The sequence below is a fragment of the Trichomycterus rosablanca genome, chromosome 5 (assembly GCF_030014385.1).
Source record: "Trichomycterus rosablanca isolate fTriRos1 chromosome 5, fTriRos1.hap1, whole genome shotgun sequence".
NCBI classification, from domain to species: Eukaryota; Metazoa; Chordata; class Actinopteri; order Siluriformes; family Trichomycteridae; genus Trichomycterus; species Trichomycterus rosablanca.
The window spans coordinates 44,391,028-44,453,486 of NC_085992.1; the positions used below are offsets into that span (position 1 = coordinate 44,391,028).

A 62,459-nucleotide genomic window follows, 5' to 3' on the forward strand; every position below is an offset into this window, starting at 1 on the left:
TGCCTAAGTAGAGAGGATTCTAATAAGTCATCAACTTATAAGGCAGGTTATTCGAACGCACTACGTAGACAGCGATTCTATCAGTTTTCACTAACCAAGCTAACACAGTTAGCCTCATGCCATTCAAACCAATGGGATGGCACAACGCTGCCACGTTAGCATGTCAACTAACATCTCCCTTTGTGTACCGAAAACGGTTACATTCGCTGACAAGCCCGAATTTGCAAATAAACGTCACTTGTGCATGTTTATACAAATTAAAAATCAATAATAAATTATTTACGTTTGAAAATTTCTCTGCGCTGTCCGCCACAACAGAAAAGTTGTGCCGCACTAAATGTTGGCAGCATCGGATGCTCATTTGTTCTTGAGTCAAAATACCATTGAAAATTTAAGATACCTTACTAGTGAGCATATTAAGGCATCTAAGATTTCGAACAGCCTACTTCTCAGGAGCGCACGTATGACGTAAAATGCTGTCTATGTAGAGAGCTCCCTAGGTTTTCAAACACACCCCATATATGCTTCCAACTTTGCAGCAACAGCTATATAAAGGTGTTACAGCAAAATCTATGAAGACATGAAGGAAAGCTTGATTTAAAGAAGCTCCACTTGCCCTGAACCCAGCCCCACCGAACAGCAATGAACAATGAACCAGAACATCATTTGAGGCTTTCTTGACCAACATCAGTGCCCAGCCACACAAATGCTCTCTTAAATGGGTGCAAATCCCCACACAGACACGTCTCACTCTTCTAGCTGAAAATATTACATAGAGCTCTCTCTTTATTTTAATACCATTTGTTTTTGGAATGGGATGTCCAACAAGCTCATGGTCAGGTGTCCAAATAATTTTGGTTATACAGGGTATTTTCACAGCCTTTTATGGGAACTAAACACATTAGAAGTTTAGATTAGATGTTTTATGGTTAAGAAATACAAGCAGCACAGTAGTGCAGCTTATACAGAGGGTGCCACAGAACAAAACTCAGTTATATGTTCTATCCCCACTTATATTCACTGTCTGTAAGGAATTCTTTAAATTGCCCCAGGTGTAAAGAATTGAGTATATGTAAGATCCCATATGATCTCAGATTGTAAGATTGAGCTTATTTAATACCGAGACATCCTATAATCTTTTTTACTTATCTTTACCAAGGGTGTCAATAATTCTGAAGCTGACAGAACCCATACAGTACATGCAAATGAAGATAAACTTGAATTTGACCTTTAAACAAACAATATATCCTTGTGTGCTCTGTTCCAGTAATGGCAGCAAACACTACAACTCAAACCATTTAACACCTCCATGTACAGAGTTCACTTCAGACCAGCCGGACTGTAGTGTACTGACGAAATTACCTGCGTCATTTTTCTTATCTCTACCAGAAGTGCAAATTCGCTTTAACTCATAAGCATTGATTTAAGAATATAAAGCCTGAAAATATCCTCCTTACCATGATCAAATAGGTTCTTAGTTCAAAAATCTCTGCCCCTTTAGTTTTGTATAGGTCAGAACAAACAGGTGAGTCTGGGCCGTTCCAAAGGCAACATTACTTCTGTCTCTCTTTTACCTGAAGCATGGATTTTACCGGGGCCTTTTCCACATGACTTGGTGCAGCCACACCTACACGGTCATGTGTGTTTTCACATTCCTTATTGTAAAACACAGGTGCTACAGCACTCAGAAACAACCGGCATAAGAAGTAACATCCACTAGTGGGTGAATTGTAGTAACTGTTTCTATAAGTTCTGGTTTTTGTAATGCCTTTTATAAAGTAGAATGCCATTAAATAAAGTGTGAGGCCTCTGGTCCTTTTCCTGATCAAATCTGCATTACTTCCTTAGTCTTTAAAACAGTATTTTAAAATATCACAGTGTAAGAGGTGTTTGTGCAAACAGTAATATATTACTGTATTAATAAATTAATTAATAAAGCAAAATACAATGTAATTAGGGCCAAAGTCAATCATTTACTGATATTCTACACAGAATAAAAAGCAACATGTGATATTCAAACTAATTTGTCAGCAGGAAACACTGACCATGTATGAAAAGTAGTATGCAAAGGAACCACATGGGACAGAGTTTACACAGATTTAAAAATTAAGATCATACAAACCTTTTATTTTAAAATCCAGTCTATTAAATATTATTTAAGGCTAATACAAACTGATGTTTATTAAGCAAAAAAAATGACATTTATTGCAGATGGCAACATTTAAAAATTCTCATCTGTTCAATGTCATTTACATTTTCTGCATTTAGCAGACACCTTCATCCAAAGCGACTTCCAGTAGTGACAGTATACAATCTAAGCAACTGAGGGTTAAGGGCCTTGCTCAAGGGCCCAACAGTGGCAACCTGGCAGTGGTGTGGCTTGAACCAGCAACCTTCTGATAACTGAAGCAGTACCTTAACCACTAGGCTACAGCTGCCCCAAAGGGCAGTTAAAATTATGGAATAAAGATGATAGATAAATAGATGGATGGATGGATGGATGGATGGATGGATGGATGGATGGACATTATGTAAGTGCTGCCAAAGAAGATTTTACAAATCATGCTGTGGGACAGACACCAGTAAATTGTACAATAACTGGTTTGTTCCTATAATACACAATGCTTGAAAGACTTACAGTGATGCACAATTAAACATGAACATGTATCTAATTACATCTAATTAAAGAGTCAGTCATGGTAAGATTGTTATTCCACTGTAAATGAATTGTTCAGCCTTTACACTGTTTAGTTCTCAGTTTTGTACTGAGAGAACAACAGCCGTTTTGCAAGTCTTCACTATGCATACGATTATCTAGATGAGACACTGCATACATCAGTCATGCTTACCTTGTGATCCATACAAATAAAGGTGCAGCTCTCACGTCTATACTTTATGTATATCATTCATACCATAAGTGATATAAAAGAAACTTGCTTTTGGTTTCTGTTCCATTTCACTGCTTTAGATACAGACCATTCTAAACAACACGTCACATATTACATGTAAAAATTGCTCGATGTTATGATGTATGCACAGATTAGGTCAGCAGTGTGCAGACTAAAATAGTCTTGCAAAGACTAAAATGTAGATGGCAAAAAGGTACATGAGATAGTGAAGAAGAATAACCAGTCCTGCTGCTTCCAAAAAAACACAAACAAGAACACCCAGAACTCTTTAAATAGAAAAGGTCCTGATGTTTCTGTTTACACTCCTTCTTTAGAAATAATAGTAAAAAATCTCATGAAGAGCAATTCCTTCTTTTGAACAATGTAATTATATTTTTTCCCAAAGTCTAAAATGATCTGTAATTGTTTCATGTATTCTTTGCTGATTCACAAATATGTTTTTTGTGGTAAGTGTAGTTAAAAACCAAAATTACAATTTAGACTACCATGTTAGTGTAAAACAGTATATGTCCATATGCTACACATAACTCATTCTTAGCAAAACAACAACAGTGAAATACACACAAATCTACATAAGATCTGGAGCCCTTAGTCAACTTTTCGGCTGAATAAATAATCAATTTTAATAATCACATCTAAATCTTTACTAATGACACATTTTCGTAATTTCATCAAAATGTAATAGCTAAAGTTTTTCGTTTTTATCTCTGACAGCCTTTATTAGTTCCACTACATTAATTCATTTATTCATTCATTGTCTTATCCGCTTATCCAATTAGGGTTGCCGGGGGTGCTGGAGCCTATCCCAGCTTTTCAATGGGAGCAAGGCACACAGTAACACCCTGGATGGGACGCCAGTCCATCGCAGGGCAGACAAACATACATATATACACACACACACACACACACACACACACACACACACACACACACACACACACACACACACACACACACACACACACACACACACACACACACACACACACACACACACACACACACACACACACACTTACAGGGCAATTCAGTGTCTCCAATGAACCTGACTGCATGTTTTTGGACTGTGGGAGGAAACCGGAGCTCCCGGAGGAAACCCACGCAGACACGGGGAGAACATGCAAACTCCGCACAAAAAAGGACCTGGACTGCCCTGCCTGGGGATTGAACCCAGGACCTTCTTGCTGTGAGGTGACAGTGCTATCCACTAAGCCACCATGCCGCCCTAGTTTCACTACAGAAAATGAAAATCAAAAAAGACAACTCATGGTGCCTACTACACCCAAACTACACCCAAAAAGAGTTCTCTGAAGCAGTGCCATACAAGAACCACTTTTCATCTGATGGTTCTTTAAAGCACGGTTTTTAAATGTATTTTAATCAAATGTATTTCAATAATAGATAACAATCTGGAGCTTAGAAAGAGATTACACAAAATAAGAAGGAGGTCCAAAAGCTTTTTAGGCTTTTTCAATAGTTTTTCATCATTTTATCCTAAAAATGAATTCATGCCTTATCCATGGTGTATTCCTGCCTTGCAGCATTTTTGGGGAAGAACAAAACACACCCTGATCAGAATAAAGTGGTTATTTGAGATTAATGATGAATTATGAACTAGCATGCCTGCAAGCTAACACTATACCAAAAAAAAAAGAAATCGAAAAAGACTTGTCAGTACTATCTTTAGTTTTTTTGGTAAATAACTGTAACCATGACATAAATTAATAGTGTTCTGATGTACATGGAAGCAACTCAAAATTCTCTATATTTACTCCATTGAGTAAAAATAGAGGAAACATATAATTACATTAGAAAATATAAAGGAAAATATAAAATTATCAGGACAATATATGGTTTACCAGATATAGATATACTTACAGTGAAAAATTGTATAGTTTGCACAGTAAATCTGGTTTATTTATTGTGCAGAATGACAGGTTTAGAAAGGAAATAAAGACTTTGTGTTGTTGTCTCCATCTAGTGGCTAAGTAGAAGCGAAAATTCGACCTATATAACTAGGGTCCTACCTAATTCACGGGAAATGTGCTTAATTTCACGGACCTCATTTTTCAAAAATCACAGATTACGCGGATTTTTAAAGAAAAGAGCCACATTTCACGGCAGTCATTAAATAGCACTCATAAAAAGAATGATAGAATCAATAGAAGCTACAATACACAGCACAGCCGACCTTCAAAGACCTAAATCCTCGTCTGTGTTTTGACACCCCCCTCTGCGTCCACAGAATGGGAGTTTTTCCAAACTCAATTACCTGAGTGTTTTTAGCTGTTTTACACTTAAACATCTTGAACGTTTTGACTAACCAATTGCTGGTGTAACCGAGCGTCTTTAAAGTTTGACGAGTTTAAAAAGTAAGAAATAAACTGTACATAGACAAATTATCGGGGCGGGAGGTTCGTGTACAAGTTTCATTTATTTGCAAATTCGGGCTTGTTAGTGACAATTTAACCGTTTTCGGTACACGGGGGAGCTGTGTTAGCTTAGTAAGCGAAATCTGATGGAATCAGGTAGCGAGTCCGAATAACCAGACTTAATAAGTCGCTGACTTATTAGAATGCTCTTTACTGAGGCCGCTGCCTATCTAGGCAGTAGACAGCAAGGCAGCTCACTAGATTTTTGAACAGACCCATTGAAATTCACATTACATGTTACACAGCAATGGCTGCTTGTTTTCTGTTAATGCTAGATTAAAAGATTGATTTGTTTTTTGCTATTGCTTATACTGTGCCTATAGAAAATCATCATACCCTATTGAAACTATTGCCTTTTGTCACACAAACCATGGAAATTAAAATAAATTAAGTCTAACTTTTTCCAGATGTTGTAACACATTATAACCCTCACTATCAGTAAAAATTATAAAAAATTAATATATATATATATATATATATATATATATATATATATATATATATATATATATATATAAATTATTATAATTTAATTACTAAAATAGCTGCTTTAGATAAGTTACCAGAGCTGGCCTTCGTGGCATGATGGCAACAACGAATCTGTTCCTTAGTGCCATGCTGAGTCTGGTTGGTGCTTTGTCAAAGACACTTGGAAATTTATTATGCCATGTGGCAAAAGAAGAATTTAGTTCTGCAAAAAAGAATGGACAAATATTCCCCAATCTAGATGTGCAAATGGTAGGGACATATCCTATCAGACTGATGGCTGTTTTTCTTTTTCAACCCTAGCATATTATTATTATTATTATTGATGTATTTTATTTTATATTTTGTATTTAATTTCAGTTTTTCTCGTTAATGTTGTTGTAAGGCAAAATGAGTAAATAAAGGCGGAGAAAGATATTTTTGCAATTTAATTTCAGGCTGTAAAATACAAAGTGAATATTTCAAAAGACTATGAAGATATTTTATAAGCACTTTCATTTTTTTTTTACTCATGGTAAGCTAATAAAATGATCAACATGATCAAAGAATCTCCATCAAAATACCACTATTAACAATAAGTTCGGTCAGCTATAATATAAACATATAGTAATGACAATTATTGCAAATTGACTATGATTTTCACAGGCAAAAAATTGTAATCACATGATTGTGTTAAACTTAAAACCTTGACAATCAGTAAACATTGGAGAAGCTGGTTTCACCTATAAAAGATTGCATTGTTTAAATAAGCAAAACACACATCTGGTTGCATTAATCAATACACAGGTTTAAGTGTTTCAGTCAGTAATCGTAGAACTACAAAGTGCTCCTATATGGTAAGTGGAGCTGACAAAATGGACAGTGAGTGTAGAAACAAAGTGGTTTTGATGTTATGGCTGATCAGTGTATGTTGAAACAGGAATGTTACAATGAAGTACTCTGTCAAGTTCAACACATGAACTTTTAGGTTAAAAATTAAAATACTATGTGCTGCTGAAAACACTAAGTAAAAGTTTGCTATTTATTTCTCTTTTTGGTTAATGTACTGGGATTTTATTATCTGCATGTGAAGATCTAATGGAGTCTGCATTTCCACTTGAGCATATAGAATAGGTGTAATTTATTTTATGCCGTTTTATTGATTAAAACATCACACAAGCACATCCTGCCTGTGCCCAGACAAGAAATATTTAAAAAATAAATTCACTGTTGAACAATAGTAAAATGTAAGCATTTGTCAAAGGAGAAATTAGATGAGTAAATTTTTTAATTATATTTTGTTTTGTGCTTTTAAATGATTCTACAGCATGTATTTTTTTACACTGTTGCTGCTTATATTGCTATTTGTGTGTGTTTTTGTAATATATCAGTCCCAACATGTCCACTATACACATACACAATCTGTTTATTCAAACTAGCATTGTTAATCTGCGTTCTTGGTAAATCAGGTCTTTTATGTTACGTTGTGGGGTATAATTTACATACGTCATCACATTCCAAGATTATTTACATGCAACAAAAAATGCTGATATAAATCTGAGTGCTGAGTGCTTATATCTGAACAGAACATGCACGGTTTTGTTTTGCATCTCTACTTGAGATGGTTAACATGAAAAATACATTTTGCTTTTACATCTATCAGCCATAACATTCAAACCACCAGCCTAATATTGTGCAGGTCCACCTTAGGCCCCAAAAACAGCCCTGACCCATCGAGGCATGGACTTCACAAGACTTCTAAAGGTGTACTGTGGTACCTTGCACCAGGATGTTAGCTGCAGATCCTTTAAGTTCTGAAAGTTGAAGATCCTGGAAGTTGAAGGATGGGGATCAGATGTTTTTGTTCTGCACATCCCACAGATGCTTGATCGATTTGTCATCTGTGGAATTTGGAGGCTAAGTCAACACACTTCTTTAAACCTAGTCCTTAACCTTTTTACGTGTGTGGCAGTCAGCGCATAATCCTACCGAAAGAGGGAATTCCATTCCATTAATGCAGCATTAACACTACTGCCACAATGGGTGCATTTGGTCTGCAACTATGTTTAGTTATAAGACCTAAGGTTTTCCAGTAGAACATTGCCCAGAGCATCACACCACCTCCACCAGCTTGCCTTATTCCCATAGTGAGTCATTATTAATCTCTTTCCTAGGTCACACACATGATGACAAAGAAAACGTCATTCATCAGACTAAGCCACCTTCTCCCATTTCTTATGCTAGCATGCCCAATATAAGTTGCTCTCGGCAGTGGACAGGGGTTAGCATGAGCATTTTGACCAATCTGGCACTATTTAGCATCATACGTAGCATGCTGCAATCCACTGTATTCTGATTCCTTTCCATTGTAGCAATTTGTGGTGCGGTAGCACTTCTGTAGGTCTGATCCAGATGGGCTAGCCTTCACTGCCCAAGCACATTAATGGGCCTTAGGCTCCTATTATCATGTCACTGGTTTACTGGTTATCCCTCCTTGGTTTACTTTGGTTTTTTACTAACCACTGCATATTGGGAACACAAATTAAGACCTGCAATTTTAGAGATGCTAATTCATCTAGCCATCAAAATTTCACATTTGTCAAAGTCGCAAAGATCTTTACACTTGCCCACTGTTCCTGATTCCAACATTGATCATTTGCTGCCTAAATAATTCCATTCATTGACAAGTGCCTTTGTATTGAGAAAATAAATACTATTTACTTCAGTGGTTTCAATGTTATGACTGAACGCTGTAAGGTGACCTTATTTATGCATCCCTTCAGTTTCCTTAAACTCAAAGAACTCACAGATGAGCTAAAAGCCCAAAGGCCATACAGTGTTACGTTGTTTATTAGCCTAAATCAAGCCCCTTTGTTTAAAATACATCACCCTGTTTCCTACTGAGCTTGCAGATGGGCAGATTGTTAATTCAGTTTGTCTGGAAATGTAGGATGATTTGTAAGTAGTATATGAAGTGGACACACAGTGTGCTTATATTTAGTAGTTCCGATCATTAGAGAACTTGAACAGGTGGTCTAGCCAGTCTCCGACAGCACAGCCATCACTGTGTCTGCCTGTGAGGCCAGCTTGGTACTGGTGTGATTAGAAAGCTTGGACAGACTGTCCTTCAGGTTCAGAGCGTCCATCTGCTGTTTCAGCGACCCTGGCAGAGAGACACAAATGGCATTTTTAGGCACATTATTGAAGACAGGCTTAATGAGATCCAGGATTTAAATAAAATCTTAGGATTATGGACATGTGCATACTAGAGAATACAAAAGAGCAATTGGAAATTGGTAAAAATCTGCTCATGCCTTTTCATACTACAGTGCAGTAAAAGGTATTCATCCCTTACTGATTCTTTCTTATTTTGCATTTCATTTTTGAACCCCCCCCCCCCTTTATTCTTATTTTGCATTTCATTTTTGACCCCCCCCCCTTTTCTGTACTAGCACCCAAATGGTGGAACAAACTTTCCTTGCACTCGTCACTTATCACTTTATATTTAATATTTAATCTATATTTAATCTGTACCATATACTGCATACTTGGAACTGCACCTTTCTGCACTTTTAATTCCACTCCATTTGTTTATTTTGTTTATTTACACTCAATCCATCCTCATCATTAATAACTGCTCTGTAGTTATGCAATATACTGTATGTAAAACTCGAATTTATACAGTTGAATTTTTGTAAAAAAAAAAAAAAAAAACAACCTTTATTCTTAACCTTTAACAGTTTCAGCAGATTTGTATCCTTGGACTGTTGTCTACTTATACTAGAGTGAGGAAATGTTTACTGTGGAAGCTCTTCTGTAAGTCACCGTAAATGTACGTAAATGCATCACCTCCTTCAACAAAAGATCTTGGCCACTTCTTTACACCAACCAGCAGTGGATTCTCACAGAGCACCGTATGCATACATAGGATCACACTATGCCTTATGTGTTTTCCCAACTTTTTGTGGTGATGCCTTAAACTGATACTAGATCACAGTTGCAGTGGCAATAAGGAAAAACATTATCTGGTTTCAATTCTGCTGAGCCTCAAACTTAAGATCCTAAACTCAGATTTTTCCACATTTAGCACACTTAATTGTGTTAAAAGTGCTTGGATAGGAGTCTAGAGTGTCGCTCTGATCCTACTGTTGTAGGATCTCATTTTCACCAGGTAATAAGAGGAACACTTTTCTGACTGTTGTTCACAGAGGTCAATAAAAAGCAAGTATATAAGAGTGTACATATTGGCTGTTTTGTCTAATTATGCTATCCAGTCATATAGAGCTGCAAACATTATCACATATACAGTATGAAAACATTATTGGCTTAATGCCTGCAGTAATTACTTACAAACCAAAAAAAGTGCAGAGCTGTAAGAAGTAAACAGGCAGCATTTTTGTGTGCCTTTCTAAGCAGTAAATAACCATTTGTAGTTCTTTTTTGCTCAATTTAATCTTACAATGCTAAATACGTTAACTAGCCCAGACATCCCAGCCTAGTATCTCAGTATCTGAGTATCAACATGCATAATCTGCTTTCTTCACCTGATATTGTAAAGGAGGAAATGTGAGTTACTGACTGGAGTTCGCCAAACTGCAGATGAGTCCAAGTGTGCTAAATTTGACCTCCACTGCTCCCACAGGGTCCTCCAGCATCTTCTGCAGAGTGGACAGCAGATCAGCATTCTGGAATGGCTCCTCTACCACCTCTGGGTAAATACGTACATGTGGAGAACATATCAAATATGAGAAGAAGGTAAGAACCAAACACCACTTTTAGATCAACAACCGGCAGTTGGGCCAAATTAAAGACTTACTTTGTTCATGTTCATTAAACATTTTCCAATTTGTCACTGCAAAGTGATCGATTAGTTACTGTCTAGGAAAATGTAGGAAAAACATTCAAAATTGTAAGTCTTTACTAATCACCCATACACTACAAATGTGGGGGGCAGATAGGTGGATGAAAAATGCTGAAAGTTAAAATAAACAAACAAATGCTTTCCTAACTTCATAGCTTGTGGGAAACAGTCAGTGGTCCTGTACTAAGTTGTAATAATACTTCAGTGTAATGATACTTTATTTTAACAAACCAAGTACTTCATTTGGTTGCAATAATTTTGTTAAAACAGTTGATAACTTTGATTCTGAACACCCCAGGCGGCTGGGCAACATCTAGCAGACACAATTGGCAGTGTCTCCAGCAGAAACAAATTGGCCACTGTGTCTGTTGGGTGGGGAAATGACCGGACCAAGTGGGTGGGGTCTTTAAACACTGTGCAAGGACCCTGGTTATGGGTCCGCTAGGACTATGCACTCGTCAGAGGGCATGTGAGCAGCAATATACCCTCCTTGAATGCAGTCAGGGATCAACAGCAGCAGAAAACAAACTGACTACACTAAATCAGGAGAAAAAGGGAGAAAATGCATAAATAAATAGAGAAATAAAACAGCAGGTAACACAACCTTACCAATATCTATTGCGGATGCAATTGCCAGAGCAACCAAAGCCTCATTTTGCATAATGACATGTTCACTAGTCGCCATACAGATGAGATGTTGTACCCCTTTTGCTCTAATAACAGCCAGGATTACTTCCTGTCAGGAAGAGAAGAGCATGTGTCATTGGTACAGCAGAAGTTATTTGGGGTTGAAAGTGTATTATGTCGTTTAGAACCTTATGCATGAGAGATTTGATGCTCATGTGTAAGGCCCTACCTAATTAACAGCCCTGAAAATCATGCCACGAAGTGTGAAATGAGCCTCTTCCTGTGTAATATGCAATTTGCTGTGAAATTCAAAATGTAAGGTTTGTGTTGAGCAATGTAACATTTTTCATTCGTGTAGCTTTCAAGTGCCCCACTTTTACTGGTTAATTTGCACTATGAGGCGGCCCCAGCAATCCTAAAGAAAATTGGTTAGTCTAAAGCAGCTAAAAACACACCTGGGGTAACAGAGCTTGGAAAACGAACCGATTCTGTGGCCGCTGGGGGGGGCATGATGTCAAAATATCAAAATATGGATAATGTCAAAATATGGATGAGTATTTTTGTCTTTGAGACAAATCATGAAGCCTTGCAGCATTGCTGAATGTTTTAGGTTTACATTCAACCGTTAATGCCTAGTTCACACTACACGATTTTTGCCCTGATTTTCGCTCGGCGGCTGGTCGGCGCTAGATTTGCCGGCTCGTGAGCAACTCGCCGTTCGCTCAGCGATCAAAACTCGGCTCTCAATTGCTATGTGTGAACTACTCAACAACTCGATCCAAACAGCTCGCCGAGTGATTGCCGAGCGCTCGGCGACCGAAGCGAGATTTCTAGCATGTCAGATATCTGAATCTGAGTTGCCCGACTGGCAATGAGTGCGGTGTCGATCAGCCAATGAGAACGCAAGATACGGGGTAAGGGGAAACGTGGGGTAGGAGTTGTAAAAAGGTGGGACAGGGGCATAATATAGTTTATATCAGAATACATCAGCACACACAGTATTTTTGACCTTACCATTGCAAAAATATTTATTAACCTCCAACTCACTATAGAACAATCCAAGCTGTTCGTGTAGCCAAATCCACTCAGATTCATTTATTTTTTTCTTTGATTTTACGCTGCACATCAGCGCACAAACTTTGATCGCTCGCTACTTGGTGATGTGCTTGTTTGGACGTGGTATCATTAAACCTTTCGTCACTTTCTGCGTGTGTTTTCGTGACAAAACGTAGTTTGGCCAGAGAAGCTCATCTGCGATTCCAGTTGGTGATAGATGGTGTAGTGTGAAATCCCCTATCGCCGATCAGTCATGTAGTGTGAAATACACACCGACTTGAAAGACTCCCGATTACAAGAGACCCAGTTGTGTAGTGTAAACTGTACAGCGACCTGACGACTTGGAAAGTCGTGTAGTGTAAACTTGGTATAAGGTGAACTGTGCTGTGTATTGTAGCTTCCATTTATTCTATCTTTCAATTTATGAGGGTTATTTATTGACTGGCGTGAAATGTGGCACTTTTCTTTAAAAATCTGTGAAATCTGTGATTTTTGAATGTCCATTACATTAAGCACATTTTCCTGGGAGTTTAGTAGGACCCTACTTATGTGTGATGCTCCTATTTGGGGGTCTTAAACTACTATCAGTGTGATTTTTGCCTAGAAACCTAGTAATGAATATAGCATCTTTACTAAGACTTCGAATAGTATCCAGTAACATGTGAACACCATTTATTAAAAACCTACAAACAAACCAACTAATAAATGATCTGATGAGTTACTCACCAGGGAGCGACTATGTCTGATAAGTGCTGCTAAAAGCCGATTTGCTTCTCCTTTGACACCAGAATGATCTTTTGCTTCGCACCACTCCACAACTCGTGCCAGTAACTCCTCATCTTTCCCCAACACTGTTGCTGCCTCCACTAACACACACACGCGTCAGAGAAAGTACACACATGAGTGATTAGTATATTTAAGAAGGATTTACTCCTCCTACTGTACTACAGTTTGAATGTAACTAGTAATTTTCATGACATGAATTGTGTGTGTAGAATTAATTCTATTGTTTGGAAGTGCATGCTTTAGTAGCTCCTGCATGCATGTGAAGACACAATTATAGCTTCACATAACAATCTTAACCCAAGTCCTGTTTTTAAGAATAGTAAATGATAATGCTCTCACAGATAAAGGTACTGCAGTGGTATTTTAGCTCATTCTCTATGTTCGGCATTGGTAATGCACAATTTACTCTTTACTTGAAGAATTGAATTCTTTTATTCTAACCCTCACTTATAATGGATGCATTGTGATGTTTAATTCTGCCAATAAATGTTCAAAATACATTTCTACACTATGAGTCAAAAAAGTATGATGGTGTATTAGGGTCACTTTAAAGAAAAATACTTTTTTAGGTTTCAATTTTGAGAATAAAGTCGTATAAATTTCGATTTCGAGATTAAAGTCAAAATATTATGAGATTAAAGTCAAAATATTATGGCCGTAGCAACCTCCTTGTGTTAAAATGAGGGATCATGATTTGTTATACTTTCATATCGGTCTCACAAATAAAGAAATCCCCAATCTCCTGCACATCAGCACCAGTTTGTTATTAGTATAAGGACAATGAAATAACTTTGCAATAAACTGGGTTTATTTAGAAGAATGTGCACCAACGGTGTGCTCGGCGTCCGCGTCGTCAGCAGTACTTCAACCGAGCCTTATGGACTCGTATGATAGATTAAAGTCGTATGGCATCGCTATAAATGATTGCATTGACATGTTTAGTCATTATGTCATGTGGATGGAAGTGTACAATATACAAACAGCCACCCAAAAATAATCGCGGGTTATTGGGTGACCACAGTAACACTCATTATAAGCTGCCCTCGGTGCTTGCGTGCCGATCCAGGTACTGAGACCCGTGCTTCTCTGAACTGACAAGCCTATGACGGCTGCACACTCTCTGGCCATAATATTTCCACTTTATTCTTATAATCATTTTGACTTTAATCTCGAAATAATTTCAACTTTATTCTCATAATCATTTCAACTTTATTCTCATAATATTTCGACATTAATCTCGAAAAATTTTTGACTTTATTCTCATAATCATTTCGACTTTATTCTCATAATCATTTGACATTATTCTCATAATCATTTCAACTTTATTCTCATAATATTTCATCATTAATCTCGAAAAAAAATCGACTTTATTCTCATAATCATTTCGACTTTATTCTCATAATCATTTCGACTTTATTCTCATAATATTTCGACATTAATCTCGAAAAAATTTTGACTTTATTCTCATAATCATTTAGACTTTATTCTCATAATATTTCGACTTTATTCTCATAATATTTCGACTTTATTCTCATAATATTTCGACTTTAATCTCAAAATCGAAACTTATACGACTTTACTAAATCAAAGCTTACAAATATTTTTACAATGGCCCTAATACGCCGTCGTAAAAAAGACCCATAACCATAATTCTTTTACATAAACATTGTTTGTAACTTGTGATTGCAAAAACAGATAATCAGTGGTCATAAATTGACATTTTATTCTTCTTAGTTAAAGTCATGTATTGTTTATATAAAAATATTGTTTGAAAAAATTATTACCCATTATCACAAATTATTAATGCTACATGCTTAAGATGTGTTGCTCAATAAAACAATCACTTTGATGCTTTGATCAAAATTAGACCCAGAAGAATACATTAAATACAAAACATAAGCACAAATTCTTTGATTTCAATTTAGTGTCATTCATTTATACTGTATATACACAGCTCAGGCATAACATTATGACCACTAACAGGTGAAGTGAATAACACTGATTATCTCTTCATCACGGCACCTGTTAGTGGGTGGGATATATTAGGCAGCAAGTGAACATTTTATCCTCAAAGTTGATGTATTAGAAGCAGGAAAAATGATTTGAGCGAGTTTGACAAGGGTCAAATTGTGATGGCTAGACGACTGGGTCAGAGCATCTCCAAAACTGCAACTCTTGTGGGGTGTTCCCGGTCTGCAGTGGTCAGTATCTATCAAAAGTGGTCCAAGGATGAAACAGTGGTAAACCAGCGACAGGGTCATGGGCGGCCAAGGCTCATTGATGCACATGGGGAGCGATCCAACAGACGAGCTACTGAAGCTCAAATTGCTGAAGAAGTTAATACTGGTTCTGATAGAAAGGTGTCAGAACAACACAGTGCATCACAGTTGCAGGGCTGTTTTGGCAGCAAAAGGGGTACCAACACAATATTAGGAAGGTGGTCATAAAGTTATGCCTGATCATGTACAGGGTGGTTAGGTAGGTATCACTCACACACACCAGGGGCAATTTGGAGCAATTAATCCAGATTTTGCATGTTTTGGGTTGTAGTAGGGCTGTCATTCTCTAGTTTTAAATTAATAAGTATAGAGTTGGTTTATTGTAGGCTAGAATTACAAGTAGTGTACCAATATCTGAAAATATTTGGTATAATGGTGTTTATCACCACCTTCTTTGTTATTTTATGTAATGATAATGCAAACATTCCAAAATATCTATTTCTATTTATCATTTTTACTTATACAGTGTATCACAAAAGTGAGTACACCCCTCACATTTCTGCAGATATTTAAGTATATCTTTTCATGGGACAACACTGACAAAATGACACTTTGACACAATGAAAAGTAGTCTGTGTGCAGCTTATATAACAGTGTAAATTTATTCTTCCCTCAAAATAACTCAATATACAGCCATTAATGTCTAAACCACCGGCAACAAAAGTGAGTACACCCCTTAGTGAAAGTTCCTGAAGTGTCAATATTTTGTGTGGCCACCATTATTTCCCAGAACTGCCTTAACTCTCCTGGGCATGGAGTTTACCAGAGCTTCACAGGTTGCCACTGGAATGCTTTTCCACTCCTCCATGACGACATCACGGAGCTGGCGGATATTCGAGACTTTGCGCTCCTCCACCTTCCGCTTGAGGATGCCCCAAAGATGTTCTATTGGGTTTAGGTCTGGAGACATGCTTGGCCAGTCCATCACCTTTACCCTCAGCCTCTTCAATAAAGCAGTGGTCGTCTTAGAGGTGTGTTTGGGGTCATTATCATGCTGGAACACTGCCCTGCAATGCTGACAGCACTCCTGCGCCTATCTTTCAAAGACAGCAGTTGGATGTGACGCTGAGCACGTGCACTCAGCTTCTTTGGACGACCAACGCGAGGTCTGTTCTGAGTGGACCCTGCTCTTTTAAAACGCTGGATGATCTTGGCCACTGTGCTGCAGCTCAGTTTCAGGGTGTTGGCAATCTTCTTGTAGCCTTGGCCATCTTCATGTAGCGCAACAATTCGTCTTTTAAGATCCTCAGAGAGTTCTTTGCCATGAGGTGCCATGTTGGAACTTTCAGTGACCAGTATGAGAGAGTGTGAGAGCTGTACTACTAAATTGAACACACCTGCTCCCTATGCACACCTGAGACCTAGTAACACTAACGAGTCACATGACATTTTGGAGGGAAAATGACAAGCAGTGCTCAGTTTGGACATTTAGGGGTGTAGTCTCTTAGGGGTGTACTCACTTTTGTTGCAGGTGGTTTAGACATTAATGGCTGTATATTGAGTTATTTTGAGGGAAGAATAAATTTACACTGTTATATAAGCTGCACACAGACTACTTTTCATTGTGTCAAAGTGTCATTTTGTCAGTGTTGTCCCATGAAAAGATATACTTAAATATCTGCAGAAATGTGAGGGGTGTACTCACTTTTGTGATACACTGTAGACTTTTTTGGGTTCAGTCAGTTACCTCGCAGTATGTCATAATGTACTGTGTATATATAATATATACAGCAATATTAAATCATTTTACCTTAGTCTCTCCTTACATTTCAGGGGCTGCATGTTTTGTATTCACTTTATGTTCTGACCTTGTCCGTCCACCATCATGCGCAGAGTTCCCAGCAGCTTAAACTGGACAGGGGGCATGTCGGTGCGCAGAAGACTCCTGATCCTCTCGATCACGCCGTTCTCCAGCATGCACACTTTATTAGACGCTACAACAGGAGGGAAAATGATAACGTCTCCACAACTCTAACAAGTACTTAGATTCAGAAGGATTACATTGATTGGTTAGAGGTGTCCTGATATCCGTAAATAGAACCTTTTTCTTTTAAATGTAATTTGGATCTGTGTTATGAAAGTTCTTGTCCAAAGTGCCTACAGATTTGTTACATAAATGCATGTAAACACAACCACCAAGCTGCTGTTAGTTTGAATGATACCCAGTTGCTTGCTGTCCAGGATTACTGTGTGGTTACAGCATGTAGTTAAAGTGTTGTTTACAATTTTGTCATTTAATGTATTTCGTGATGTAGTTTGTGGACATAATACTTTTATTATCCAATAGTGAAAGACTAAAGAATCGTCAAGGGCGATTTTAGTGCACTACATAAGACACTGTAGGGCATTATAGTTAATATGGGATGTAAATAGTAAGCATTTAAAATTCTAAGTACTAAATGATTCAGTAATGTCAGAACATGAACTTCATGGTACCTGGTATAGCAAGGTTTCTGAGAGCGCTCAGGCCTGCGTGCTGTACAGATACATCTCCCTCATCCACATGATGCTCTAGTAGATCCAGGATATAAGGTACCACTCCAAGTTCCATCATCTTTACACAATTACTATCTGCAAAAGCAAAACACTATAGATACAACAGCTGTAACACTAGTAGTCTTGAAATGTGTTGTTGTGAAAAGAAATAGGATATTTTCATACCATTCCTAGCAAAGTTGGCGATGGCCAGTGCTCCAGACAACTGGAGCTGAGTGTTGGAGGATTTCAGCCAAGATAAAACATTTTGATACACAGTTCCTGTTCCTTCTCCAAAACACTTCTGCATAGATTCATCTAAAACACAATCAGTCAGCATTCTGTTTTGAGGATCAGGATCAGGCTAATCACCAATTATTATTATCACAACAGCAGATCTGGCCACAGCAGCATGGGCCCTGAAGATCTTGGTTTGGTCCTGAATTTTCCCACACACTTACCACCCAATAGGAGTGTCACTATAAGGTTGGAAGCGATTTTTATACTGCACAGATCATGAGGATCAGAGTCACCCTGCAATTCCTGAATCATCTCAGCAAGAGCTTCAGGTACCCCACCCTCTACAAACTGGAGCTTTAGTGCATCTGAGGCATAAAAACACACATAGGTACACCTTTATTAGTAAACGTTTTGGACGCACCTCATATAAGAATTCTTCATCATCTACAGTAACGGCTTTTTTTCTGATTAGGGTTGTGGTGAGATAAGTAAAACATTTAAAGCAGTGTCTGAATACACCTTGAGAGGGTGCCAGTGTAATTCAGGGTGTTATATACTCTCACTTACAACTAAGGGCAAATTAAAGTAGCCAAACCAAAATATGGCATGTTTTAGGAGGTGGGAAGGGAGGTGAGAAACTCCTCACAGACAGTGACAGGATACAAGTTTTAAACCCAAATCCAAGAGCCTGAAGCTGTGCTGCATTCTTTATCAGTTGTGATATCCTATCCTATCCAGAATTCTCCATTTTTGTTTTAAATTAATTGTACTAAAATATGAATTACCCTATCCATCAGTTAAAAGGGACCACCAGAGGATCACCACAAGCCAGATACTATTAAGCATTGCCAAATAGCACAGCAGTGGCATGGTGTGTGTGGCACTAGTATTAGTGTATGATGAAATGCAGTGCATTTTTGTAAGCAATTCATGGTCAGTTGCAGGAGTTGCACAGTAGTGAAGCAGGTAATGTTATCGGTTACCTCTGATTACCTGTTCAAACAAGACAGTAAGTGGATTGGCTGCTCCACATTTAAGCTTGTGTGTTAAATAAGCAGGACTTTGCAGTGGAACCCTCACTTGGTTGTGTTTCCAAGGCAGTATGACACAATATATGGGTGATTCTTCAATTGGGGGAACTTTTACGTCCCTAGGTTATAAATTAGTGTTAAAAATACTTTATTACAAAACAAATATTTTAGGTATTAAAAAGATCATTCATTGCATCACTAAAAAAATTGCATACCAAAATAATTATGATTTCCATTTTTTATGATGATTTACACATCAATATTTTGCTACTTTGGCCTTGTCCCCAACCCAGACTTTAAAACTTCTCTGTTCTAATAAAATGCTAAAAAGTGATCAATTCATTATAAAAATCACAATATGAGTTTTATAATAACTTAAAAAGAAACAATATGTAATTTTATTTTCATATTTGTACAACCTATGCATATTTTTGAGCAATATATTACTGTCCCCAGCATTATCGTCATTACCGCAACAGTGTATGGTTTCTGTAGGGAATCATTTGGTAACACTTGTTTATGTTGTAACCATGGAAACAAAGACTCGCAAGGAAGCACATGCCAGCCATGAGAGAAGATTAACATTTTAATGTCTGGAAATGTGAGTAATTTAATCATGTATTCCTCCTGATCATAGGGTATATTTATTCAGCGTCATTACCATTTACATCAATATGGCAGAAATTTACACATTATTTACATGTATTTAAAGTGCATCTTGTACTAGCTGTTGACTAGCTTTAGCAAATCCATGACCTATCTAGTTTTTTTCTTAAAAAAAGTAAAAATTGTCATTACCGCAACACGTCATTACCAACACATAATGACATTTTGCTATGCCACTTCGCAAATAAATATGAATTATTAAAATTCTATATAAGCTCAATTGTAGCCATCATGAAGTCTTTGCTCTAAAGCATGTAAGCATTATTTTGACATAATTAAAACTAAATTATTACTAATTTTATTTTTCAAAAGTTAAGATGGTAAAAAGAGCCCGCAATTGAAGAATCACCCATATATAAGTAGACTAGTACATTTGACTGTACTTATTGCAAATACACCTGCACTACAGCAACTTTCAATTAAAAAATTTTTTGGGGTAAGGTGAAGGGCAATCTTCTTACATCAGGTACATCTATTTTATTAATTGAGAAAGAGACCATTGTATTTAATAACTGTTTGTATAGTGAAATCTTGGGGGTTGCTCACATTGTTCACACTGTAACATAGGTAATACCAGCCATTTAAGAAGTAAGTGGTAGTTATGTTCAGAAACAGTTAAGTAGCAAATGTGCCTGTACCACTTTCTCCCAGTGATCCCAGCACCTCCAGGATAAGATGACGACGTTCTGCATCCGGGGCACGCTTTAACTGGGCAGTTAAAACATCAGACACACCAACCTCTGATAAGGCCTCTCTTGCTGAGTCTAAACAGAAACAGAAAATCTCCAGCTGCAGAATGAATTTAATCACATATCATTTATATCATACATTTATATATTTAATCATACATTTATATAATTTCTAGAGGAAAACCATAGTTTATAGCAGTCTGACTACTGGTGATGAGCTATAAACCCCATTTCTGTAAAAGCTGGGACATTTTGTAAAATGCAAGAAATAAGACAAGACTATGTGGAAAAAATATAAAAAGGAATCTGTGATGTGTTAATACCGTTGAATCTTTATTTACCTGACAAAAGTACAGATAAGTGGCTTTTAATATTTGTCTGACCAATTATATTGATTTTGTAAATATAAATACATTTTTAAATTTGATGCCTGCAACACACCTGGAAGTTGGGACAGATGCAAAATAAGAATGAAAAGTTTACAGAATATTTAAGTCACATCATTTTGAAATAATCCATAATACGCAGGTAAATTGGAAACATGCAAATGTATCATTATTGGATATAAAAGATCTAATCCACCAATGGCTTAGTCTTTGCAAGCAAAGATTGGTCATGGCTCATTTTGTGCCAGACTTCATGAGAGAATTGTCAATCAATTAAAAAGAACATTTCTCAGTGCAAGATTGCAAATAATTTAGGTCTTTCACCGTCTACCGCACATAAAATTTTGAAAAGATTTAGAAACATTAATCTGAGGAATATACTGTATCTGTGAGCTTGGAACTAAGCAGCACCAACACAACCTGCAAAGATGCTGGTCAACAAGTTAATGAAGTCCATAGATATTTCAGCAAGAAAATGCCTGATCTCATTTTGTATGCACTATCTCGATACCACAGCGTGGCTTTGTAGACACAGAGTGTGTTTGATTGACTGCCCTGCCTGCAGTCCAGTCCTATCTTCTACTGTTGATAAGCTAAATTCTTTTAGCAAGAATGGGAAAAAATTAACTTGAAAAACAAACAATTAGAGTCTTCAGTTCCCAAATCATTTAAGATGGGAATCAATAGAATTAACAAATGACAGAATTGTGTTTTAATTGCATTTTACAAAATGTCCCAACTTTTCTGGAAGTGGGGGGTTTGTACATTTACATTTTCGAAATTTTTCTTATCCAGAGCGACTTACAGAAGTGCTTCCATACTAAACATTACCTTACTCTAGGTTAAGAACACAAATCTGCTGAAACCCTGTTAAAACCCAAATTTTTTTTAAATAAGAGCGTTAGTACATGTCAGCTTAAGTGCTTAGTAAAGAGGTGATGGAGGTTTTTAATCGTCTTTTGAAGACAGCAAGAGACTCAGATGTTCGGACAGACAGAGGAAGTTTGTTCCACCGCTTGGGTGCAAGTACGGAGAAAAGCCTTGATGCTCGTCTTCCGCGAGTCCTGGGTGGAAAATTAAGTTGAGTGAGACTAGTGGCTCGGAGGTTTCATGGTACAGAGCAGGGTTTGATTAGACCTTGAAGGTAGTTTGGTAGCTTGGTAGTTTGTAGTTTGTTGACCCGAAAGACTGAGTAAAAAATAAGTATCTTAAACACATCTGCTTACCCATATCAGCGAGGTTGCACAAGGCCAAAAGACAGACATTGACCAGTGGATCATTCTCAGGATACTGGTGCATAATAGCAACCAGCCTGGGTATAACACCACTCCTCACCAGCTCAGTCTGCTGCTCAGCTAGAGGATAGAAAGAAAAGCAGACGTTTGAAAAATGAAAATAAATTAGAAACACAATATTTTTTAAAAAAAGTAATAGAAGATGTGTGTGGGAGCAGAGAGGAGAGAAGGGCACAAGGTGGAAAGAAAATGCGTCAGTAATCAAGTAAAGAATAAAACATTGAGAGATTGAATAATACAAATCCTTTCCAGAAAAGTCAAAATGCAATAAAAATAAAGAATGTGTGATTTGTTAATTCTTATAAAACCTTATTTAAATGGTTTCTTTTGTATATTGTATATTGGTTTCTTTGTTTTTTGTATATGTAAATAAATTTAGTTGGAACAATGACAGGATTACCCCTGTGTTCCATCACCTTTCCTTTGAATGACACTTTTAGTGGTTTGGAAACTAAAAATACTAATTTTGCAGTTTTGCAAGTGTTACTTTTGCCCATACAAGACTTTAGATTCTCAAAAGTCCATGGTCTGTTTTTCCTCATCACGATACGCCATACACTTTCAATAGCAGACATATCTGGACTGCAGGCAGACCAGTCAAGCACCAACCCTTTCTGTCTACAAAGCCACAGCATATGTCTATCTAAAATCTCATATATGCCTCTGCGTTAACTGTATTTTGAAACATATGCAAGTCACCCATCCATGGGCACCCCATACCATAACAGATGTTGGCTTTTGCACCTTTTGCTGAATGTCTGAATGGTCTTTTTTGTTTTTGGCATGGAACACCTGATGTCCATTTTTCAGAAAAAAAGCTGAAACCCAGACTCATCTGACCACAACACATGTTTCCACTGCCCACTGTAAATTTCTTTAAATAACACAGTTTCAGGTTGACTGTGCAGTGACTGACCATCTTAAATGTCAAAGGTTTTCAGGAGTACCCTTGATCCCATTTGGTTATGTTTATCACAATAGATGATAACGTCTATTTGAAGGTCATGCGCTTTTCAGTGGTTTTCGACATTGCCTTACTTGGATTGAGATCTGTCCAGATTCCCTAAACCTTTTTACAACATGTACAGTAGATTCTTTTTGATCTAATTGACAATTCTCTCACAGAGTTTAGTATGTCATGTGAGTAAGCCATTTGTCTTTGGTGGATCCTCCTCTCTACACAATGATGCCCTCATATGTTACCAATTTACCTGGATATTGTGGAAACTGTGTAACTTTTATAATGGTGTAACATTCTATAAATATTCTATAAATGTTTTTTACTCTGTTTTATAAACTTTTTTTGCCCAGTCCCAACTTAGTTAATTAAAAGATAAAAAATTATGTATGTCCCAGCTTTTCAGAAAAGGGGTTTGTATTTGCATTTTAAACTACGTTTGCTGACTTTGCTGTTTCTCTGTAAATGCTGTGACTGCTTCTCTTTGTTCAATTTTAAACAAAAGCTTTTTTATCAGTTGTACTCACTGTTGTCAAAGCAGATGCGTCCAATGGCACGGCCAGTATGCAGCAGCAGTTCTTGGTCTGTACTGTTCAGTAGAGGCACCAGAGCAGATACCAGGCCTGCCTTGATACACCTCTCTCTCACAGCAGCTATCAACCATCGAATATCAATGAACCTTCAGTTATCAGCAAGGTCTCAATACATTAGGAATACATTCAGTGATTTTAAAGTGAACAGTGTGAACAAAATTTAAGTAAAGCTGGCCATTAAACAACAGGGTGAGTAAAACAGACATTATCAATAAAAAAAAAACTTCTAAACACAAATGTAAAAATACATTTATAGTTTTATGTTTAAGCCACAACCTATAAATAGTGTACTAAATGTTTCCAAAACCTTATCAATGATAAATATTGTCCAACTGTACGGTTTTGTTGCATTTACCTAACCGGTTTGGTTCATGAGAAAACCGAACATTAATTTTTGCACACTTTGTGTGCATTAATAAAATGTCAGCTCTGGTGTGCCTGCATGTTTTACCGCTGCATCACCTGAGCGCCCACAAAACTTCTTTATGACTGTCCTGTGACATTGTATGTCTTTGTACAGTTGCTTGTGCAATTGGTAGCATAAAGTATTTTTTTTTTCCATACAAAGCCAGTCGTGTCGTTGTAGGTGCTTGGCAGGTCGATAGCTGCAATTCGAACTGAGATTCGAACTCGGATATCAGCAGTGTTGTGCTAGTGCGTTAGACTGCTGTGCCACCTGAGCACCCTACAAGTCTTACTTTAAAAGTAAGCCATGTTAACACATTAATTTAGCTGTTATTTTTAAAACGTATTTTTAAAAACTGTATTTGTCTTTGTTTACAAACATAAACAATTGTTGCATTACCTTCTCTGGCTATCTCGGCCACCAGCAGTGTAACCTGAGATGTAAGGGAGCCCTTCTGCTGCAGAGTCTGAGCCAATGTGGGCAGTATTCCACTGGAGGCAATCTGCTCTGCAGCGCCTTTTTCTGAAGAAAGAGAAAATATGTGTGTGCTATAATACATGCATATGTTGTTGTTGTTGTTATGTGTGTGTATGTGTGTGTATAAGACATAACAAGACTGAGGGTTGAAGATGTATGAGATGTTAGATGTAATTTAATGTGTAATAAGAGAATGCAGAAATCTTGAAAACTTGGCTTAAAGGTGTTCAGCATGTTATTATATCAATAGGAACTCTGATGTTTGCAGATGATATTGTGATCTGTGGTGAGAACAGGTGGAAGATAACTTGGAGAGGTGGAGATATGCACTTGAAAGAAGAGGAATGAAAGTCAGCCGTAGCAAGACAGAATACATGTGTGTGAATGGGAGAGAGACAGGTGGAATAGTGAGGCTACAAGGAGCAGAAGTCACAAAGGTGAAGGACTTCAAGTACTTAGGGTCGACTGTCCAGGAAAATGGGGAGTGTGGTAAAGAGGTCAAGAAGAGAGTCCAGGCAGGATGGAGTGGATGGAGAAAAGTTTCAGGAGTGATTTGTGACAAAAGGGTGACAGCAAAGGTCAAAGGAAAAGTTTACAAGACAGTGGTGAGACCAGCTATGTTGTATGGTTTGGAGACAGTGGCATTGACAAAAAGACAGGAGAAAGAACTGGAAGTGGCAGAACTGAAGATGTTGAGGTTCTCCTTGGGAGTGACAAGGATGGATAAGGTTAGGAATGAGATAATCAGAGGTACAGCACAGATTAAACAACTAGGAGATAAAGTTAGAGAGGCCAGACTGAGATGGTTTGGACATGTCCAGAGGAGGGACAGCGGGTATATTGGTAGAAGGATGTTAGAAATGCAGCTGCCAGGAAAAAGACAAAGAGGAAGGCCAAGGAGGAGATATATGGATGCAGTTAGGACATAGAAGTAGTTGGGGTGAGGACAGAGGACGCAGTGGACAGAGTGAGATGGAGGAGGATGACTCGCTGTGGCGACCCCTGAAAAGGGAAAAGCCGAAAGAAGAAGAAGAAGAAGGAACTCTCTCTGTCTTTCCTCAGATTTTATCTTACTCCCTTTTTTTACATTTTCTAGCCCATTTTGCTGAAATGACTGCAAGAGATTTGGCCTTGCTTTGCTAAGAAGGTAAACCCCCTTAAACTTCAGCAGAGGGGAATCTCTCATTAGTGTGGGCGGCCTGAAAGAGAAACTTCATCCCACCCAGGAGGCAGGTCAGGCTGTCAGAACAAGCCTCGCTGCCATAGCAACATTTACATTGTGTTCTTTTGGGGGAGTCTTTTTCCATTTTTAGATGTGTTAGCAAAGTTAAATTGCTAAGAATTTGACAAGCAGGAATTTGCACTAGATGAAAGTGCACAAATAGGGGCAGGAAACATCAGATAAGATTAACACCCTTAATGCATACTGACATCTGTCATATTTCTTATGGGATATATTTGCTTTTATTTATTTCTGATTCTCATCATTTTGTCTCCTCTTACTGACAGATTTGTATGTGGATTATCTGTCTTTTCTCTCATTTTGATTCTCGCTTATATATTTCCTTCTTTAACGATCATATTGGTGGATCATTACATTATATCACCTGTTAAGATGGACAGATGGATGAAATGGGATTGATGGATGGATGGATTGATGGATGAAATAGGATGGATGGAATAGGATGGATGAAATAGGATGTAATAGGATAGAATGAAATAATATGGATGGATGGATGGATGGATAAATGGATCTTTTATTGTTAGGTGGCTGGATGGCAAGGACTGAGATAATTAGATACCATTTAAACTTCAATCCAGATGAAAGTCTGAGCCTCATAAGCTCATTTCTAAACAAATACAATTTTGACACAATTTCATGTGCTGACAAAAGAACAGAAAACATTTAGTTAAATTGATAGGTTAATTAACATACATATAAATGTATGTTAAAAAGTAGATTGATTAAGGAGTGTTTGGACAAATGGCTGGACAAAAGCATGAATAAATGTATGGATCTTAATATGGTAACTTACTTTTCTCCAGAAGAAGGTTTAGCATAGTGTCCAGATGAGGCTTTAGCTCCTCCTCTACAAGTTCTGTGCTGACAGTAATGGCATTTAGGGCCTCAGCCAGAGAGTCTGAAACATGCATATAGAAAATTAGACATTTTTTACATTCGGACAATGACTTGTACAACATCATACTATCCAAGTCGGCTTCATCTACAGTGCTGTAAAAAATATATTTGCTTTTCTGTTTTTGCATATTTGTCACATTTACAGTTGCAATTGGAAACATTCAACTCTCTTAACTTAAGAGAGTTAGGGTGAGGTGTAGAGAAATGAGGCATTATCAGGGCATTGGAGAAAGATGATCCATCTGCAACCATTGCAAAGCTATACCGGTGTGTTAACATAAAAGGAATATTTACTGATATATACAAGCATTTTTTTTAACTTTGTAGATTTTTAATGGAAAATATCTAGTTCTTTTGACAAATGTCCATGTGCACTTTTTCAACCCTCAGCCTCAGTACTTGGTGGAACTGCCTTTTGGCTTTATAACATCTAATAAGTGATTTCTAATACTGTTGATGCCTCTTCTGTGGAATTTTTGCCCTTTCTTCTTGTGCAAAAGCTTCCAGCTCATTGAAGTTTGAGGCGTTCATGGTGCAGCTGCTTTCATTTCACCACAGAAGGCAGAACAATCCTCCTCAAAATGCCTTGGTGTTTCTATTAATTCATGATGCCACTCACACAGTCAGGTTTGCCAGTTCCTGCAGCAGAAAAACATGCCCATCATCACTGACCCACCTCCATGCTTGACTGTGGAGACAAACTCTTCATTGATACGTCTGTAATAGCTTTGCACACCTAGATTTGGGCAGTTTATTCCATTCTTCATTGGATTAAATGAATCCATAGATATTCAATGGGGCCACTCAAGTATACTTCAAAACTTGCCCCAAAGTCACTTAATTGTTGTTTTGGTTGTTGAAAGGTAAACTGTCGCCTTAGTTTGAATTTGCATGTGCTCTGGAGGAGGTTTTCTTTGTAGATGTTCCTGTATTTGTCTGCATTCATCAATCTCTCTATTCTTACCAATTTCCTTCCCCTGAATGAATCCATATTTCACTGTAAGGATTGTATCCACATGATCTGCAGTTTTTTGCTGGACATTGACGTTCTCATTCTACATAAAGAGTTATTGTTTTGTCTTATCTGACTTCATGTTGAGTCCTTAACATGTCGTTAGCATGTCAGCAAACTTTAGTCATCATTTGCTTTTTACAATGACTTCCATTCTGCCACTCTACCATAAAAGTTGATTTATAAAGTACTTCAAAAATGATTGTCTGTCCAACAGGTTCTCCTATCTGAGTGACCATTCTAACTTCCCTGACCAATGCCCTTCTTGCATGGATGCCAAATTTTAGCATCTCTAGGAAGGTTTGAGGTTCTGCCAATCTACTTTTATTTAAAAATTACTGAGGCGACTGTCATCCTGTAAGCACACAAAGTCGTAGATATTATTTTATATTCTTGCCTGGTTTGTGCCACAGTTTGATTATGAAGATCCACAGACACTTTCTTGGACTTTATGGTTTTGTTTTTAGTCATGGCAATGCAGAGTAAGTTGCCTCTACAGTCCCAAGCTTACCCTGTATTTGCAACGGGTGGACTCCAGTTGAGTTCTAGATACATGTCAAAGATAATTTAAAGCATCTAAATACAGTTTGGACTGCTGCGACAAAGTGTCAAAATACTTTCATACTGTTTAAACGTTACTCATTAGTACAAGTCAAAATCTGAGCCTCATAGGCTTATTTCTAACCTAAACAATATTGACACCTTTTCCTGTGCTAACAAAAGAACAGGAAAGAGTCAATTTAATTATGGTCCTGGGGACCTGATTTTGATTCTCACTCTCAGTCACTGTCTGTGGAGATTTTGACATGTTTTCTAACCAAGTAATCTTGATTCCCACCTGGTTACGAGGTTTTCTTGGAAGCAGGAAAAAAGGATTTGAGCGAGTTTGACCAGGGCCAAATTGTGATGGCTAGACGACTGGGTCAGAGCATCTCCAAAACTGCAGCTCTTGTGGGGTGTTCCTGGTCTGCAATGGTCAGTATCTATTAAAAGTGGCCCAAGGAAGGAACAGTGGTAAACCAGTGACAGGGTCATGGGCGGCCAAGGCTCATTGATGCATGTAGGGAGTGAAGGCTGGCCCGTGTGGTCCGATCCAACAGACGAGCTACTGTAGCTCATATTGCTGAAGAAGTTAATGCTGGTTCTGATAGGAAGGTGTCAGAATACACTGTGCATCACAGTTGCAGGGCGGTTTTGGCAGCAAAAGGGGAACCTACACAATATTAGGAAGGTGGTCATTATGTTATGCCTAATCGGTGTATGTTGCTAACAGTGTTGGACTCAATGCAACCCTGATCAAAATTTAAATAGTAAAAACTGAATTAATAAATAAAGTAAATTAATGCATTTCTAATCCTTTGTTTTGTTTAGAATATAAGACAGCCAGAGCTAGTAAAGATTAAGGGAGAGGGAGAGTAATCACTTAATAATCTCTGGTAAGAAGAGTGAAAATAGAAATACAAAACATAGCGGTATTAGGATCTAGTCTCTTAGTACAATAACCCATCACTTTCATAAGAATCTCACCACAAATCCTAAATCGAAGCCTCTTCTGTATACAAATATCTAACTATAACTATAAGTTAGAGAGTAACATTGAATGACAGAGAACCCTGAAGCTTTAATTAGCTCAGGCAGCCCAGTTCCCAGCATGAGCCAGATTAAACAGTCCCAGACAGGGGATTAAGTCCCAGTTCACCCTAGGGTGTGGTGCTCAGAGATGAGACCCTATGACATCCACTTGTGGAACTCGTGACATTTTAGAGCAGACCTATAAATGTGATCAGAATAGCACAAACAGTCTACATTTTACCTGCAGCAATTCACGCACAACACAAGACGTCCTGGGATGTCTGATCATATTAAGATGGAATGATGTGATATGGAAAAGAATGAAGGGGTGCAGAGGAGATGCGTAGGTACTTACCCAAATCTGCCATGGCGGATAGTAGACAGGGTGCTTCACAGTGTCTCCCTGTATCTCTTCGCAGCTGTGTAATGATTTGTGTGTGTGTGTGTGTGTGTGTGTGTGTGTGTGTGTGTGTGTGTGTGTGTGACGACAGAGGCAGTCCTTGTTCAGGCAAGACAACAGGCTTCACACTTCAGCCTCCAGATTGTCTTGAGTCAGCACTCATCTGTCTCCTGCATTGATCGTTTTCATTAATGCATGGTTGAACATCACTTCATTATCTTCCTATCTTTACTCCCTCAATCTGCTTCCCTTTCCATTTCCATTCACTGTGTCTATGCCACACACTCACTCTCTCACTCTTTTGCAATCCCCCCACCATCCCTCATCCTCTCATTGGCAGGAAGGCTCTGCCAGCCTCTAGTGCTATTCGTGATTTGCTCTAAATCCTAAAGCTGTGCAAAGCTCATCAGTTAACAATTAGCCTGCAGAAGACTCTGGAGACGTCAAACTGTAAGCCTGAGCCAATTTGGCATTCCATTTTATTAGGTTTCCGCTCCAATCTAAATTAGCAGCAAATATAGAAAATTATATAAGGCCTGCTGTCTGTACTGGCATCTCAAACTCAGCAGTAAAGACTAACTAAATACAATTATATGTGTTCATTTATTCATCAGACTTTAAAAACCTCTTCATCCTTTGAGCCACTGTTGGGCCCTTGAGCAAGGCCCTTAACCCTCTGTGCTCCAGGGGCGCCGTACAATGGCTGACCCTGCACTCTGACCCCAGCTTCCAAACAAGCTGGGATACGCGAAGAAAGAATTTCGTTGTACTGTACATCTGTATATGTATAAATGACAAATAAAGGCATTCTTTTCTATTATCCTTTAAAGGTGAAAGACAGGAAAACACTCTGGACAGGTTGGCTAAAATTAAGCCTGAATTACCCCTTTTCCACCGATGCGGAACAGGCTCCGTTCCGGTTCGCAAACTTGACTTTGAACAGTTCAGCATGTTTCCACCAAAAAAAGAGGTTTCAAACAGCAAACTTGCATTTGCAGCTGACACTGCAGAACACTAGGTTTTTCAGCGCGAACCGTGACGTCATCTGTAGGTGTGTTAAGTTGTAGAGGTTTGGGTGCTTTCACATGATATGCTGCAAAACCGCTTTTGCGCTGCTGTGTCATTGTTTCGTATGAAGCTCAACGCTGCACTTCCATCAATAACGTTTTTCAGTTTGCCGCTGATAGTTTCAAGGTGCCTCAAATAAGATGAACTGTTTGATATGACGCGGTAAATGCGACCCAGACAGTACAAAAAACGCTTACAGTGAAAAATAAAGCTTAACGTGACTTGTACTAAAACAACAATTAATACATTTAGGCAGTACAGAGCACTTATAACCAGTAATAATAATCAAGCCAAGCACTAAGCAAAGCTGCTATTTGCGCAGAGGGTCGTGCTGAGAGCAAAGCGCAAAATGCTTCTCATGTTAATGCACTAAAGAAAGCAACAATGGCGACAAACATGAGCAACAGAGAACATATGTAACAACAGCACAAATGCTCACAATCTACAAGCTCCGCCATGTTACTACTTTCATTGCGCAATGCCCACCATTGATGATGCATGCTTGGCTCCCGGGCCGGTTCTCTTAAAAACACCAAGGTTCAAAGAAACCCAAGTTTAAGAACCAGAGTTCTTTTGGTTGAAATGTGCTAGCTGTGGTCTATTATGACCTGTTACTTAAATTTGGTAAACTGATTTATTTTGTATACAAGAGGGCTGTTGCATTTTTACATGGGTGAGAGAGAAACTTTGGTCCTCATGTAAATGGAATTTTGTTTCACAAATTGTGTTTTTTTTTAAATGTAAAATCATGTGAAATCAAGCATTGCATAATCGGTGGGATTAAGCATGGTTCAGATCTCACTGACAGGCAGCACCTTGTTGGGGTGCAACAAGGTTCAGTTCTGGGTTCTCTTTTATTTATCATTTACACCAATTAGCCATAACATTAAAACCACCTCTTGTTTCTACACTCAATGTCCATTTTATCAGCTCCACTTACCATATAGAAGCACTTTGTAGTTCTACAATTACTGACTGTAGTCCATCTATTTCTCTGCATACTTTGTTAGCCCCCTTTCATGCTGTTCTACAATGGTCAGGACTCTCCCAGGACCACTACAGAGTAGGTATTATTTGGGTGGTGGATCATTCTCAGCACTGTAGTGACACTGACATAGTGGTGGTGTGTTAGTGTGTTTTGTGCTGGTATGAGTGGATAAGACACAGCAGCACTGATGGAGTTTTTAAACACCTCACTGTCACTGCTGGACTGAGAATAGTCCACCAACCAAAAACATCCAGCCAACAGTGCCCTGTGGGCAGCGTCCTATGAGCACTGATAAAGGTCTAGAAGATGACCAACTCAAACAGCAGCAATAGATGAGCGATCGTCTCTGACTTTACATCTACGAGGTGGACCAACCAAGTAGGAGTGTCTAATTGAGTGGACAGTGAGTGGACACGGTATTTAAAAACTCCAGCAGCGCTGCTGTGTCTGATCCACTCATACCAGCACAACACACACTAACACACCACCACCATGTCTGTGTCACTGCAGTGCTGAGAATGATCCACCACCTACATAATACCTGCTCTGTGGTGGCCCTGTGTGGGTCCTGACCATTGAAGAACAGGGTGAAAGCAGGTTAAAAAGTATGTATAGAAACAGATGGACTACAGTCAGTAATTGTAGAACTACAAAGTGCTTCTATATGGTAAGTGGAGCTGATAAAATGAACAGTGAGTGTAGAAACAAGGAGGTGGTCATAATGTTATGTCTGATCGGTGTATATGTTCCCCCTTAATCACATTATTCACCAGTATGGTCTAAAGTACCTTTTTTATGTACAAGCCAATGAGCCTTTCCATCCTGCTACTCTGGTAAACTGCCTCAAAGAAATTAAACAGTAAATGGCATCTAATTTTTTGGTTGGACCTACAGCTGCTCTTACCAAAGTGATTCATGACTCCACTCTCTTCTCCCACACATTAAATCTGTTACCAAATCTGCCTTTTTCCATCTTCGCAATAGCGCGTGCCTTTCTTTCTCTCTCAGTTTTCATGAGGCAGAAACACATCTCGAATTATAGCAACTCACTTTCCTCAGGTCTTACTTCTAAATCCCTCAAAAATCCAGTACATTTAAATTCTTCACACATCCTCAGTACTTTAAAAGCTGCACTGACTCCCTGTCTCTACCTGTTTTCAGTTCACTCTCCCGTATACAAGACACATGATGGACTTTCACTTTTTACATCTCCACTATACACCAACCTGCTCAATTAGATTCTCAGAACTGACCTTCTTACCAGCCCTGTCACCAAACTCAGCACAGCTGGAGCCAGATACTTTAGCCTAGCAGTCCCAAGACTCTGGAATACATCACCACAACACCTCAGGGAAACCATAAGCCTTATTTAAATCTCAACTCAAGACCCATCTGTTTACTCAGTGCCACCTATCTTTATTATTTATTTATTTTTGTGTGATGTTGTTCAGCAACCTTGAGTCTGTGAAAGGTGCTTTATAAATCAAACTTATAATAATCATCATCATATTAATAATAATAATAAGATTATGTTGTGTATATGAACTCATGACAACTATGCAGTGGATAATTTTTAGAGCAATCACTCAATCTACTCAATCCCTTTGTCTTTATAACTGTAGTTTTTTTCTAAAATGTAAATATGGCTACCATGCCTCTTTTATTTTCTCACTAGATGTTTTGTCAGATATTTAAATGACTAATTTACCCTTTCTTAAGATATATTTTGTATACACCGATCAGCCATGACATTAAAACCACCTCTTTGTTTCTACACTCAATGTCCATTTTATCAGCTCCACTTACCATATAGAAGCACTTTGTAGTTCTACAATTACTGACTGTAGTCCATCTGTTTCTCTGCATGCTTTGTTAGCCCCCTTTCATGCTGTTCTTCAATGGTCAGGACTCTCCCAGGACCACTACAGGGCAGGTATTATTTGGATGGTGGGTCATTCTCAGCACTAGGTAGGAGTGTCTAACAGAGTGAACAGTGAGTGGACACGGTATTTAAAAACTCCAGCAGCGCTGCTGTGTCTGATCCATTCATACCAGCACAACACACACTAACACACCACCACCACGTCAGTGTCACTGCAGTGCTGAGAATCATCCACCACCTAAATAATACCTGCTCTGTGGTGGTCCTGTGGGGGTCCTGAGCATTGAAGAACAGGGTGAAAGCAGGCTAAAAAGGTATGTAGAGAAACAGATGGACTACAGTCAGTAATTGTAGAACTACAAAGTGCTTCTATATGGTAAGTGGAGCTGATAAAATGGACAGTGAGTGTAGAAACAAGGAGGTGGTTTTAATGTTCTGGCTGATCAGTTTAAATAATAGCACTTTTCATTAAGGGTTTTCTTTCTGACATTCTACCTTCCAGACCGATAGAGGGAGCTCTCAGTAAGTAACGAAGCAATGATTTCAGAGGTTTGCTTACATTGTAACAGTAAGTCAGCAGGTGGCAGTGTAGGGTTATTTTTGAGTTGCCAGATCCCTCAGTAGTAATACATTTAGTAATTACTTCATTGCCAAAAGCAATTACATCCTAAATTAACTATAAATATTCATTCAAGATTAATATGGTACTGTAATTGACTGGCCAATAATAATTACCATATTTATACAAGCATATGTGGTTGTTTGATTGTGCCCCTGTGGCAAAGACATGACAAGTTTGACAAGTTGGTGTGGAGCAACATCTGTAGCCTCAGCTTTATACTGACAGCCACTGATTTGAAATGGTCAGATGTCCATTTGTGACACTTTCCACCCTTTGACCATTTAGGACCACAAGTTAAACACTAAGGAATTTTAACCACCTGCCAAGTATTTTTAATGCCAACTTTATGTAATTTATAAATCTATTAATAGTGCAATTTCACTCAGAATTTCTGTCCAGAATTCTACTCATAGTAATAAAGTTTCATGTTGGCAATATTCTCTCTCTTACTTTCTTGAAAATAATATCTGACTTACATGGTATTATTACCAAATTTATGATTAGTGAACGCAGCAGTTGGAAATATACACAGAAGAATGATATACAGATTTAACCTGATAACTAAGTCATTCATGTGTCTCCATTCAGAAATACTCACACTCTTGTGATTGGTTTCTTATAAAAAAAAACACCACCCTTTTAATTTTAGAAATATTCAGAAATAAATATCTTTTGTTATAGAATTGTGTCATACTTGGATGCAGGTAATTGTTAGTTCTCTCTGTCTGCAAGTAGGTTGATCTTTTGAGAGACATTGTTACTTTGTTGTTTTGCATATTAGTATAACAGACACCTCTTATTCAAGTAAATTGGTATAAATATAACCGCATTAGATTAGTTGTTGATGATAACAGATGCTGTAAATGGTGTAAGAGCCATACAATTTGCAAAACTAACCTTTTCCATAAAATTGGAAGCATGTAATTTACTTATTTCACCTGTTAGAAATTGTTGTGGCTGAAACACATGGATTAAAAGAAATAGAAAGGCCATTTATTATTGTATTTTGAACAGACTATTTAGTCAAGGTTATTGTTTTCGTTTTGCCCAGTGCTGCTCATTAGTGAAATAAGGTGTTTTATAGCAGCAGCTTGTGTGGCCCTGTTTAGACTTACCATACTACTTATTATCTTAATGTAAGGTACATATAACCACTGACAAACTGTCTTTTGCAAGCAAAAATTTTACGTGACTTACAAACTTCATGAGAGAATCATCAGTAAGATTCTCAACGCAAGATTTTTAATAGCTTAGGTCTTTCACCATCTACTGTACTATGAAAGATTCAGGTAGGGCAGAATGTAATACACCTGCCCACCACCAGGGGGAGTTCAAGCTTTAGTATTGTAATCATAATTGTGCTACCAGCCTGGTGGGCCTTCAACAGTCTCAGTTGGGTGGAACACGTGACTAGGTCATTTCATTGTACCTTTGTCATTTAAATAAAGGGAAAAGAGAATTAACACAATTTTTGTTTCTACTGCATTTTACATGGTGTCCCAACTTTTTCAGAAATGGTGTTTGTACAGATTAGTGTTAAGAGTGGGTGCACAGTTATATGAGTCTTAAGGACTTAGGTTCCATTCTTTCTTTTTCTAGATAAAGGTTTGAGGAAGAGTGGCTACTCCTAATTGCCAATATCAGTGGTAAGTGAAGGAATGTGTGTAGGGTATTAACTGGTATTCTTTGAAAGTAGTATCCTGCCTTGAGCCTAGTGTTCACAGTTAGTGCTGGATCCATTGTGACCCTAACTGTAAGTGCCTGAATATCAGTTTTCAACTCAGTAATAATACATTGTAATATCTGATATCTGTAAAATGACTACTGTAAACAAATGAAGTTACACTATATGACCAAAAGTATGTGGACAACTTACTTTTATACTGATGAACCTGATCTCCCAAAACTACAGGCCTTATATAGTCTCTTTTTGTGCCTACAACAGCCTAAATATTGGTAATAATGTTACGAAACAAAATATTGGAATCTGCCTGTGGGAATTTATGCCTGTTCTGTTAATAAAGCATTTTTGAGGTCAGGCACTGATGGTGCACAGGTAGACCTGGCTCACAGTCAGGATTCCCAACAGTGTTTCATCCCAACAGAGGTGGTAATTAGGGTTAAGGGCAGAGCTCAGGCCACTGGGTTTACTCCACAGCATACTTGTCAAACCCTGTTTTAATTGACCTCTATGCTAAAAAGCATGTGGCAAGTGTGTAATTTACTTCATAAGATTGCTTTTTAGACCTGTTAGCATCAGGCGTGGCACCCACAAACTTAATTACCTGATCTTAATTATTTAGAGGGATGTCCACATACTTTTAACCATGTAGTGAATAAAAGGAAGTGGTTCCACTTAAGTTTTATTGGAGCACACCAGCAGAGGGTAGCAGTGCTCATAAACGGATGAGACTGTGATTACAAGCCTGATGTCAGAGGGACTTTCTGAAATTTATCCAGCACTGTGTTTCACAAGCACATAAAAGGTTCTGGTAATACAGAGAGCTGTGGTGTGGCTGTTCTAAGTTTGCTAATTACAGTATCATGAAAAATGACTGTTTTATAGAGCAATCTTCGGATCCTGCAGTAAGCGCTCACGTCATTTACAGTCTAGACATTATGTGTTGGGAGATAATGAAAGGCATTATGGGGTTCTTATGTAAAGCCGTGGTTCTGAGCTGCAGTGCTGGGAGCTCCCCGGATCATACAGATCTGTGTTTTCCCACTCCAACACAACACAGCTCGTTACAGGTTTATTCATTAACTCAGTGATTTACAGAAGGGAATTTCTGAAATTACAGTGCTGGAGGATTAGACACATGGATGTCATTCAATTTCTTGACAAATAAAGATTTATACAAGGTTTAAATTTATGATCACTATAAAACAGAACACCCTAATTTTATACCTTCCACATATATATTTTTTTCATTTTCTGCCTGGCAAATTATTTATTTATTTATTAGGATTTTAACATCATGTTTTACACACTTTGGTTACATTCATGACAGAAATGGTAGTTACTCGTTAAACAAGATTCATCAGTTCCCAAGTTTAATGTCAAACACAGTCATGGACAATTCAACTCACTTGCATGTCTTTGAACTGTGGGAGGACACCAGAACTCCTGGGGGAAACCCACGCAGACACGGGGAGAACATGCAAACTCCAAACAGAAAGGACCCGGACCACCTGACCTGGGCATCGAACCCAGGACCTTGTTGCTGTGAGGCGACAGTGCTACCCACTGAGCCATCATGCCACCTGCCTGGCAAGTCAAAAACAATCATGGTAATGTACAGTACAGTGTTTAAAAATATGATTTTTCTTTGGTTGTCTAGATTTTGGTATGTATGTGTGTGTGTGTGTGTGTGTGTGTGTGTGTGTGTGTGTGTGTGTGTGTGTGTGTGTGTGTGTGTGTGTGCGCTGTGTCAGGAAAACACTTTTCCTTCGTCATATAGAACCATATTCATTTATTCATCGGCTGTTTTACCACCGCTTAATCCTGGGCAGGGTCACAGTGGGTCGGATTCATTGGGCGGAATGTAGGAAACAACCCGGACAGGTCACCAGTTTATCACAGGGCAGACACACACTCATTCACACTTAGGGCAGTTTCTAGTAGCCTCTGTTGGCCCGACTGCCTGTCTTTGGATTTGGGGCGGCACGGTGGCTCAGTGGGTAACACTGTCGCCTCATAGCAAGAAGATCCTGGGTTCGATCCCCAGGTGGGGCAGTCCGGGTCCTTTCTGTGTGGAGTTTGCATGTTCTCCCCGTATCTGCGTGGGTTTCCTCCGGGAGCTTCGGTTTCCTCCCACAGACATGCAAGTTAGGTGAATTAGAGATAAAAAATTGTCTATGACTGTGTTCGATATAACCTCGTGAACTGAAGAACCTTGTGTAATTAATAACTACCGTTTCTGTCATGAATGTAACCAAAGTGTAAAACATGACGTTAAAATCCCAATAAACAAAAAAACTAACTTTGAATTTGTGGGAGGAAACCGGAGAACCCTGAGGAAATCCACAAAGACACAGGGAGAGCATGCAAACTCCTCATAGAAAAAACCTTAGGGAATTAAACCCAGGACCTTCTTGTTGTGAGACAAAAGCGCTACAAACTGTGCCACCTTGCCACCCAACCTTAGTTATGTTTATATTTAATTCCCCTCCCCCATTCCAAGACACTTACTTTGTAAATAACCAAGCTATTTCAGCACTGGGTTAAAGGGGTGTGTTTACATGAGCATACAGTGAAACTCTAACAATTTTAATAGGATGTTGACATCCACATTTTACATCAGAGACCATGCAGTTTCATAAGACTGATTTCAACATCCAAACTTCATGTAAAAGACTAAGCAGTTTTACAACTTTAATCATGCAACTAAACCACAAACGTTGACCGACTGCTACCGAACTGCTCACCACCCGCCACCGTTTCTCCATCTTCTACTTCTGTCAACACCTCCTCACAAACCTGCTGCAACCAGCACAGCGCAAAACTCCAGCATATCAAGCTCCACCACCTTCAAACTAGAACCTCCTGCTTTAAATGGCCACACTTCAGAACCTTCTACAGTCCTGGAATACGAGTCTTTCCTCCATCCTCCGAACATCTCAACTCAGACTGCCACAAGCTTTAAAAATCCAAAGACCAAGGACTCACCTTGCTCCACTTCCAAAGCAAAGTCATTCTGCATAACAAAGCACTGAAAGGAAAAACAAAACGAACCACCATTTTTTAGATGATCACAATTGGTGGACACGTCAACACGATAACGTTGCCATGCAGGCACTACCTTCTCCACATACATCCCAACCTCCTCCCCTATTCATCCCAACCTCCCTTAGTTCATCCCATCCTCTTTCCCTATTTATGCCATCTTTTACCCACAAGGTTAAAACAAAATAAGTTGGACAGTAACGGCTGAATGATGTAAAGTGACAGTACAGTTAGAAGATGAATGAGCTATTTAGAAGCATGTAGACAGGATGCCCTAGAAAAAACATATGGTCACCAGGAACCGGAAACAACTTGGCGGCACTTAATAATAATAATTTCCCCACCATCCCATCCCCCAGCATCCTTTTCAACCTTTTTAACTTACCCCCACTGTTAGGGCAGTTGTAGCCTAGTGGTTAAGGTACTTGACTAGTAACCAAAACTTCGCTGGTTCAAGCCCCATCACTGCCAGGTTGCCACTGTTGGGCCCTTGAGCAAGGCCCTTAACCCTCAATTGCTTAGACAGTATACTGCCACAGTACTGTAAATTGCTTTGGATAAAAGTGTCTGCTAAATGCTGAAAATGTTATCCACCCCCAGCTTTTTACGTTCTTGCTTCAAATTCTTATCGCCACACCTCTTTTCCACTTGTTTCTTACATTTAAATACACCAAACATCTAAAAACAGAATACAAAGCATCAGAAAGAGACCCTGTACTGGACTAGTGAGTAGAAGGTTGCTGATTTAAGCCCCACCACTGCTAAACTGCCAATGTTGAGCACCGAAACAACTATACCACTATAAGTTGCTTTGATAAAAATTTCTACTAAATGTGGTAAATGTAAATGATCAGGAGTACTAGCTACTACTGCCTATCATTTAAAAGATTTTACCACTAGTACTATTACTAATATTATTTCCCTACTTAAAATGTCTTCTTCAATAGAACAATTAAAAATCTCAACAACTTTTAATCATTTAAAACTACTCATACAGATTCCTAGAACCCTGTTTCCTGTGGGTACCAACACTACCTTTTTTTTTTTAATTATTAAAGAAAAACATTTTTTAGAATTTGGGAAAATAAAACAAATCACCTCAGTGTTTTGGACTCTGGGTTCTTTCCACCTCTCGGAAATATGTAAAAAAAAGGATTGCTACTCTAAATTTCCCCAAAGATATTCTCAAAGCACTGCAAAGGATTGTTGCCCCTTTCCAAGCTATTCCTGCCTCGCAACCTGTGTTTTCTGGTGGAACTGTGACCCTGACCGGATTAACATGATTGAGAAAAAAAAAAGAACTATACATATTTACACCGATCAGGCATAATGTTATGACCACTTCCTTATTTCTACACTCACTGTCCATTTTATCAGCTCCACTTACCATATAGAAGTACTTTGTAGTTCTACAATTACTGACTGTAGTCCATCTATTTTTCTACATACCTTTTTAGCCTGCTTTCACCCTGTTCTTCAATGGTCAGGACCACCACAGAGCAGGTATTATTTAGGTGGTGAATCATTCTCAGCACTGCAGTGACACTGACATGGTGGTGGTGTGTTAGTGTGTGTTGTCATCGTATGAGTGGATAAGACACAGCAGTGCTGATGGAGTTTTTAAACACCTTACTGTCACTGCTGGACTGAGAATAGTCCACCAACCAAAAATATCCAGCCAACGGCATCCTGTGACCACTGATGAAGGTCTAAAAGGTGACCAACTCAAACAGCAGCAATAGATGAGCAATTGTCTCTGACTTTACATTTACAAGGTGGACCAACTAAGTAGGAGTGTCTAATAGAGTGGACAGTGAGTGGACACGGTATATAAAAACTCCAGCAGCACTGCTGTGTCTGATCCACTCATACCAGCACAACACACACTAACACACCACCACCATGTCAGTGTCACTGCAGTGCTAAGAATCATCCATTACCTAAATAATACCTACTCTGTGGTGGTCCTGACCATTGAAAAATAGGGTGAAAGCAGGCTAAAAAGGTATGTAGAGAAACAAATGGACTACAGTCAGTAATTGTAGAACTTCAAAGTGCTTATATATGGTAAGTGGAGCTGATAAAATGGACAGTGAGTGTAGAAACAAGGAGGTGGTTTTGATGTTATGGCTGATATACTTTTGGTAAAATATAATGTAAATGTATCAAAACTCAAGGGAATCAGAACTGTTCTAAAGCAGTGTTTATTTGGTTTACAGGATTTTAATGATTAATTAATTTTAAATAATTATTATTTTAATAATTTGTGTTCACACAATTTTGGAGGGAAGGGTTTAACTAAAATAGGTACATAAGGGTGTGAGAATCAACATTATAAACATTCCATTAGATAGCCTCAAACTGTGAGTTAGTATAGGTTTGTGGTCACCTGACTCTGAGCCTGTTGTGAGTACTGTAAAAACTTTCTAACAGATTTTGGAGTGTGTCTGTGGGAATTCTTGTGCCTATTTTGTAAAAAAATAAAAAATAAAAATAAATTTAAGAAAAGTAGTTCAAGCACTGATGTTGGACAAGAAGGCCTGATTCATCCACCAATATCATTCACACGAAACCTGTTGAACCATGTGTATGGACTTTGTTTGTGCACACGGCACCGGGCCTTTTTTTAAACTCTTGACACAAAGTTGGCCATATAGTGTTAGGGTGTCCATACGTCCGGTTTTAGGGCGGACAGACCAGTTTTTCATCTGCATGTTCACAGCCCAGCGCAATGCCTGCCTTTGGTACTTAAGTATGACAAATCCACTCCAAATGTGGTGTTAGTTTATTTGGTTGCATAACAGTCAGCCCCGGTTCTGGACTGCGTTGCTCGGGGGGGCAGTGAAAAAATCTGGGGGGGGCAATGCTCACCCGCAGCGCCCCCACTGCGCCGCCCTGATTGTGTTACTCTAGTTACATCCTAAACTGGATTTGAACCTGGGGGCGGAAAAATAGGCGCGATGCGCTCTGCCAACTACGCTACACAAACACCCGAGTAATATTGTGGTTGTTATGCTGATATGCCTGCGCACACATGGCGTTACTTAGACGAAAAGTAAACACTACTTAAAATAGCGCCGGCCCTGATAACAGTTATATCAATTAAGGTTTTAGTTTTATGCTGTACACACTATTCTAAATACCCACTGTCATGTCCTCCTTTTGGGGTCTCATATATCTTTTTACATACCTCTTGTCATTTTTTAATATATTCTATATATCTTTTATATATGTTTACATTTCTTTTGTTAATATATGTATAACACTTTTTATATCTGTATATTTTTGAAAGCTGTTGTCACGTTACAAATTTCTCCCTGTGGGATAATAAAAGGCTATCTCATCTTATCATGTCCTCCTTTTTGGGGTTCTGGAAGTGGCCACGCTATACAGTTTATATTAAAGTATTAAAAGAAAAGTGGTTGAAACTTTTAGCCTCACTGTGTTTCTATGAAGTTAAATCTTTAGTCATCTTCTAATTCACAATGATTTAATTAGAAAGAAGTGTGATTTGTTTATGTAGTTCCAGGATGGAAATGTTTAGTTGGTGTGAGAAGTTCAGGGGGTTTTAAACTACAGGACGAGTCGGAACTGTGGAGCAAATACGAGGTAAAAGCACATAAAAGGAAAAGGAAACGTGTCAAAATATCTCAAGTAAAGTCCGAAGAACACGGTGAGTCGACAGTTAAGGGAAGAGCTGAGTGTAGAAAAGCTGAAAAGTCCGAGCTGTGGTGTGTAAGTGCAGTTTGAAGTTGAGTAAAGTGAAGCGGGTGGATGGATGGTGCTGGATGGTGCTTGATGGTGAAGGGGAAGTCCCCAGGAAATCCCCAAGCAGCTCGGCAAGCACCATTTCCAACCTGAAAAACTCTGACCTTCTACTGCGCTTAACACAGTAATAAACACACCAACTCAGACCTGAGCGCTTCAACTTGAGCTATTTATAGAATAAAGTTAGGTAGGAAGCAGAAGACCCTCTTTTTTTTTCGGCGAGACCCTCGGATCGGAGCGAGTCGCTCTATCTGACAGACCTGACGGATATCAGCAAGATGGACGAGGACGTTTCCAAAGTGCGGAGCTGCTCCACCATCAACACGTTTTATCACGAAACCCAGCAGGAGGTTCTCAACCTAAAAAAGCAGATTCGCTCCAAGGACGGAATTATAGCCGATTTGAAAGCTAGGTTATTTAAATATGAGAGAACGTGTTTCTCGGAGGGAGAAGAAGCGTGTCTGGTTGGACCATCCAAATCACTGGTGGAGAGTTTGTGTAGAGAAAACTGCAGACTGAACCAGCAGCTGAAGGAGACTGAAGTGGACATGTCCCAAAAACTGGAGTCCTTCAAAAGAGTAAGTAACTTCTGTATTCATTTAGTAAATCAGTTGGTTTAACCAAGAAATCACTTTTATTTTGGTATGATTCAAAATAATAATAATAATAATAAATTACTATATTATAAATAATACCACAGGTGTGTTTTGTTTATATGATAATATATTCAATTAACTAATTATTCCCATTTAACTTAGAGCAAACTAGTATAAAATACTGCTATAATATGTGTAATATGTATTTATATTGTATAAATGTATAAAGTATATTGTATTCCTTAAGCATTTTAAATTAGTACATAGTTTAGGATTTAAAGTATTTAAAAAGTGAGTTAAAGTGCAAAAAACAAACAGCAACAAAATCAGCCAATCAGCCAAAAGCCTATTTGCTGTTACTATTATTATTGTTATTATTATTATTATTGACTATACATGTAGCTCAACCAACAAAAAATGACTTCCATTCTGGTATGATAAAAAAAAAGTGCTGTATTATATATTATAAATAGGGCCACAGGGATCTTTGGTCTACTGTATATACATTTCTAAAGCTATTTCAAACAACAAAAAAAGGACTTCTATTTTGGTATGATCTAAAAAGAAAGACTGGGTAATGTAATATATCATAAATAAAACCCTGAGTCACCTTTGACCATCCAACCACAAATTATCCAACTCCCTGACCAACTATTAAATGTAGTATAGCAGTCATTATTGTTTTTTGGGAGAAGTTGTTTGCCATAGCTTTCGTCCCAATAGCTTTACGTTATGACATCTGTCAGCTTTTAATATATTTTGAATAAACCCCTGGACATCATGGACAATGCTTCTGGGTTGTTCCATGTCAGCCTAATCAAACAGGAGCCATTGTAGCTTGTGGCTGATACATCAGGAGCGGTACAGTAGGTCATCGTACCTGCTGCTGCTAGACTTCACCACAATAACAGGAACATTGACATAGCACCCATTTTATCAGTTTTGCATAGAATCATTTTACAATACAATACACTACAGACTTTATTTCCTTTACATTGTTATTCTATGTAAATTACATTACTATATTTTACCTACACCTTTATTACTTTCAATTATTTGTTTATTTATTATGAATACTTTTTATTTACAACATGCACATGGACACTTTGTATGCTCATCTACACCAGCTGCCTGATTTTTATTATTGTGAAAACTAGTCCTCTTAAACCAGTTTAATTTAGTACACAAGCTATCAATTAATATCTACATGAAAAATCATTTGTGATTTTACTTTAAAAACCTGGTCAGTGTATTAAATCAATAGAACCCCAAGGGATCATTAACCTTCTGACTATAAATGCAGACAGAACTAACAAATAAAAAAATGTATATATTTGTACAGGTTTACGATTTTATCCCTGACAGTATTGAATGAGACCAGCCACTTTTTGCTATTTTTAATTGCAAAAAGAGATGTGTAATTCCAAAGCTTAAAAAAAAAATAACCTAGGACCATTTATGAGAAAATGATAGAGGAAGTGTAACCAGTGATGTCAGTGTTACTGTATTAAGCAGGGGAAATCTTATCTACGCTTGATGTCAAACGCCGAGCATTAAAGTGCTGATTCTTGGCATGATGGCCTCTAAGCTCATGTAAAGTTTGCTCGATTGTGTTCCAGCGGCTTTTAATTTATGACATACCTATCTTTATTGATTTTGGACTACCTGACTCTTAGGTTAGGCTGGCAGTTTGGGTTTATTCCTGAGCTAAGCAATGAGACCACTGTTCCATGTACATTGTAATTACATAGAAATGTTTGTAAAGACAATTTAGGGACCTGAAGTAGCTTGGAAATGGCTCAGAGAGACTTTTGTTCACTTTTTAAGATCTGAGATACTTTCTCCACTGCAATTCTTGTGGCTTTGTATGGGCACTGTGAGAAGTGACCAGCTGTTGTCAATTATATATATATTTTATTCATTCCATTTAAGACATTTAGACGCTTTTATCCAAAGCGACATACAATTCTGACCGAATACAGAGCAAGCAATACAGAGTATGTGAGGGAGGCCTCAGGGGTGAAATTGTTATTGTAGTTATAGTCACTAACATATAATTATAGTCACTAACAAGAGACTAAAAGGCAATGCAACAATGTTAAATGATATAACAGTCTACACCACCAAATGTAAGTTGCTATATGATTCAATCAGAGAAAATCCTTGCAGAAATCCTTAAAATCCCAAGCCTACCATGACATACATGTTTCTCACAAGCATATACAAACGTTTGACATCAGCTGTGTGTTATTATCAAGTACATTCTGTACAATGCTGACATTGATCCTCTCCTCACATGATACAGACACTGTGACATAATTGGTCCAGTTTTCTTTATTCTTTTATCTTGACTTTGAGAAAACAATATGCACATGTTTTATTTTGTAACTATCTGGAAGTAATCTGAAAGGCCCTTTCTGCTATAACAAATGAGCAAAATGAGACAGTTTGTCTATAAATAATAACACACTTTAGGTCTTTTAAGCTATTTCAATCCTTTTTAAAATGGTGTGTGGATTCTGTTTATTCACCAGCAGTGACTTGCAGTTTTAATATCCTGTTTCAGTGGAATCACGTCTGTCACTGGTGTTACAGTTCTATTTTAAAAAGCATTTACTCATACTCTTATTTTTGTGTAGGATGAAAAATCAGGATATCAGCAAAAATATGTTTTGTTGTTTTTTATTTTTACTGATTTATTCTGAGGCTCGGTGGGTAGCACTGTCGCCTCACAGCAAGACGGTCCGGGTCCTTTCTGTGCGGAGTTTGCATGTTCTCCCCATGTTTGTGTGGGTTTCCTCCCACAGTCCAAAAACATGCAGTCAGGTTAATTGGAGACACTAAATTGCCCTATAGGTGAATTGGTGAGTGTATGAGTCTGTGTGTGTGTATGTGTGTCTGCCCTGCGATGGACTGGCGCCCCGTCCAGGGTATTACTGTGCGCCTTGCGCCCATTGAAAAGCTGGGATAGGCTCCAGCACCCCCCGTGACCCTAATTGGATAAGCGGCTAAGGAAGTGAGTGAGTGAATCTCAGCAGTGCTATCGGCCAGTCTGGCATCTGCACAGACATGACTGGGTAATGTTTGAGGGGGGATGATGGGGGGGACAGTTTAGACATTGGGAGGTGCACTTGTCAGTGCCCTCTCAGTGCCGGTCCCAAGCCTGCAGAAGAGACAGAGGGTTGTGTCGGGAAGGGCCTCCGATGTAACTGTGCCAAGTCTGGTATGCGGAGCAGATCCATCTTGGCAGCCTTTAAAATACGGAAGAAGCTGGAGGAATAAAAGACTTTATGCTGCATATTTTTATAGTTGCACTGCTGTGTTTTTAAGGAACCAATGTGATACAAATATTTTAAATTTGCTTTTTGAAAAAAAATACTGGTATATAAATTGACTATTTAGTTATAAGTGGCACATTAAGCTTTGTTGTAAACATTTTAAATTATGCCATCCCACTACCACTGGAATCCAGAGAGGACAAGATAAAACAGGGCTAAAAACTGCATCTGAGAAACACAGATCCATGCTGGCTTGTTTATGTTCCTTCTGCACAACCTGCCATTCACAAATGAAAACATGGTTGACTTTAATGCTAAATGGCAGTCTTTTTATGCTTTGGTTGGGGGGCATGTTTAGTAGCTTTAGTTTCTGCTTCTACAGATCAGTAGTAAATAAAATAAGTTCTTTTATAAAGGTTTGCTCCGCTTGACAATACTCAAAAGCTATAAACAGATCTGGTCCATCCTACTAATCTAATAGAGATTCTTGCACATACAGTCATCAATTTTTTAGTAGTTATGAGATTTTAAAATGAAAATAGTTCTACAGGATGTGTTAGCAGGTTTAACTTCTTAAACATCTGCACTATTGCACTAAATCCCAACACTGTAAGGAATGTAGGTCTAGGTTTGATGATGGATACTAAAGCTTTTAAGTTATCAGATTTATAGAAAAGCATTTCTATTTAAATAATGCTTTGTAGTGGTTTTTTTTGGGTGATTTGCTTGAATTAAAATTTTTATTTATTAATCGTACCTAGAATAAATTATTCTGGTAATTAAATGTATTTATAATATTCATGTATGCATTATATGTTAACGAAAACTAGAACTTGCCCTAAAATGCTTTTAGAAACCACCACCATGTAAATGAGAAAGACATAGACTATTGGCAGATCATTTAGAAAACGTTTTTGGTTTTTTTCTTTTTTAATGCAAGATTCAATCCTATTACTTTATGTTTTGCTGTTAAACTAGTATAATCTTACTTGGTTTTTTCAATATTTAATTCCTATTTTTGTCATAAATAGTAAGTGTTCAGAACCTGGGTTTGCTGTTGGACCCTTGAGGTGACCAGAAAAGTTTTATTGAAGTGACATCATAGAACAGTGGTTCCCCACCCTAACCCTAGACCAAGTACCTCTCCTTGAATATGAAGCCTGTGTTTGCAGGGAGCACTTACCATTTTTGTGAGAGGAGAAAGTCTGTTCAGAATCCTGGTCTTTTTTTCTGTCATTTAAGAATTAAATCCCAAATTCGGATCATCTGTCTTGTACCATTTTGTAGCTATTTCTCAGTGTTTACTAAATCTAGCAGTGCGGTCTTTTCTTAGAGAAACATCAGATGTCACATGACAACATAATGTTAGATTTCAGCAAAGTGTGTGTTATTTTCTGGAGAAAATGCTAGCAGAGCATACATATATATCTTTCAGATGGATTAAAAAATCTTTAGACTAATAGTTTGAAGAACCCTAATGGACCTTCTACCAGGCCATGCAATTGTATTAGTGAAAGCTAAAGCATACCTGATACTTTCCACAGGAGATCCAGATTCTGCAGCAGACGCTGAGGGAGAAGGAGCAGGAACTGGACCGGCCTGAACATGAAAAGGACCGTGAGATCCAGCATCTATGTGCCAGACTGGAAGCACGCAATCGGGCACAGGCTACCCAGGATGTCCTGTGCAACTCCCTGGCTGACGAAGCAGAACAGCTAAGGGGACAACTGGGTACCACTGTTCGAGTATGTGAGGAGCTGCTGGGAAGACTGGAGAAACAGAAGAACAGAGCAGCTAATACTGAATACAAGTCCCAAAACAATGAGGTGTGTAGGATGTAGTGCTGTTTAATGGCTGAGATTTAATACAATATTATCCAAGCTGAAGGAAAAGCTCTTAACCAGGAGGCTGTACCGGATTTATTTATTTTAATAGATGTTAATGTGTATTATGTTTTTTACATTAAGAGCATTTAGCAAATGTTATTATCTAAAGTGACTTACAACTGTGACAGTGCAAGGAATTGAGGGTTAAGTTACAAGTTGCCCAACAGTCGCAAATTTTCCAATCTTTTAAACAATAGTTCAGTACCATAAACTCTAAGCTACCATTGTCCAAATTTATAATGCCTTAGTCAGCTAGCGCACTTTCAGTTTTGGTTGCCATTTACAGCATTTAGCGAACACTTTCATCCAAAGCGACCAACAATTTTGATTAAGTGCTGTTGGAGTACTTAGGCAACCTTCTGATTACTAGATTATTTCCAAGAATGGCATGGTGACTTGGTGGGTAGACATGCTGTCAAGTTGATTTGAGCTACTAAAAGTCCCCCAGATTGGCAGCTCTTAATGGATAAAACTTTGAGTACATGTAGAATGTAGTTTCGACCCCCAGTTTATTTCCAAATTTATAATTGCATCAAAGCCTGTAATATTGCTAACTGAACCACAGTGTTGGAACATTTCCATCAACAGTCTCCCAGTTTCAGTCTGAACATGCCCATTTTTCAAAGTGACACAAACAACAAATGTCAGGAGTGACAGAGCCATAATGCTTGTTTTCATGCTTTGTTTATGGTAAGAGTTTGTGAGCTGATTGTTTTTGTATCTTCTGCTCGTTTCACTCAGACGACAGATTCCTCTGAAGTTGCACGTCTGAATGGCGTTGTCATGAAGTTACAAGAAGAGAACCAGCAGCTTCAAAAGAGAGTGGCATATGTAAGAGCTTTATTTTAATACACCCGCTTGTATCATTTTAAGCGGGTTGTACAGTATTTAAACGTGTGATCTTCTTCTGTGTTACATCGCTTTGCTCTATTCCTCCCCAGGTAGAACACCTGAACTCAAAATGGCAGAAATATGATCTGAGTAGAGAGGAGTACGTCAGGGGGCTGTGTCAGAAGCTTAAGGAGACCAGCGGGTTGGCGCAGTGCCCAGGTCCGGCAGTGGGCACCACGACTCTGTACCAGCAGGAGATCAGCAGGCTGAACGGGTTACTGGAGGAGAGGATGCTGGAGTGTGAGAGGCTAAGCAGAGGGAAAGAGGAGTGTCTGCAGAGAGACCGCGAGAAAATACAGATGCTCGAACAACAGGTCAGTAGCAAAAGAAACATGCCGTTCATTCACTGGATCTAATTATTATTGCTTCTACTCCAGACGAGTCAGACTGCCTGTGCAAGTCATATTAGCATCGGCACTGACACATAAATTAGTGTAAAAATGACGTCCCGTAAAGCATGTAGACAAAGTGATGTGTAGTTTAATCAAAGATGATGCTTCATATATTTTCTTCAGTAATGGATGTAATGGGGAAACAAATTACAGCTATCATCTATTATCCAAAATTACTTTTACCTGTTCATACCATCAATCTGATACTGATAGCACCAAATCCACTATTCAACATCCATTTTCCATGTATACACCATTAACCTGACACTGATACTGCCAAATCCACTATTCAACATCCATTTTCCATGTATACACCATTAACCTGACACTGATACTGCCAAATCCAGCACTAAACATCCATTTTCCATGTTCACACCATCAATCTGATACTGAGACAGCCAAATCCAGCACTAAATATCCATTTCCCATGTTCACACCATTAATCTGATACTAATACTGCCAAATCTACCACTTAACATCCATTTTCCACGTTCACACCATTAATCTGACACTGATACTGCCAAATCCACTATTCAACATCCATTTTCCATTCCACAAAGTTGAATCAGTTCATCTGTAAGTTTGGTGTGGAGAATTTTCCATGTTCACATCATTAATCTGATACTGATACCTCCAAATCCAGCACATAATGTCACTTTTCCCAGTTCACATCATCAATCAGATACTCAAATGTAACAGGTCAGCATAAAAACCAGTATGTTTACCACTGAGTATAATTACACAGCTCTCTTATTTAACCTGTCAAGCCATGGATAAGAAGATGCTGTCCACTGTACACTGTCCATAACTCAAGCAAGCTTTACATTCCCAAGAAAGAAGTCTGTGCTCCTGCTTTTTCTTTAAAACTTTGGACCAGGGGCTTTGTTTCAGACTCTAAACCTGTGCTGATCCAAAGCTTACTTGGCTGTGCTCAGTGTTACCCACCAGCTTCCAATTCATGGCAGACTGTTTTACTTTGGTGGTTCATGGATTATGTCTGACCATCCTGACATACTTTCACTTTGCACAAGGGGAAAGTTTTTTTTTGTTGTTCTCGATGAGAGACCATATTTTCATGTACTGTTTAATGGGTCTAGTCAAACAATCTCCATTTATATGCGCACAAAGAAATCGCCAGCTCTAATCAACCATATCCAGTGTACACAAGAGATGGACCTCACAAGCCTTTATGACTGTGTCCTAATCCACATTAAACAGTCTGCAGAATTAGTGTAGGTCCATTTAAACCTACTATTAGATAAGAAGGATGTGGTTGAGTTGAGGGTTTTAGTGATGGTTTTAGTGATGTGGAGAAATGAAGTCTGCCCACAAACACCAGCAATGCACATCTAGCATTCTTCTGATGGACGGCAAGAATTCTAATGTAAATGCAGCCTCAGAATCCTATATACCTAAGAAATGATTATTGTAATACTAGAAGGCCCAAAACACACACTAGCACACCAGAGCTGACATCTCGCACTCGTCTGTTCGAAACTCAGCTCTGCCATCCTGCAGGCTGGGCGCCTACACGAACAAAGATTGGCTGTTGTTCATAGTGGGGTGTCGGAAGGGAATTTCTGCTAACTGATGCTGATTGATGGCGCCTGCACAGAGAAGAAGGATAGTGAGGATCAGGGTGTGGCTCTCCGTACACAAAACTGATCCACATATGAACTCTCCTCGTGCAGGTGAGAAGATGCAGTCTGTATCTTCTCAATCAAAGCATTTCCCAATCAAAATGTAAGGTTTTTATTCAGATTTAACCCAATTATGCCTCCGCTTCAGTTCACAGACTGCTGATCTTACTTTCTCAAGAATGAGAGAATTGTAGCTCTAGTGCTGAAAAGGGGAACTGCAGCTAATTGTAAAAATAAAATGTTAGCCATGTCAGGCATGTTTGCATTTGTGGCCAACAGTGGTGTAAAGGACTCCTGGGGGCGTATTTATTACATGACTAGCAGGAGGAATGTAAACAAGCCAAGCGTTTACTCAAGTGTTAATAATAAATTTTGATCTTCATCATGTTCTCCAGACATTTTTACCTTATTTGCAGTAGTAAGAACAAGAACTGATATATCGACCAGTGCGCCTTGCATTGTTCTGTAGCATTCGTTTGCTTTGATCGTAGAGCTTAAGTGTTTTATCTTCCTGTTCATCTCCAGGTTTTGGCCTACATAGAAGATTTCAAGTCAGAGAGAGCGGACAGAGAACGGGCCCAGAGCAAAATCATGGATCTTCAGGAGGAAATAGTGCGTCTACAGCTGCAAATCCAAGCACAGGCAAGTCGCTCAGCATCCTCCCACTGCTTGATCCTAATAAACCCACTGTCATATGCTATTATAGTTGAGTTGATTGTTGTTGGTAAGTCTATTTTCACTTACAGTTTTTCTTATATTTGTATTACTCAGAATACCCGGGAAGCACCAACACGCCGGATATTACCCAGCCTCAAGAAACCAAACCGTAAACAGACAGAAACAGCAGAGCCACTATTGCGGAACAGCCCTCCGGACACTAGTGCCAGGCGGGCAGCGTGTCAGTTGGCATCACCCGGCTCCTCCGAGCTTCAGTGCCCGCGGTGCCTGACCATGTACGATGATAAACACACAGCAGAATATATGAACCACTGGGAGGAGTGTGCGAAACTCTGACCTCTGCACTTCACACTCCCACAGACAATAAACGATGCACTACAGAAGTGTGTGGACACCATGGGAACGTACAGGTACGACCAGGATGGAGCCAAAGTAAACGCTGGACAGGCAAACTCAAGTCGTCAGACTGCACAAGCAGATGGAAATGATTCTGACTTCTTTCAGATTTAATCTACACAATAATCCGAACAGGAAAGAAACTCGTGTCTGGACTGTGACAGTCGACAGATCTTTCCTAAACCAGATCCATCATCACTTATCAGGTTTGTAGACTTACAGAGCACAGAGACCCTGATGTTTCAAATGACAAAAGCATCCCATATAAAAAAAATCAGCATGTATTAGAATTTTATAGCTATAAACATTTGCTGTTTTTGTATTTAAAAATCTGTATATGCTGTGATACCAATGCAGACAATTCTGTTCCAAAATTGAGTATTATGAGGTGTAATAAATACTCATATTTCATAAAGAATATATAAATATGCAAGATAGCAGTATGAAGAAATTGTATTTTTAATTTTAAATAATTAAATGTTTTAATAAATCACATTATCAGTTCCAGTGTCACCAGAATCACTGGGTGCAAGCCAGAAATAGTCCTAACAGGGCACCAATCCATTGCAGAGCTTTGACAACACCCTAAAGCTCCCCCATGCCACCATTATTAAAACTTATGATAATAATAGTGGTATAGCCGCTCAGATGGTGCAGCGGTAAAACACGCTAGCACACAAGACGACCAGGGTTCCTCATAACTGATGCAGGTATGACCCTTGCTGGCTGATTGATGGCACCTGTGCAGAATCGAGGAATAATGTGATCAGGGTGTGGCTCTCCGTACACAAAGCTGATCCACATATGAACTCGCCTCGTGCAGGTGAAAAGATGCAGTCCGTTCGGGCACTTCTCAGTCAGCAGTGGAGGGTTGTGTCAGTACAGAGGAAGCGTAATGCAATCAGGGTAAATGGATACGACCAAATTAGGGAGAAAATTGGGGTAAAAATTTTATTATTGGTATAATAATAATAATAATCAGTGTTAATCGGTTAGTATTGCTTTGCTTTAATTGGTTTGTTTATTTAAGTACAATAATTAATACAATTTAATTGTATATGAAAATGCATCTAGTTACTTTTTAGTTATTTGTTAAGTTTATTTAATGTTATGCATTGACAAAGGCACTTCATTAACAATTAGCAATATTTCTATTGTATATAAGTGCCTAAAAAAAATTGTAAAATTATTATTTTAAAAAACGTGCATTTTTTTAAAGATTTTTATCCTCTAGATTTATTGAACAATCTACCCCTCGAAAGTAATATCTATCTAGTATATTCTTATTTTATATGGGATTCTTGAGTGCTCTGTTTGTTCTTCCTGCTTTGCTGAATCAGATCTGTGAGGTGACGTCTGTACGAACAGTTTTATTTTTATTTCATTTTCTTTTTCATGCCAAGTGATACAGCTCATTTTAACTGAGCTTTTTTATAAAATACACCATCCAAATTTTAGTGGATGGACAGAAAACTGATATACCTCATTAACTCTCTTTTGCTGACATGAACTCAGAGCACTTTTCTGATTTTTATTTTTATTTTTCCAATGTGGTGAAATAAATCACTTTTTTAATGTAATATTCCACATAAGCTTCAATAAGAATAGAATGTAAATACTTATACTGTTTATTTGAATGGTGCTAATTTTATGTTGTTAATATTAATATTAAGAGTTTCTTAATTTTTGGTGATGTTCATTGTGTAAGTACATTATACTGTACAGTCTTATGAAAAGGTCTGGACCTCCCCGCCCACCCCGTTTCAGTCAAATTCTATGTTTTGGTGATATTCTAAATTAACTAAATAAACACATTCTCTACAGCAAGCAAATCTTAATAGTATTTAGTTTACTATTATACATAGTATCTGATTTATGTGTTACTATTTTCAGTATGTTCAATGCAGCAATTATCAGTATTTATGCATTAAAATATGCAGATATCAGTTCCCTGTAGATGAACTCACATCAGATATATTCCGGGGTGTCCAAACTTTAGTAGAAGACTGTGCTGTAAATGATGACCCGTGTTTCATAATTATTATTCATTATATAATCTGTTACAAACCCTCAGAATGGATCTGAATGAAAAAGCTGCAGTAGTGCAGCAACATTTGTCTCAGTCAGACTCAGAGGCGTTGTTTGACTGTTAGGTACTTGCCATTTGATCGCCCCGACACTCGAAAACAGTCTAGATTTAAGTAAGAGAGGAAGTTCCCTACATCCTGGTAAGATGAGACATGAAAGAGGCGATTCTCAGTCTGTGTAACAAAACAGCCTACAATTTCAACACGTCAGGCTCAAAGAGCATTTTTGATCCTTTTGTGGGAAAAAGTGCATTCCTGTGTACTTAAAATGTATTTTAGACAAAGGAAACTATATTTTTATGTATTGCTTATCATTTTGAAAACCAAATACAACTTGTGCACATATTTAAGTGTAAATATTAATGATAAAAGGCACATAGTCATGTTTTGTTTTTGTAAAAAATGTGTATATTATAAACCATTTAAATGTTCTGATTTAACATATTTAAAATACACTTCAATTTACTGAACTATAAGTAATAAATACTTTTATATAATAAGTATGTTTATATGTGAGCATTATTTAAAATGTAAGACAAACGTGTTTCTTTACACTTGTTTCTACACTCACTGTCCATTTGATCAGCTCCACTTACCATATAGAAGCACTTTGTAGTTCTACAATTACTGACTGTAGTCTATCTGTTTCTCTGCATGCTTTGTTAGCATGCTTTCATGCTGTTCTTCAATGGTCAGGACTCTCCCAGGACCACTACAGAGTAGGTATTATTTGGATGGTGGATCATTCTCAGCACTGCAGTGACACTGACATGGTGGTGGTGTGTTAGTGTGTGTTGTGCTGGTATGAGTGGATAAGACACAGCAATGCTGATGGAGTCCACTTAAAGTAGCTCATAGCCTTCATGTCCTCTGGTATCAATAAGTCTTAGTTGCCCAATAGCCTGTCACCAGTTTTTGCCTTTCCCTCATTGGACCACTGTCGGTGGGTACTTACCATGGCTGCCTGTGAGCAACCCTTGCTCTTTTGGAGATAATAATCAAGCCAGTGATCATAATGATTTGGCCCTTGATTTGTTTCTTTAAGTCTTGCTAATCATATTTGCTAGATTCAGCACATGTACTAAGAGAAGCTGCCATTAACCGACATTTTACTTTCCTGACCAACACATGCACAGTTGTTATGAAGCTATTTTTTACAAGGTTACAAAAAAAATAAAATATAATTAATAAAAGATTAGTTTTTTGGGGAAACTGAATACTTACCTGTTCTGAGTTTTGTGCAAGTGTTGTTATTATATGAACTTGAATACGGTGCCTAAAATCAAGCATACTGAAAACTCAGTCAGTTGCAGTATAACAATTTCACACACTACACGTCACTTTTTCAACAGGTTGATTAGTCAGATTTCTGCTCTGCCCTAGTGTAGGTCCAAAAAGATGGATGCCACTGTGTATTAATAATAATAAATAATTGCTTTGGGTACAGATGTTAGAGATAGGTTTAAGTGTAGGCACTGCAATATTTAGCAATGGAAATACCCCACAAAGATAGAAAAGCAAGTGTGTGTGTGTGTGTGTGTGTGTGTGTGTGTGTGTGTGTGTGTGTCAATTACAGGTTAAAAATTTTTCATCTTTTTATCTGAGGGGAAAACTGGCACAAAAACAGTTGTGATGATGAGGCTGAGTATGGTACGGTCATGTGACAGTGTGCATGACTAGTCAAAGATACATTTAAACCCGACCCATGGGATCTGAAACTGTGTGTGTGTGTGCATGTGTGTGTGTGTGTGTGTGTGTGTGTGTTGGAAAACCCCTTCCCAAACAGTACGGAATAATTTCAGTAGCTGCAGTAGATTCCCAGCTGTCCAAACCGTAGTGTGAAACGGCAGCTATTTAAAGTCGAGCGTGGAGCTGACGGGGCCACCGGGGATTTATAAGTATGTCTGGCTTTGAGCAATATAGACGTAATGCATGCCAGCAGGGATGTTATAGTTAAACACTTTAAGTGTAAAATAACATTAAATCATCTAGTTAAAAAACTCAACTGCGAAGCCAACAAAATGAAAACTAGATGTTTCGTCTTGTAAACTTTTGAAAGGCGGACGTAATAGTTTCATTTGTTTCAGTTCTTGTTCTCTGCAACACACATTGTGAAACAATATCTTCAGACATTAAGAACTATATATGAGCTACACCAGCATACATGAACTTTAAATGTTGTTTTCCTGTGCAACATTCACCTGTAGTAAGTTCTAGATTTGTCTGATCAATGAGAACTTTCAACTCATTTTCATCAACTGCTTTATCCTTTTCAAGGTCTCAGAGGGTCAATGCAGGAATACCCTAGACAGGGCTCAAATCAATCACAAGGTTTCTGGCACCACCCCTCAGACATAGCCAATCATGTCTTTCTAGATGACAGGCAATTGCGCTGCTGAGCTTTGATCCTGGACCTTAGTGGTGGTGGGCTACCAGAATGGTGGTACATAAGTACAGAATGTTGCTATAGAAGATCAGAACAGTGGTGTAGAAGATCAGAATAGTGGTGCAAAAGATCAGAATAGTAGTGCAGAAGATCAGAATAACGGTGCGGAAGATCAGAACAGTGGTGTAGAAGATCAGAATAGTGGTGCAAAAGATCAGAATAGTAGTGCAGAAGATTAAATTAACGGTGCGGAAGATCAGAACAGTGGTACGGAAGATCAGAATAGTGGTGTGGAAGATCAGAACAGTGGTGCAGAAGATCAAAACAGTGGTGCAGAGGATCAGAATAGTGGTGTGGAAGATCAAAACAGTGGTGCAGAAGATCAGAATAACAGTGAGGAGGATCAGAATAGAGGTGCAGAAGATCAGAATAGTGATGCAGAAGATCAGAAAAGTGGTGTGGAGGATCAGAATAGAGATACAGAAGATCATAATAACAGTGCGGAGGATCAGAATAGTGGTGCAGAAGATCAGGATAAAGGTGTGCAAGATCAGAAAAGTGGTGCAGAAGATCAGAACAGTGGTGCAGAAGATCAGTGGTAGTGGTACAAAAGATAAGTGGTAGAAAAATGGTGGTACATAAGTACAGAATGTTGCTTCAGAAGATAGCCAATCATGTCTTTGTAGATGACGGCCAATAGCACCGCTGAGCTTTGATCCCAGATCTCAGTGGTGGTGGGCTACCAGAATGGTAAAACATAAATGTTGCTTCAGAAGATCAGAATAGTGGTGAAGAAAATCAGTGGTAGTGGTGCAGAAGATCAGTGGTAGAAGAATAGTGGTACATAAGTACAGAATGTTGCTTCAGAAGATCAGAACAGTGGTACAGAAGATCAGAATAATAGTGAGGAAGATCAGAACATTGGAGTAGAAGATCAGAACAGTGGTGCTAAACATTGGAGAGGATCAGAATAGTGGTGCAGAAGATCAGAACAGTGGTGCAGAAGATCAAAACAGTGGAGCAGAAGATCAGAACAGTGGTGCTAAACATTGGAGAGGATCAGAATAGTGGTGCAGAAGATCAGAACAGTGGAGGAGAAGATTAGAACAGTGGTGCTAAACATTTGAGAGGATCAGAATAGTGGTGCAGAAGATCAGAACAGTGGAGAAGATCAGAACAGTGGTGCTAAACATTGGAGAGGATCAGAATAGTGGTGCAGAAGATCAGAACAGTGGAGCAGAAGATCAGAACAGTGGTGCTAAACATTGGAGAGGATCAGAATAGTGGTGCAGAAGATCAGAACAGTGGAGGAGAAGATCAGAACAGTGGTGCTAAACATTGGAGAGGATCAGAACAGTGGTGCAGAAGATCAGAACAGTGGAGGAGAAGATCAGAACAGTGGTGCAGAAGATCAGAACAGTGGAGCAGAAGATCAAAACAGTGGAGCAGAAGATCATAACAGTGGTGCTAAACATTGGATAGAATGGCAAGTGCCATGGTCGTACAGAAGATTAGAATAGTGTTGCAGAAAACAGAATAGTGGTTGAGAAAATCATAACATTGGTACAGAAGATCAGAACAATGATGGAGACCATTAGAACAGTGTGGATGAAGATCTGAATGGTTCAGAAAAATCAGAACAGTGGAACAGAAGAACTGAAGTTGGAATAGTAGAAGGTTGAGTCACTTTGGCGTACAATCGAGATAGTTGCCCAACTCATGAAAACACCAGTCATACAATTAAAAAGGTCATCAAGTGTCAGGGTTCCATTCTGACATAACAGCTAAGGGCAAAGCATAAAGCATTATTTACCATCACATGACGTAAAAGTGATCTTTAACACACACACACACACACACACACACACACACACACACACACACACACACACACACACACACACACACACACACACACACACACACACACACACACACACACACACACACACACACACACACACACACACACACACACACACACACGTCAGGGCCTACTGTCAGTTTCCAATAAAAAACAATTCTAGTGAACGGGAAGCCTATTCTTAAAGTTCACTCAGACCCCGGCTTAGATGTGGAGGATCCGAGACCCCCCACACACACTCATTTGGACCTGGGGGGGCAGTGTTAGTGTTCCCCTGCGTCATGGCTGTTTGTATGAGCCATGCTAGTAGCAGGAGGGTAAACTCCAGCTAAAGTTTCACACACTGATTTGCTCATGTTGCTTTCTTGAAATGATGTCAGCAGATATCACACTTGAGACGGCTCAAGTAGTCTGATCTGTTTCTCACCAGCCCGAGCTGTGTGTACAGTATAGGTGAGTCATCATCAGCAAATACTACATCCTGATCATTGCTATTGTCAAGTCAGGTCAAGTCAAATTTATTTATATAGAGCTTTTTACAATAGACATTGTCTCAAACCAACTTCACAGAATCCAGGACCAACAGACCAAAAACCCCTGTTGAGCAAGCCGAGGGCGACAGTGGCAAGGAAAAACTCCCTTAAAAATACAGGAAGAAACCTTGAGAGGAACCAGACTCAGCAGGGTTCCCCATTTCCCCTGGGTGGCCTGGAGGATAATTTTAATAAATATGATTTACACAAATCATACAAACACAAAAATAAATTGAACTAAAAGTTATAACTAGCAAAAAATAATATTGTAAACAATTGGAGTTCTTCATTATTCAGTCCAGTCTGTGATAAAGTCTGTAGTGAGTTCTTGACATTGTTGGTGCAAACACGCCAGGGATCCATCACACCCAGCAGGAGCAGCATTGTTGGCACGGCAGTCTCGACTCCAACCTTGGGTGGGTAAACAGGTTTTCGTCAGAACCACCTCGGGGTAAAACAACAGAAGATGTAGTTAAAATGTGAAATCGTTAAGAGTGAAATGTCAGATTTGTAGAGAGTAGCTTTAATTATTATAGCATAACTACAAGGGAGAGCGAGCAGGTAACAAGGTCATGAAGGCTTTCACAGGACATCAGCACCCACCTCCCCCACCATCATCAAACCTGAGTGATCGAACAAGAGAGGCAGAACGACAGCAACCCAACATTCCTGATCACCACAAGTTTCTATGACCAAGAAACCCCAAGCTCTGCACCTTTGTCTCAGGGCGGGCAGCTCCGGTCCAAGAAGTCAGAAATCAGGTGCAGCCAGAAGCCAACACGCAGTGCCAGCAAATCTGACAAATGTGCAGACCCCCAGGACCGGAGCCACACACCCCTAGTTTGGAAAGACTAATCAAAAGCCTGAGTAAATAAACATGTTTTCAATCTGGACTTGAACATCGAGACTGTATCTGAATTCTGAACAGAGGCAGGAAGATTATTCCAAAGTTGTGGAGCTTTGTAAGAAAATGCTCTTCCACCTGATCTTTTTAGTTCTAGGAACTATAAGTAACCCTGCATCTTGTGGATGAAGTGAACGTGCTGGGTTGTACTGTAGTGCTCATTAAGTTCACTTAGATACTGTGGAGCCAGACCATGTAGCGCTTTATAGGTTAGTAGAAGTATTTTGTAATTAATGTGGAATTTAACTGGCAACCAGTGTAGAGATGATAGAACAGAACTAAGGCTTTATTATTTTATAAGTGTATTTATTATTTTATAATAATAAATTTTATTATTGTATATTATTTTATTATTTTATTATTTTTTATTTTTAAAAAGTCAATTCCAACTTTTGATGACCATATGAAGAGTGTTTCTCCAGAACATCCTGTCTTCTGTTTGGGTCTTCAGGCTTCTTAATGATTCAATCTTTATTCCTCTAATTGTATCTATTCAGCTGGTTGCTGGTCTTAATCTTCCTCTTTTACGATCAACACTTCCACACATACTCGTCTTACAGTGATTAAAATGACCACTCTTAACAACAATAGTACACAGGAAAGCTGCTAAAAAATCACGACACGTCAAACTGTGAAGCGGATGGACTACAGCAGAATAATACCACGTTGAGTTTTGCTCCTGTCAGACAATAACATGCTGTTTTTGCCTAAATCTGACCATCTGTATGCATGGCTGGATTACTGACCGGGCCAGTGGGGCCAGCGCCCAGGGGCCCTTGAGGTCAAGGGGCCCCGGGGGGGGCCCTGGCCCAAAACATTTTGCGATGCCTATCAACATTTATGATACAATATATTTTTATTTCCGAAGGCCCTCCATTTTAAGGATCCTCTGACTATTAGGGACTTTGACCCCAGGGCCTCTTGGGGGCCCTAGCCATGCTTTTGGGCCCCTTATGAAAATGGATGAGGCGTTGTGGCACTGCTCTGACTTCGACTTCTGGCTATTAGGGGTCCTAGGAAAGAGGGGGGCATATTTGTAGAGGGCCCAGACCATCCTTAATCCGTCCTTGTCTGTATGTCACGAGAGAACTCAATGTCCAGTTTTTTGAGCTTGCATGCACTGTAGCTTCAGATTTCTGTTCTGCTGATAGGACAAAAACCCAATAAAGTCATTTTTTGTACTAGATCATCTGGTTCAAGGTTGGACAGGCTGTGCCTTCTGATATGCTTACATGCTCAACACTGCTGTAATACTGTTATTGTAGTCTTCCTCTCCTCACCTGATAATAATTTGTATATGATTTAAAGTTCTTGACAATTCTGTGGTTATAAATATTGTGGAGATTTTAATAATTACTGTGCCAGGATCTAAATGCCCTGTTATTATTAGGGGAAAACTAAATTTTACTCTTCATCAGTTTTAATGATTATCATACAAAAGCAAGTTTGTATTTGAATGGCTGAAAAGAAGCAGATTTCAGGTTTTGAACCCAATGGAAATGCTGTGGCGAGACCTTAACTGAGCCATTTACACCTATCAGTGAGTGATGTTTGCGAGCGCGCAGCAGCAGTAATGATGAATGAATGAAGTAAAGGAGTGAGTGGGCTCAGTGCTGCTTTGTTATTTAAGAATAGCTGCAATTCACAGAATTAGAAGGTGAGCTGGAAGGTATTCCCCACCTCCTTAAAACACATAGCGGGGCGTGGGGCTGTAAGGGGTTGGGGATGTATAAGTGAAAGAGCCCACACAGACCACAATCCACCCTCAACCGTGAAAAAGAAATTAGGTCAGGGAGTGTCACAGAGTCACATGATACTTACTGTAAGACCGTTCAGGGGGAAAATGGCCATTATGCAAATATTTCTAAAACACCATGATTCAAAACACAAGGTGTTAAATGAGATGCTAACTACAATAAAAGGAAGGAAAATCCCTTAGTGATGAAGCTGTTACTGCCAACCTGTACACCCATATTCCAGAATATTACCTGCTCAGAACGGGAAGTGCGTCGGCTGACACGGCTCCAGAGAGACGCAGCAGTCCTTTAATTGTACACTAGTCTAAAAAGTAACGGGAATTTCCCATAACACAGGGAATTCCCTAAGCGCTGGTTGTGTA

At 38.7% G+C, this 62,459-nt stretch overlaps 2 protein-coding genes across 2 annotated transcripts; one reads left to right on the plus strand and one right to left on the minus strand.

The window, feature by feature from the left end:
- Positions 1-8,457: 8,457 nt before the first annotated feature.
- Positions 8,458-29,723, minus strand: si:dkey-191g9.5 (rap1 GTPase-GDP dissociation stimulator 1-B). Its single transcript, XM_062995267.1, has 14 exons — positions 29,711-29,723; positions 26,668-26,772; positions 24,554-24,676; positions 23,683-23,808; positions 22,129-22,257; positions 20,466-20,591; positions 18,352-18,495; positions 18,077-18,208; positions 17,852-17,986; positions 17,224-17,349; positions 13,077-13,216; positions 11,277-11,403; positions 10,386-10,514; positions 8,458-8,969 (listed from the first exon to the last, which is right to left on the minus strand). The coding sequence occupies exons 1-14, from the start codon at positions 29,721-29,723 to the stop codon at positions 8,842-8,844; spliced, it is 1,683 nt and encodes a 560-aa protein (XP_062851337.1). The 3' UTR covers positions 8,458-8,841.
- A 13,352-nt stretch (positions 29,724-43,075) lies between these two features.
- On the plus strand, positions 43,076-52,822 carry tnip2 (TNFAIP3 interacting protein 2). The gene is made up of 6 exons (XM_062995269.1): positions 43,076-43,387; positions 48,228-48,509; positions 49,311-49,400; positions 49,511-49,774; positions 52,018-52,134; positions 52,264-52,822. The coding sequence occupies exons 1-6, from the start codon at positions 43,088-43,090 to the stop codon at positions 52,504-52,506; spliced, it is 1,296 nt and encodes a 431-aa protein (XP_062851339.1). The 5' UTR covers positions 43,076-43,087; the 3' UTR covers positions 52,507-52,822.
- The last annotated feature ends 9,637 nt before the right edge of the window (positions 52,823-62,459 follow it).

Excerpts from the sequence above, each read along its gene's own strand:
- tnip2 (XM_062995269.1), top strand. The coding sequence starts at position 43,088 with ATGGACGAGGACGTTTCCAAAGTGCGGAGCTGCTCCACCATCAACACG. Across the intron at positions 48,510-49,310 it reads ACAAGTCCCAAAACAATGAG|ACGACAGATTCCTCTGAAGT; the intron begins GTGTGTAGGATG and ends CGTTTCACTCAG. Across the intron at positions 49,401-49,510 it reads TTCAAAAGAGAGTGGCATAT|GTAGAACACCTGAACTCAAA; the intron begins GTAAGAGCTTTA and ends ATTCCTCCCCAG.
- si:dkey-191g9.5 (XM_062995267.1), bottom strand. Across the intron at positions 18,209-18,351 it reads AGTGACACTCCTATTGGGTG|ATGAATCTATGCAGAAGTGT; the intron begins GTAAGTGTGTGG and ends ATTGTGTTTTAG. Across the intron at positions 17,350-17,851 it reads CAGAAACCTTGCTATACCAG|CGTCTAATAAAGTGTGCATG; the intron begins GTACCATGAAGT and ends CTCCTGTTGTAG.